Source organism: Mobula hypostoma, chromosome 13 (assembly GCF_963921235.1).
Source record: "Mobula hypostoma chromosome 13, sMobHyp1.1, whole genome shotgun sequence".
Lineage (NCBI taxonomy): Eukaryota > Metazoa > Chordata > Chondrichthyes > Myliobatiformes > Myliobatidae > Mobula > Mobula hypostoma.
Genome location: NC_086109.1, coordinates 2,841,961 through 2,914,049, shown reverse-complemented (window position 1 = coordinate 2,914,049; position 72,089 = coordinate 2,841,961). Strand labels below are relative to the sequence as shown.

General features: G+C 42.3%; 1 protein-coding gene across 6 annotated transcripts; it reads left to right on the top strand.

The window, feature by feature from the left end:
• The first annotated feature begins 19,217 nt into the window (after positions 1 to 19,217).
• On the top strand, positions 19,218 to 60,472 carry LOC134355877 (transmembrane and death domain protein 1-like). 6 transcript variants are annotated; one of them, XM_063066389.1, is made up of 8 exons: positions 19,218 to 19,546; positions 19,876 to 19,953; positions 20,866 to 20,942; positions 21,944 to 22,005; positions 46,109 to 46,285; positions 49,882 to 50,001; positions 55,290 to 55,442; positions 60,055 to 60,472. In XM_063066389.1, the coding sequence occupies exons 5-8, from the start codon at positions 46,135 to 46,137 to the stop codon at positions 60,339 to 60,341; spliced, it is 711 nt and encodes a 236-aa protein (XP_062922459.1). In that variant the 5' UTR covers positions 19,218 to 19,546; positions 19,876 to 19,953; positions 20,866 to 20,942; positions 21,944 to 22,005; positions 46,109 to 46,134; the 3' UTR covers positions 60,342 to 60,472. The 6 variants fall into 6 exon arrangements, with proteins under 6 accessions (XP_062922459.1, XP_062922460.1, XP_062922456.1 ...); XM_063066390.1 differs by having other exon boundaries at positions 21,914 to 22,005; XM_063066386.1 differs by lacking the exon at positions 20,866 to 20,942.
• The last annotated feature ends 11,617 nt before the right edge of the window (positions 60,473 to 72,089 follow it).

The window sequence follows — 72,089 nt, the reverse complement described above, 5'->3', positions numbered from 1 at the left end:
AAAGTGGCAAAGCAAGTGAATAAGGTGATAAATAAGGGTGTACGACATGGTTGTCTTTAACAGTTGGTGTATTTAATATAAAAGCTGTCAAGTTACATGCTGTGCTACTGCTGCTGTATAAAACTTTGGCTAGGCCACAGTTGGAGTGCAGTTGTGTTTACCACTCTGTAGGGTTAGTGTTGGGTTGTAGGAAGGATGTGCAAGCACTGGAAAGGTACAGAACATCACCAGGATGCTTCCTGGATTAGGTCTAGTTATATAGCGAAGAAAAAATAAACCAATTTATCAATTTGGATTGTTTACTCTGGAGCATTGAAAACAGAATGGAAACCTAATACTGTAGAAGTTTATAAATTTATGTAAGGCATAGATAGGGCACACAAGACATGCTCTCTTCTCACTGCTGGAAGAAGGTACAAGAGCCTCAGGATTCACACCACCAAGTTCAGGGACAGTTATTACTCCTCACCCATAGGCTCTTGAAGTAAAGGAGATAACTTCACTTGCCCCATCATTGAAATATTCCAACAACTGTTGGTCTCACTTTCAAAGACTCTTTATCTCATATTCTCGATACGTATCACTTATTTATTTAGTTTGTATTTACCCAGTTTGTTGTCTTTTGCACACCAGTTGAACACCCAAGTTGCTTTTTTAAAAAACACAAACACGAGGAAATCTGCAGATGCTGGAAATTCAAGCAACACACATCAAAGTTGTTGGTGAACGCAGCAGACCAGGCAGCATCTCTAGGAAGAGGTACAGTTGACGTTTCAGGCCGAGACCCTTCGTCAGGACTAACTGAAGGAAGAGTTAGTAAGAGATTTGAAAGTGGGAGGGGGAGGGGGAGATCCAAAATGATAGGAGAAGACAGGAGGGGGAGGGATGGAGCCAAGAGTTGGACAGGTGATTGGCAAAGGGGATATGAGAGGATCATGGGACAGGAGGCTTAGGGAGAAAGAAAAGGGGGAGGGGGGGAAACCCCAGAGGATGGGTAAGGGGTATAGTCAGAGGGACAGAGGGAGAAAAAGGAGAGAGAGAAAAAGAATGTGTGTATATAAATAAATAACGGATGGGGTACGAGGGGGAAGTGGGGCATAAGCGGAAGTTTGAGAGGTTAGTTTGGAGGCTACCCAGACGGAATATAAGGTGTTGTTCCTCCAACCTGAGTGTGGCTTCATCTTTACAGTAGCGGAGGCCGTGGGTAGACATATCAGAATGGGAATGGGACGTGGAATTAAAATGTGTGGCCACTGGGAGATCCTGCTTTCTCTGGTCTCACCTTGTCCTCACCTATCAGATCAGATTAATTAGGCATCGTGACAGTGCAAACATGTTGTGTCTGTGCTGTACAATGTTCAGTCAGTGAACTTCTAACCAGAAAATGCACATACTACTTCACAAGATGGGTGGCGGGGTGGAGATACGTCTCTACCAAAGGAGGTGTAAGACACAATCTCTTAGGGATATTTCACATCATCTATATATTGATTGGCAACTGAAAGTCAATCTTGGCAAGCAATGAATTCTCTTGACTTCATTGCATCATCACTGAGGCCTGACATGGCCATTCTGTCAGAAACCTCGAAGCAGGAGGCCATGGTAGAACTGACAGTGCCTTGGAAAGACCAGATTGAGGAGGCGTTTGAGCGTGAGAAAGCCAAATACCAGGAGCTGGTAGAGCAGTGCCAGAGACAGGGGTGGAGGACATGAAGTGAGCCTATGGAGGTGGAGTGTAGAGGCTTTACAGGCTGTACGATGTGCAGACCCTACTTTCTCCTTGGATTTATGGGCACTGCAAAGAAAAGAGCCACCAGGACCATCACAGAGGCTGCTGAGTGAGCCTCCAAATGACCCTGGTTCAAGAGGTGTGACCCATGGACCAGCTGGGACACAAGCCAGGGCCTGATCAACTCTGGCTGGGTGAGCTGGTGGGAGTGTCTGATGTTGGAAGATCCAAAGCACTCAATCACTAATGATGTGTCATAGCACATCCTAGGATTTATCACAGCATCAAATGACTAAAGTGCAAATACATTTGTCACTTATATTCTGCATTCAATGGTAGAATAACCTACCTTAATTTCTTTCCATTGTTTTCTTATTCCTTTGTGGGTAATTCAACTCCACAGGTTTAATAAAGTGAGGAAAGAAAATTCAAATTCAAGCAAACACTTTGGAATCTCCATCTGTCATTTAGTATCTTGTATTCTGAGTCCATATCGCCTAGTTATTTATAATTATGGTAACTTTCAGGCAAATTGCTGGGCAACGTCACAAAACCACCCTCAGTTCTAAAGAGGTTAGAACATTGTTCGAACATGCATAAACTGTTGAGTCATTAGTAGAGCTTTAAATTACTGTGAACAGGCCTGTACAAGAGACTGTGGTTTGGTTTTCACATACTAACAATTACGAACTTTAAATCTCCACTTAAGATTTCTTAATACTCACGAACCAAAGTTGTACATTGATAAACTAAAAAGAAATTCCATTAGTGTGACTATTTTAACAAACTAAGAACCCAAAAGATGTTCAGTTTGGTTCACTTGATTCATTTTTAACCTATCCAAATTGCTAGATCAATTCTTTTCAACCACTGCTAATTCATAACACTGGACAACAAAGAGTTTGCTTCCTGAATTCTTTTGGGTGTACATTATGGATTTTGGGCTGCCAATCATGAAAATCAACATGAAATTTCCCTATCACACACCATTTTTTAATTGCCTAAATTTGTTACCTTAATTCATAATTCAAGTCAGAATAACTGATGCCAAGATTAAAGAATGCATTTCTGTTGGTCCACAAATCAAACAGGTCATCAATGACAGGCAATTCAAAGAACTTCTAGTGGAACTGGGGAAAATCGCATGGAAGTTATTCAATGATGTTGTTGAAAATTTTCTTGGCAACTACAGAGCACCAGACTAAGTGTAGCTGGTTGACAACATGCTTCAAGCATGCTATGAAGTGCAACATGTCACTGAAGATTAATTTTCTGCATTCCCATTTGGACTTCTTCCCTGCAAATCTTGGTGCTATCAGTGATGAGCATGATGAAAGGTTTCACCAGGATATTGCAGTCATGGAAAAAAGGTATCAGGGCAACTGAAATCCCTCAATGCTGGCTGATTATTATTGGACTCTTTAGTGAGAAGCCTCAGACACTGAGTACAAATGAAAACCATCAACAAAACATTTTTAGTTTAGTCAAACTATTGCAAGGCATCGGCAGCATTATGCAACTAAATGCATTATATTCAATAAAAGTTAATTTCTTGTTTCTCCAAATTCCTATATGATACAAGTACTCTGAAATTATATTCGTATTCGTTTTCAAGTGGTCTATCATAAACAAAATTGAATTCTGAGGAAGCAACACTTTTGAAAAAAAAATGTCCAGTGTAATTATATATATTTGCTTATTTCTTGAAAATCCGCTTCAAGTCAAATTAATTGGTCACAGATAATTGTAAGTGTGTACCGCTAAACTTCGGTGGAAACAAAGCATCATTTCCTCCAAGGAGACCACAATTTTGTTGCAGTTTGGAGGCTTGTGTGCCTCACTGACCGGGAAGCGATGCTGGCTGGAGTGAGCGCTTTATGCTTTGGCTCTTGGTAAAGTCACCCATGCCAAACCAGTCAAAGGGTAAAGGTTAGACTAAGATTTATAGTAGGTGATTTTAACTTTCTGAAAATTGACTGGGACTCCTGTTCTATAAAAGGACTAGAGTTTGTCAAAAGGGGTTCACAAAAGCTTCCTTAATAGGTACATAGAAGCCCCAAAGAGAGAGTATGCGATACTTAGAGAATGAGACAGAGCAGGTGAAAGTGTTTGTGTAGGGAAACTCTACCTGTAGTGATAATAATGTCACTAGTTTCAAAGAAAATATGCAAAATGATAGGCCTGGTCCATGGGTTGAAATTCTAAATCAGAGAAAGGCCAATTTTGATGGTAACAGAGATGTCCTGGCATGTGTGGATTTGGACAGGCTGTTAAGTGGGGGGCCTTCAAACGTGAAATTTTGAGAGTACAAAGCTTGTATGTGCCTGTCAGAACAAAAGGTAAAGATAACAGGTTGAGGGAACCTTGGTTTTCAAAAGATATTGATGTCCTGGTTAAGAAAAAATTGGGTGCATAGCAGTTGTTGGAGCAAATGAGGTACTTATGGAGTATAAGAAATGCAAGAAAAGAAAGAAATCAGGAGATAAGGTAGATAAGGTCATAAAGAAAGCTTTTGGCACATTGTCCTTTATATTTCCAAGTATTAAGTACCGGAGATGGAATGTTATGTTGAAATTGTATAAGACATTGGTTAGGTCTAATCTGGAGTATCGTGTGCAGATTTGGTCACCTACCTATAGGAAAGGTGTCAATAACATTGTACAGAGAAAACTTATCAGGATGTTGCCAGGTCTGGAGGATCTGAGTTATAAGCAAAGGTTGAATAGGTTAGCCCTTTGATTCATGGAGCGTAGAAGATTGAGGGGAGATTTGAGAGAGGTATACAACACAGATACAGTAAATGTAAGCAAGCGTTTTCCACCGAGGTTGTTTGAGACTACAACTAGAGGTCATGGGTTAAGGGTGAAAGGTGAAAACTTTAAGTGGAACATAAGGGGAAGCTTCTTCACTCAGAGGTCTGGGAGAGTGTAGAACAAGCTGCCAGTGCAAGGTGCTTGCAAAACTCATTTTCCACATTCAAGAGATGTTGGATATGTTTATGGATGGCAAGGGTATAAAGGGCTATGGCCCAGGTGCAGATCGACAGGAATAGGCAGTTTAAGTGGTTTAGCATGAACTAGATTGGCTGAAGAAACTGCTTCTATACTGTACTTTTCTATGACTTTTTGACCCTAACTTCACTTGGCCAATCACTGAACTGCTCCCATAGCCTATAGGCTCATTTTCAAGAACTCTTCATCTCATGTTCTCAATATTTATTGCTTATTTATTCGTATTACTACTATTTTCACTTTCATATTTGCACAGTTTGTTGTCTTTTGCATGTTGGTTGTCCACTCTACTGGGTACAGTCTTTCATTGATTCTCTTTTGGTTCTTGGATTTATTGAGTATGACTGCAAGGAAACAAATCTCGGGGTTGTGTATGGTGACATATATGTACTTTGATAGTAAAATTACTTTGAACTTTGTATAAATGTATCTATCTACACTAGGCTTTCCATCGTCAATCCCAGAATTCCAATTCATCCATTTCCCCCTACTGTGCTACTGTAGGATTGTTGTTGGGTGAAGAGACCGCCATCCCCTTTGCTGGTTCAACCATTTGGGAAGTTTCTAGGCCAGGAACATGTCAAGTTCAGTTTGTTATCATGTGGTCAAGTACAGAGTGGTGCAGATACAATAAAAAACTGGCAGTAGTCACACAGGCACATAGAGTCAGACAGCATATTATATACATTAAGTTTAAATTGTACAAGACAGGAAGAGACAAGAGGGCCATCATGCCATAGAGGGCTTGTCGCCATTATGTGCTGTGTTGTATGCTGTAGGTACGAGGTAGGGATCGGGTTGTGTAGATTGTTTTAAAAATAACTGATGGTTGTAATAAGGTAACTGTTCTTGAAACTAGTGGTGTGGAACTTAAGGTTTCTGTACCTCCTAGGTGAGAGTATCACCCAAAAGAGATCTCAACCCAGATGGTGGTACTGTAGTTCATAATACTAGGTGCAGCCTTCCTGATGTAGTGTCTCCTGCAGTTACTATTAGCGGAGGGGAGGGCTGAGTCCACTGCTCTGCAGTCTCGTAAGTTAGAAATGCTATTGCAAGCCATGGTGAAATCGGTCAGGATACCGTCACCAATGCATCTGCAGAGGTTTGCCAGAACACCTGGTGACATGCCGAAGCTCTTTAAGCTTCTAAGTAAATAGCAGCGTTGGTACACCTTCTTCGTGACTGAGTCTATGTGCTGGGTACAGGATACCGCATGTGAGGCGTTAATGTGCAGGAACTTGAAACTGCTGACTCTCCGGCCCACCAATGGGAACTGCCACATGGTCTGACTTCCCTTTTCTGAACTCAGATGATTAGTTATTTGTTTCCACTGATGTTCAGCAAGAGACTGTTACCGTGGAAACACCAGACATCATTCCGGTACGCTGAATCAATGCCACCAGTGATGCGGCTAACAGTGGTGGTACCATTGGCAAACTGATAGACAGTATTCGAGCAGTGCTTAGCCACACAGTTGTGGGTGTAAAGAGCAGAGCAGGTGATGTTGTTACAAATCCATACTGATCAAGGCCCACTTCTCTGCAAACCTGTTTATATGTCCTACTGAAATCAGTTTTCCATTTTTCTGATGCCAGGGATTTTATCCTTGCACACCTCCAGAATTTCAAGAGTTGTAGAATCCAGTAAAATGACTAGACCAATCACATTAATTTCTGCACTAGTGGTGTGCCTTTGAACTCTGCAGTGTCTTTCCTTCATAAAGGATGTCTGCAATGTCACCCTGCACTTATTTTAAAGTGTACGCCATTCCTTCAAGTGTTTGATAGTTTGATTGACCTTTTGTTTTAGACATTGTAGAGGGAAGGATGAAAGGAGGAGGATGACATTACCAGTCAGGGAAAATGTCACGACAGTTCTCAGACAGGAAGGCTACTGAGGCTACATCAGTAGAAATGAGGAATGAGAAATGAATGACCTTTCTTAATGGGATTATATTCTAGACCACCAACAGTCAGCTGGATTTAGAGGAGCAAATTTGTGAAGAGATCACACTGTTGCAAGAAACAATAAGCTGTAATTGCAGATGATTTTAACTTTCCACATATTGATTGGGACTCCCAGACTGCAAAAGGGCTGGACGGGGTAGGGTTTGTCAAATGTGTTCAGAAAAGTTTCCTTAATCAGTACATAGAAGTCGCAGCTAGAGAGGGTGTGAAACTAAATCTCCTATTAGGAATGAGGAAGCAGGTGACAGAAGTCTGTGTAGCCAAACACTTTGGATCTAATGATCATAATGCTGTTAATTTCAACCTAATTATGGAGAAGGATGGGTCTAGTTCTCGTGTTGAGATTCTAAATTGGCAAAAGGACAATTCTGATGTACCAGCAAAGATCCGGCAAGTATGAACTGGGATAAGTTGTTTTCTGGAAAGGTGGGAGGCCTTCAAAAGTGAACACTTTGAGACGGCAGAGTTTGTATCTTCCTGTCAGAATAAAAGGCTAGAATAACATGTTAATGCCCTGGCTAAGAAGAAAACAGGGGGGTGATGCTTAGTAGCTGTAGGCAGGAAGGAGCAAATGGAGTACTTGAGGTGTGTAAGGAATGCAAAAAAGCACTCAAGAAGGAAATTAGCAGGGATAGAAGAAAGCAGGAAATTTCTCTAGCTGACAAGGTGAAGGAGAATCCTGGTGGCTTCTGCAGATTTATTACGAGTAAAAGATAGCAAGGATCAAAATTGGTCCTCTGGAGGATCAGAGGGGTCACCTATGTGTGTAGCCAAAAGCAATTGCAAAGGTTGCAAATGGATTTTCTGCATCTGTATTTACTCAGCAGGCAGGCACAGAGTCTATAAAAGTGAGACAAAGCAGCAACGAGTTCGTGGGCCCTGCACAGATTGCCAGAGGAGGAGGTGTTTGCTGTCTTGTGGAAAATCAGGGTGGATAAAATCCCAGGGTCTGGTAAGGTGTTCCCTCAGACCTGGTGGTGGTGGCTGGGGTCGGGGGGGGCGGGGGGTGGGTGGTGGCTAGTGCGGAAATTGCAGGGACCCCAGCAGAGATATGAGTGAGTGCCGGAGGACTGGAGGAGAGCTAATGTTATTCCGTTATTTAAGAAAGGCTCTAAGAAAGCAGGTGAGGTGCCAGAGGATGACTAATGTTGCTCTGAAAGCTAATATTGTAAGAAAGTGTTAAGAATAGGCTGGAAATTATAGGCCAGTGAGCCTGCCATTAGTAGTGGGTAAGTTATTGGAAGGTATTCTAAGGGGCCAGATATATGAGTATTTGGATAGACAGGGACTGATTGGGGATAGTCAGCATGGCCTTGTGGCTGTCTAACCAAAATTATAGAGTTTTTCTAAAGTTATCAGGAAAGTTGATGAAACCAAAGTGGTGGATGTTGTTTAGCAAGGCTTTGAACAAGACCCTGCATGAGAGGTTCCTCAAGAACATTCAGGTATTTGGCATTCAAGATGAAGTAGTAATTCTCCTCTATTTCCTGAGGAGACTGAGGTCCTTTAACATCTGCCAGACGATGCTGAGGATGTTCTACGAGTCTGTGGTGGCCAGTGCGATCATTGTTTGCTGTTGTGTGCTGTTTAATTGTGTACTATTTAATTATTTATGGTGCAACTGTAATGAAACCAATTTCCCCTGGGATCAATAAAATATGACTATGACTATGACTATGACTATGACTATGAGTAAATTGATGTAGACATTGGCTTCAAGAGAGAGGCCAGAGAGTGGTAGTAGATGGTTGCCTCTCCGACTGGAGGCAAAGAGTTATAGAAAATTTCAGTACAGAAACAAGTTCTTTGGCACATCCAGTCTGTGCAGAAATGATGGCTGCAGGTTTGATTTCAATGCTTGAGAAATTTGTATAGGTACGTGGATGGAAGAGGTATGGAGAGCTATGGTCTGGGTGCAGGTTGATGGGCTAGGCAGATTAATACTTTGACACTGACTAGAGGGGCCAAAGGGTCTGTTTCTCTGCTGTAGATTTCTATAACTCTATGATCTCTAGCCAATAATATTAAAGAGGATACAAAAAGCTTCTTCAGATACATAAGGTATAAAAGAGAGGCAAGAGAGAATAACAGACTGCTGGAAAATGATGCAGGAGAGGTGATAAAGGAAGACAATGATATGGTGGATGAACTGAATAAGTATTTTGCATAAGTCTTCATTGTGGAAGAAACTAGCAGTATTGTGGAAATTCCAGGCGTCTGGGATCATGAAGTGTGTGAAGTTACCATAACTAGAAAGAAGGTTCTTAGGAAACTGAAAGGTCGGAAGGTAGATAAGTCACCTGGACCAGACCCCCAGGGGTCTGAAAGAGGTGGCTGCAGAGATCGTGGAGGCATTAGTAATGATCACTAGATTCTGGGACGGTTCCGGAAGACTGGAAAGTTGCAAATGTCACTCCACTCTTCAAGAAAGGAGAGAGGCAGAATATAGGCATTAGTCTGACCTCAGTGGTTGGGAAGATCTTATAGTCGATTATTAAAGATGATATCTCAGCGTACTTGAGGCTCATGATAAAATAGACCATAGTCAACATGGTTTCCTCAAGGGAAAATCTTGCCTGACAAATCTGCTGGAATTCTTTAAAGAAATAACAAGCAGGATAGACAAAGGTGAATCAGTTGATGTTTTGTTCTTAGATTTTCAAAAGGTCTTTGACAAAGTGCCACACATGAGGCTGCTTAGCAAGCTACGAGCCCATGGTATTACAGGAAAGATTCTAGCATGGCTAAAGCAGTGGCTGATTGGTAGGTGGCAAGGAGAGGGAATAAACAGAGCCTTTTTTGGTTGGCTGCTGGTGTCCAGTTGTGTTACTCAGTGGTCTATGTCGGGACCGATTCTTCTTATGTTATAAGGCAATGATTTGGATTATAGATTTCATGGCTTTGTTGCAAAGGCTGCAGATGATATGAAGACAGGGGGAGGAGCAGGTAGTTTTGAGGAAGTGGAGAGGCTACTGAAGGAATTCATAGTCATAGTCATAGTCATAGTCATACTTTATTGATCCCGGGGGAAATTGGTTTTCGTTACAGTTGCTCCATAAATAATAAATAGTAATAGAACCATAAATAGTTAAATAGTGATATGTAAATTATGCCAGTAAATTATGAAATAAGTCCAAGACCAGCCTATCAGCTCGGGGTGTCTGGCTCTCCAAGGGAGGAGTTGTAAAGTTTGATGGCCACAGGCAGGAATGACTTCCTATGACGCTCTGTGCTGCATCTCGGTGGAATGAGTCTCTGGCTGAATGTACTCCTGTGCCCAACCAGTACATTATGTAGTGGATGGGAGACATTGTCCAAGATGGCATGCAACTTAGACAGCATCCTCTTTTCAGACACCACTGTCAGAGAGTCCAGTTCCATCCCCACAACATCACTGGCCTTACGAATGAGTTTGTTGATTCTGTTGGTGTCTGCCACCCTCAGCCTGCTGCCCCAGCACACAACAGCAAACATGATAGCACTGGCCACCACAGACTCATAGAACATCCTCAGCATCGTCCGGCAGATGTTAAAGGACCTCAGTCTCCTCAGGAAATAGAGACGGCTCTGACCCTTCTTGTAGACAGCCTCAGTGTTCTTTGACCAGTCCAGTTTATTGTCATTTTGTATCCCCAGGTATTTGTAATCCTCCACCATGTCCACACTGACTCCCTGGATGGAAGCGGGGGTCACCGGTACCTTAGCTCTCCTCAGGTCTACCACCAGCTCCTTCGTCTTTTTCATATTAAGCTGCAGATAATTCTGCTCACACCATGTGACAAAGTTTCCTACCGTAGCCCTGTACTCAGCTTCATCTCCCTTGCTGATGCATCCAACTATGGCAGAGTCATCCGAAAACTTCTGAAGATGACAAGACTCTGTGCAGTAGTTGAAGTCCGAGGTGTAAATGGTGAAGAGAAAAGGAGACAAGACAGTCCCCTGTGGAGCCCCAGTGCTGCTGATCACTCTGTCGGACACACAATTAGCTGGATTAGGAGAACAGGCAAAGAAATGGCAAATGGATTACAAGGTTGGGAGCTGTATATTCATGAACTTTGACAGAGGAAATGAAAGGGTTGGCTATTTTCTAAATGAAGAGAAAATACAAAAAACTGAGGGGCAATGGGACTTGGGAATCCTTGTGCAGGATTCCCTAAGAATGAATTTGCAGGTTGAGTCTGTGGTGAGGAAGGCAAATGCAAGTTAGCATTCATTATAAGGGGACTAGAATATGATAGCAAAGATGTAATATTGAGACTTTATAAAGCACTGGTGAGACCTCACTCGGATGATTGTGAGCAGTTTTGGGCCCCTTATCTTAGAAAGGATGTGCTGAAATTGGAGAGGGTTCAAAGGAAGTTCATGAAAATGATTCCAGGATTAAATGGCTTGTCATATGAAGAGTGTTTGATGGCTCTGGGATTGCATTCACTGGAATTCAGAAGAATGAGGGGTGACCTCATTGAAACCTATCAAATGGTGAAAGGCCTTGATAGAGTGGCTGTACAGAGGATGTTTCCTATAGTGAAATAATCTAAGACCAGAGGACACAGACTCAGAATAGAGGAGATGAAGAGGAATTTCTTTAGCCAGAGTGTTGAACATGTGGAATTCTTTGCCACAAGCAGCTGTGGAGGGCAAGTCATTATGCATGTTTAAGGCAGAGGTTGTTAGATTCTTGAATGGTCAGGCATGAAGGGATACGGGGAGAGGGCAGGAGATTGGGGCTGAGAGGAAAATTGAATCAGCCATGATGAAATGGTATAACAGACTTGATAGGCCAAAGGTCCTAATTCTGGTCCTATTTCTTATGGTCTTATGGTCTCTCCCCTCGGGTAGATGCCAGAAAGTATGTGCCACCAGTTTCATGGACAGTTGTTATGAGAGTTGCGACCTCACAATATACTTTATTGTGACCTTGAACCTTCTTGTTTTCCTGCACAAGGTCAATGCACTGTGTAGTGACTTGATCTGTACGAGCACTATGCAAAGGCAAGCTTTTCGTTGTATCTCAGTTCATTTGACAACATAACAAATAGGAGCAGGAGTGGGCCATCTGGCCCATCGAGCCTGCTCTACCATTCAATAAGATCCGTAAACTCAGCTCCATCTACCTGCCTTTTCCCCATAACCCTTAATTCCCTTACTGTGTAAAAACCTATCCAACTGTATCTTAAATATATTTAGTGAAGAAGCCTCAACTGCTTCCCTGGGCAGAGAATTTCACAGATTCACCACTCTCTGGGAAAAACAGTTTCTCCTCATCTCCATCGCAAATCTTCTCCCCTGAATCTTGAGGCAATGTCCCCTAGTTCTAGTCTCACCTACCAATGGAAACAACTTGCCTACTTCTATCTTATCTATCCCTTTCAAAATTTTGTATGTTTCTATAAGATCCCCTCTCATTCTTCTGAACTCCAGAGAGTATAGTCCCAGGTGACTCAATCTCTCCTCATAGGTTAACCCCTTCATCTCTGGAATCAACCTGGTGAACCTCCTCTGCACTGCCTCCAAAGCCAGTATATCCTTCCTCAAGTATGGAGACCAGAACTGCACACAGTACTCCAGGTGCGGCCTCACCAGTACCCTGTATAGTTGCAGCATGACCTCTCTTCTCTTGAATTCAATCCCTCTAGCAGTGAAGGCCAACATTCAGTTTGCCTTCTTAATAACCTGTTGTACCTGCAAGCCAACTTTTGCGATTCATGAATAAGCACTCCCAAGTCCCTCTGCACAACAGCATTCTGCAATCTTTCACCATTTAAATAATAATCTGCTCTTCTATTATTCCTTCCGAAGTGGATGATCTCGCATTTACCAGCGTTGTATTCCATCTGCCAGACCTTGGCCCACTCACTTAACCTATCTATATCCCTCTGCAGACTATTCACATCCTCTGTACAACTTGCTTTTCCACTCAGTTTAGTGTCATCAGCAAATGTTGCTATGAGTCCCCTCTTCCAAACCATCAATGTAAATGGTAAACAGCTGCGGGCCCAGCACCGACCCCTGCGGCACCCCACTCACCACTGACTGCCAACCGGAGAAACATCCATTTATACCAACTCTTTGCCTTCTATCGGTTAACCAATCCACTATCCTTGTCAATACACTTCCACCGACTCCATGCATCCATATCTTATTTATAAGTCTCTTGTGCCGCACCTTATCGAACGCCTTCTGGAAATCCAAGTAGATGACATCCAGCTGTTCCCCTCTATCCACTGCACTCATTATGTCCTCTAAGAACTCCAGTAAGTTTGTCAAACAGGACCTGCCCTTTCTGAATCCATGCTGCGTCTGTCTAATGGAACCACTCCTTTCTAAATGTTTCACTATTTCTTCCTTAATGACAGCTTCAAGCATTTTCCCGACTACAGATGTTAAGCTAACTGGCCTATAGTTGCCCGTCTTTTGCCTACATCCTTTTTTAAAAAGTGGCGTGACATTTGCTGTCTTCCAATCCGCCAATTCCATCTGTGGAGAAAAAAACAGAGATAAGGTTTTGGCTAGATGGCATTTTATCAGACTTTATAAAGACAGAATTCAACATTTTTAAGATAAATTTCTATTTGTATGACACTATTTCTGGCATCCCTCCAACCAGAGTGTCGATCATGTTTCACACACACACTCCAGCTTGCAACCTTCTAGAGGTGATGAAGAGGATTGATGAGGGCAGGGTGGTAGATGATAGATGGCTATGTGGTCTTTAGCAAGGTTCTGCACAGTTAGTTGGTTGACAAGTTAGATGACATAGAATCACAGAGTGAGTTGGCCAACTGGATAGAAAACTAACTTAGTACAGGAGGAACAAGGTAGTAGAGAAAGATTACTATTCAATTTGGAGACCTGACCAGCGATGTGCTGTAGGAATCAGTGGTGATTCCACTGTTGGTTGTTTTATATATATGAACAATTTTGGTGAGAATGTAGATCGTATGATTTAGTGATTTTGTGGATGGCAGGAGAGCAGGCAGTGACATTTATTTGAAGTTATAATAGGATCTTAGTCATCTGCGAAAATACACCAGAAATGGCTGATGGAATTTAACTCAAACAACTGCAACGTGACGCAGTTTACATGTGTAAATCAGTGCAGGACATACACAGTGAATGATGTCCACTCTCCTCTCTATCAGACTCCTTCTTCTTCACCCATAGAGTCATGGAAAGGTACAGCACAGAAACAGGTTCTTTAGCCCATCTAGTTGGTGCTGAATCATTGAAAATGCCTACTCCCATCGATTTGCACCAGGACCATAGCCCTCCACACCCCTACAATTGCACTACCATTCCCACCAATCACATCCCAGCTTCTCACCTCCCTCCTCTCCTACTCACAAACCTACCCCCTCACCATCACCTTCCCTTATCCCAACCTTCTTGATGAGGCTGAGTACAGGGCTACGGTAGGAAACTTTGTCACATGGTGTGAGAAGAATTATCTACAGCTTAATGTGAAAAAGACTAAGGAGCTGGTGGTAGACCTGAGGAGAGCTAAGGTACCGGTGACCCCTGTTTCCATCCAGGGGGTCAGGGTGGACATGGTGGAGGAGTACAAATACCTGGGGATACAAATTGACAATAAACTGGACTGGTCAAAGAACACTGAGGCTGTCTACAAGAAGGGTCAGAGCCATCTCTATTTCCTGAGGAGACTGAGGTCCTTTAACATCTGCCAGACGATGCTGAGGATGTTCTACGAGTCTGTGGTGGCCAGTGCTGTCATGTTTGCTGTTGTGTGCTGGGGCAGCAGGCTGAGGGTGGCAGACACCAACAGAATCAACAAACTCATTCGTAAGGTCAGTGATGTTGTGGGGTTGGAACTGGACTCTCTGACGGTGGTGTCTGAAAAGAGGATGCTGTCTAAGTTGCATGCCATCTTGGACAATGTCTCCCATCCACTACATAACATCCTGGTTGGGCACAGGAGTTCATTCAGCCAGAGACTCATTCCACCGAGATGCAACACAGAGCGTCATAGGAAGTCATTCCTGCCTGTGGCCATCAAACTTTACAACTCCTCCCTTGGAGGGTCAGACATTCTGAGCCAATAGGCTGGTCCTGGACTTATTTCCTGGCATAATTTACATATTACTACTTAACTATTTATGGTTCTATTACTATTTAATTATTTATGGTGCAACTGTAACGAAAACCAATTTCCCCTGGGATCAATAAAGTATGACTATGACTATGACTATGACTATGTTCTTAGTCCCACTCTTCCCCCTTCCCTTCAAGTCACGATAAAGGGTCTCGACCTGAAATGTTAGTGCTTTTTTCCTTTCAATGCTGCCCGACTTGCAGAGTTCCTCCAGTGTATTGTGTGTGTTACTATGGATTTCCAGCATCTACAGAGTCTCTTGAGTTAACAAATTAGTTGATACCCTTCTCAATTCAAAGAGAAACAAACCACCTTACAAACACAAGAGATTCTGCAGAAGCTGGAGATCCAAAACAACACACACAAAATGCTGGAGGAACGCAGCAGATCAGGCAGCATCTATGGAAATGAATAAACAGTCGACGTTTCAGGCAGAGATCTTTCTTCAAGGATGGATAGGAAGGGGGAAGATGTCAGAATAGAAAGGTGTGGGGAGGGGAAGGAGGATAGCTAGAAAGTGATAGGTGAAGCCAGGTGGGTGGGAAAGATAAATGGCTGGAGATGAAGGGATCTGAAAAGAGAGGAGAGTGAACAATAGGAGAAAGGGAAGGAGGAACACTTTCACTACTTTCTTGTGGAATCTGCAAAAGTCAAATGCCACTTTGAACACAGGCATTGGTCTGTCTGTTTAGAATTATATAATTGAACATTATAGCTTCAGATGAGTTCATAAACCTTAGTGCATATCAATAATTCCTTCCCTACAAAAAGAAGAAATGTTCTCTCAAAAATGTTATTTGTACCTCAGTGAAGCAGAATATCTGCTTCTGGGATCTCACGTACAAATTGACTGTCGGGTCTCCTCCTTCATACAATGATACAACTGCAAAGGACTTCATGGGCTGTAACAGACTACAAACATTAATCTTTGTAAAGAACAGCGTAGCATCATGTTACAGTTGTGAGAATTACTACAAATTTTAAAAGGCATGGATTTTTTGCAACTCATGAAGACACATCAGAAAAATAAAAACATATTTGATTGAAAGAAAATGATGTAATTAAATTTTACAGAAGGAATAAAAAGAAGCTAAATCACTGGAATATCCTTTGGTGATATTCCATTTTGTGCTTCAGAGAGACAATACAAATTCCTGGGTGTTTTGGAATAAATAATTGGAAAGGGTCTCCAGGTTCAATTTTTTGGGGTGAACATCATCGAGAAGCTCTCTTGGTCCATCAACAGAACCTTGAAATTAGGGTAGGCACAACAGTGACTATACTGTGAGCTGCTTAGGGAGAGCTATTCTGCCTCAAAAATTGCTGGCCAACTTTTACAGATGTGTGATAGAGAGCATACTGATATACAGAAGGACAATGTGGTACTCTGGCTGCAGCAAGACCAATCACAAAGCACTCCAGCACATCACTGGGACTCAACTACTGGACCTGGAGTCTCTACAACTTTCGATGCCTACAACACACTCGTAACATCATTAAAACCCATCCCATCATAGAGACGCTGTCTGTTCAATCTCCTGCCATCTGGTAAAAGATACAGAAACATCTTAACCAAGACAGTAAGATTGAAAGACAGCTTCTCCCCCTTGGCTGTTGTGCCTCTGAATAATACCACACCCCGGCTTGCCTTTGAATATTATGGATTATCGTACTCACTGGAATTCAGAAGAATAAGAAGAGATCTTATGGAAACATATAAAATTATGAAAGGGATAGATAAGATAGAGGCAGGAAAGCTGTTTCCACTGGTAGGTGAGACTAAAACTAGGGGACACACATCAAAGTTGCTGGTGAATGCAGCAGGCCAGGCAGCATCTGTAAGAAGAGGTGCAGTCGACGTTTCAGGCTGAGACCCTTCGTCAGGACTAGGGGACATAGCCTCAAGATTCGAGAGAGTAAATTTAGGACAGAGATGAGGAGGAACTGCTTTTCCCAAAGAATGGTGAATCTGTGAAATTCTCGGTCCTGTGAAGCAGCAGAGGCTACCTCAGTAAATACATTTAAGATAAGGTTGGATAGATTTTTGCATAGTAGGGGAATTAGGGGTTATGGGGAAAAGACAGGTAGGTGGAGATGAGTCCATGGTGTGATCAGCCATCACCTTACTGAATGGCGGAGCAGGTTTGACGGTCCAGATAGCCGACTCCTGCTCCTGTTTCTTACGTTATGTTCTTAAGTTACTTGTTGCATGTAAATAAGGGATTTTTAAAAAATTAAGCCATGCTGTATGCATTGTAAATATCTGTTTTGCAGGGACTGGAGTAGCACGGTAATCTTGTTGTCCTGTGCAATGACAATAAAGTTCTGTTTTATTCTGCTCTAAATTGGAGAAAATTTCTAGCTACCTACAGCCAGAACATGTTGTGATCAATAACAGTGTCAGGATGCCAGTGATTTGAAAGTAGAACATCAAATTGAACTAGCACTGGAGAGAAAAGATGAATGGCCTTGTGCTTTAAAATACCTTGAGTGTCAGCTAAATCAAAAATGCTCCAACTTATTTTGTACTTAAGTAGGAAGATGAAATCACGATAAGAAAACTACTGGGACACATAAAATAATAGTTATATCCTCTCTACTCTCAGATGTTGGTGTTCTGATTGAAGACCTATCTGATAACAGGGCAATGCTGCTAACACCACAGCTGGCTAATAATTCAGAAAGGGAAGATTAAAAGGAGCTATGTATCATTTCAGAATCAGAATCAGGTTTAATATCACCACCTTATGTCATCAAATTTGTTAACTTAGCGGAAGTAGTACAATGCAATACATAATAATAGAAAAATGTGAATTATAGTTTTATATATATTAAATAGATAAATCAAATGACTAGTGCAAAAATAGAAATAAAAAAATAGTGAGGTAGTGTTCATGCGTTCAATGTCCATTCAGAAATCTGATGGCAGAGGGGAAGAAGCTGTTCCTGAATCATTGAGTGTGTGTCTTCAGGCTCCTGTACCTCCTTCCTGACGGTAGCAATGAGCACTTTATACTTTATTGTCACCATACGATTGATACTAGAACGTACAATCATCACAGCGATATTTGATTCTGCGCTTCCCCCTCCCTGGAGTACAAATCAATAGTAAATATTAAAAATTTAAATTATAAATCATAAATAGGAAATAGAAAATGGGAAGTAATGTAGTGCAAAAAAAAACGAGAGGCAGATCCGGATATTTGGAGGGTATGGCCCAGATCCGGGTCAGGATCCGTTCAGCAGTCTTATCACAGTTGGAAAGAAGCTGTTCCCAAATCTGGCTGTACGAGTCTTCAAGCTCCTGAGTCTTCTCCCGGGGGGAAGAGGGACGAGAAGTGTGTTGGCTGGGTGGGACGTGTCCTTGATTATCCTGGCAGCACTGCTCCAACAGCGTGCAGAGTAAAGTGAGTCCAAGGATGGAAGATTGGTTTGTGTGATGTGCTGGGCTGTGTTCATGATCTTCTGCAGCTTCTTCCGGTCTTGGACAGGACAACTTCCATACCAGATTGTGATGCACTCCAGAAGAGTGCTTTCTACGGTGCATCTATGACCCAGATAATGGGGGTCCTTAATGATGGACACAGCCTTTTTGCAACATTACTCCTTGAAGGTATCCTGGATACTGTGAAGTCTCGTGCCCATAATGGAACTGGCTAATTTTACAACTTTTTGCAGCTTACCTTGATCCTGTGTAGTAGCACTCCCCTCCATGCCAGACGGTGATGCAGCCAATTAGGATGCTCTCCAAATTTGCAAGTCTGTTAGGCGACATAGTAGATCACCTCAAACTCCTAATGAAATATAGCCATTGTCGTACCTTCTCTGTAGCTGCGGCAATATATTGGGTCCAGGTTAGATACTCAGGGACTTTGACACACAGGAACTTGAAACTGCTCACTATTTCCATTTCTGACCCTCTGTGAAGACTGGTGTGTGCTCATTAGAGATTAATTGCTTGTGCTTTGTTGGTAGATCTGGTCCAGAGTAATCCGGACCTCCTATAGTTACCCCCAAATGGGATGATTCTGTATTAGAATGCATTGTCTGAAAGAGTTAATAGATTTCACGTCACTACCCATTTCCACAAGATCTCGGAATCATTATGCAATAAATTTCATTGATTTTGTCCCAGGCGTATTATGAAAAAACGCTCATGAGCTACCAAGGGGTTAAGTATTCTGTAAAGCATAGTTATTCGTCTTTCCTAGGTGAGACCAGGTGTCAGCTTTTGAAAACAAAGACTTCCCCCACAGCGTAAAATCCTTAACATGTCAAATTGGAGGCGGAGTAGGTTTGGGAGACTGCTGTTTATTGGACTGTTGTATTAGACAGGCTGACAACTGAGATGTTGAGACAAGTAGATAAGAGCTAAGAGCTCAGGATGAAAATTCTGATCACTCATCTCACACTCCCCTGATCTGCTTCCCTTCTCTTTCTTGTCTAATTTCTAAATCGCCTTCTTATTTTCATATTTTAAAACAAAATGTTTTCTTTTTAAATGATCCTTTTTAAGGCATTGCCTATTTCCACCATAATTTCTGTTTTACAGAATAGTTTTTTTTTGTTCTTTTCATGTGAAAACCCCTATCTAATATTTCCTCCTCACACCGGACTTTCTCTTCCTCATCTATTTAGTCTTCTTAACTTCTCAGTAAAACAAAAGATATACTTTTACTTGAGTTCTAGGAAACTTGTTCCTGCTGGTGATCTTCGTGTATGGAGACTGGTGAGTGATCTGTTTTATAGTATTTATAGTATTAGAAAATGATAGGTTTGTGAAAGAAACTTTAGTCAGCCTCTTCCTCTATGAACGAGAAATGTAGTTTGTATAGTAATTTTTAAAGCAGAGATAACTAATACAATTTCTTGTCTCCTTTTTCCACTGGATTGTATTTATTCCTCTTTTTGGTCCTATAATAAAGTTACAGTGACAGAAAGCATAGCAATCCCAAAATTCACAGAAGAGAGTGTGTGAATTTCCTGAAATTGCTTGTGAAGAAAACATGTAATCATGGTACAATTTGACTTAACCCTCGCTGTCCTTCTTTCCTTCAGATGCAAAACCTGACTACACCTGAAGTTTCCTGGAGGGCTTGACTAAGATTGGAACAGCTTAAAGCAGGGACTCTTGGGGTAAAACTGATCTTGCCAGAGAGCAGTCATGCAGTTAGTTACTGTGCCCCTGTAACACTCATTTGAAAGGCAATTAAATAGTTGGGAAGAAGGAGGAAAAAGCAGTAAACTTTTTTTTCTTTCCATTCTGGGACTATTTTACTTAGGAAATATTGTCATTTTACCCTTTAATTCAAGACAAAGCCTTTCCAATTCCTTCTATAGTTAAGGTGAAGGGAGACTTTTTTTTATCCAGAATCATCTTCCCAGAACTGAACTGAAACAAAGACTTTGCAAAAAGTCAGATTTTGATTATCGCCACGAAAATCTCAGCCATTAAGTTGGTTTAAAACAACTTAACCAGAAATATGCCTGATGATTTCTTTAGAGTGGTGGAGGCCAAGGGGACATCTACTGGAGGTTTATAAGATTATGAGATACGTTGAGAGAGTAGATAGCGAGTATCTTTTTCCCATGGTAGAAATGTTTAATTCCAGGGGATATGCATTGAAGGTGAGAGGGGGTAGGCTCAAAGGGGATGTGAGGAGTAAGTTTTTGACTCAGAGAGTGGTAGGTGTGGGAATGCGCTGCCTGGTATGCTGCTAGAGGCTTTTAAGAGCCCTTTGGATACGCACATGAATGTGAGGAAAGCGGAGGGATATGGGCATTGTGTAGGTAGGGGAGATTAGTTTTTGGGTGTTTTTGATTTGGTTTCTAGCAAGTTTGGCACCACATTGTGAGCCAAAGGGCCAGTTCCTGTGCTGTACTGTTCTATGCTCTAAGGTGAATTGAAAAGATATTTTTATGTTTAAAACATCAAGCCCCTCTGACCAAACTAAATTTCCAAGAAGCCACTGTTAATTTGTGAGGAATTGTTAGTTTCTATGCACTGGAATATTATTTTGTGATATTCTACTTTGTATTTCAAAATAGATCAGACAGAAAATATAATGGAATACAAATTCTGGAACGAGTTAGAACAAATTGGAGAAAATTTCTAGTTACTTATGGTGAGAACATGCTATGATCAATAAGTCCCAGACTATATGAAGATGTATAAAAACAAATTAATTCACCTTGGTTGAAAATGAGTCACAAGAAATTCCAGAGACATATGTTTTGCTTTTTAGAAAATTAAAGAAACTTTTAATTTCTATATGGAATAATTCGTGCGGTAAAAATTGAAAGGACAAAAGCACTGCAGTCAGAAAAGGGTTACAGTGGCTCAGAGTGAACAATGGCTGTTTGTTTCTTCAGGAACCTGCAGCAACCTGCAGAACCAAAGTATGTTTGACAAGTCTGAAACGGTTTGAAAAGTTGCACTTGCCAGGTGTAATCATCTTTAGGTGTGGACTTTCTCTGCCCAAACCTATTGCTCTCCAAAAGATCTGTTTTTTTCTCCCTCTCAAAAAGGAAACAGCTGTCTCTCCTTGTGTGCAGGTGGTGCTTAGGCAAATCCTCCTGCTTACACATTTTCAAAATGGATTTTCTTATTCATTTGCAACCAGTATGTTTAAACAATAACCGGGTAATAATGTTAGATGTTATAAAATTAGATAAACAGAATAAAACTCAATTGACTGATATATTTCAAACCCATTTTGCCTCAATACACAATAACCTGTTCATTTAATGCAACGATATTCCCTCGGTTTAAAAGCGCACATTTAGCATATTTCTTTTCCATTAAATACACATATTTCTTTGCCCTTTTACTGAAGCAAGTCTGTTGTCAATGCTTGCCATGGACTATTTTTGAAGCCTTTCAATCCCCATAAGCTCTCATAACATAGGCTTGTTAGTTATATAGTTAAGGCTCACCAAATTAGTCTGCAAGTAAAGCTGCTGGATTTAACATTTTCTAAAAATGCCTTTGATTGGCTCCTTTGAATGCCTTTTTGTTATGGCTTCATTCCAAGTCATTGGAAAACTTCAACTTGAGCAGACCAGTTGATCGGTCTATTGTAATATTGTATTTCAGTCTGAAAGTACTGACCTTTGTTTTCGCTAGTGGGAGAATCGCGAACAAGGAGACATAACTACAAGATAAAGGGCTTGTCATTTAAAACTGAGGTATGTGGAAATTTCTTCTCACAGAGGGTGGTGAATCTCTGGAATTGTCTGTCCTCGAGCTCGGTGGAAGCAGGATCATTAGAAGTATTTCAAGTAGATTTGGGTAAATATTTGAAGCTGTTTTAGAAGCAGCTTCTTCCCCTTCAGTATTTTATTTTTGAGCAGTTCATAAACCCACAGGCACTGCCACATTCATTCTCTTTTGCACTATTTATCTATGTTATGTGACTTAGGGTAATTTTTTCTATCTTGAACTTCACCACTGCCAAAAACAACAAATTTCACAATGTATGTCACTGATTACAAACCTAACAGGGGTGTGGTGAAGAAGAGGAGTTGAGACCTGCAAAGATCAACCATCGTGGTGATGGATTTGAGGAGCCTGATAGCCCATTTCTGCTCCTATCTTCTTGTGTTGTTGTGAATTCTTCCAGATAATGCATCCTTTCCCTCCAATATAAATAGTTGTACAACTTACTTGAAAGGAAAATCACGTACCACATTCCTACTCTCCTAAATCTTTAACACCTTTGATTGGAAACATGTCATTATACAAGCTGCAGGACTCTGAGCTGAAATTTCCCACACCCAAACCTTTTCAGAGAGCAGATTGACATGTATTAAGGTAGAAAATGGTAAGCAAATAAAATGACTAAACACGTTTATTTAATTAGTTTTGAAATTAATTATTGATAATGATATAACTCATAAATTGGCCTGTTACATTTGATATTAACTTGACCTGCTGCCTGAGGATTGATAGCAAAGGTTACAGTTGTATATCTGAAGTGGCCGATATTTTGAAGTAATTTACTAGACATAAATATTTAATAGCAGAATCCTCAGCAATTGGTTCATTGATATGTGTCCAGGAATCCTCTGGTCAGCTCTCCATTCTTGAAGTGGATGGCATTGTGGCCTAAAGACTGAAAGATGAAAGAATATTAAGTGATGCAGAATAAGAAACAAGTTTTTGTCAAACAAAGCAAACAGAACACACAAGGTAACAGGAGAGGTATGCACCATGATGCAGTGACATTTTCTTTGGATATAGCCAGTAGGTGCTGCCCCCGCACTGTTTGTTTGGCAGAAGACAGGCGGTATTGTGTTCCGCTGCATGACTGTTGCAATGGTCACGGACTCAGGCACTTGAAGTATATTTTTTTTCTGTGTGATTGTAATTTACTGCTATCTTCCATGTGCTTGCTATTGTATATATGCATGATATCTTTTTTGTGTTATTTGTGCCTTGTGCTGTGAATGACTGTTGGTACTATATTTTGCAACTTGGCCCGGGTGTAACACTTGTTTCATTTGGTTGTATTCATGGGTATTCATGTATGGTTGGATGACAATTAAACTTAAACTTGAACCTGAATTTGAATAAGATCGTTGTTAATTTCAAAATGCCAAATAATAGCTCTTTCCCCTTGCACAAAATAACCAATTGCAATCATTCCTTTTAAGACTGGTCGACTATAACATATGTTTGCCACCTTTAAGCATTTTTGTTTTGAAAGTCCAACCCATATGAACTGATTGATTGTGTATAAAATATAGCCATTAATGTATAAATTCAAGCAGCAGAGCTGAATATGAAGCAAGATATATATTAGAAGTGAGCAAATGATTTTACCATTTGGATGTATAATGCTAAAAGCTGAGAAACCCAAACATAACTTACATGAAATACAACAACGCACAGCTATTTATATTGATATAACATGTTTTGTTGTGCAGAAATGTAATTTGTTGATCTATGGATTATGAGAACGTTACCAAGACATTTAAAGGAAAAAGCTTTGATCCAGTAAAACTAGATAACATCCAGCACTTCTATTGATGCACTGGTGTAATTCATCCATTCTACTGTCCTTCATTCCACCGGAGTCTGTAACATAACCAATCAGATTTCAGTGGAGTGAAGTACATGAGACATGGAACGCAATCTTCCAATCAACATCCTCCGAACAATGGCTAAGTCGACCAAACAACCTCGAGAAAAGGACCTTACTGTCAACCAACATTGACAAGTATAATAAATGGAATTTATCACAATAGAAGTCTTCAAACGGAGTGGGAAGAAATAAAGAAATCCAGTGATTATTTATAGTATATAGTAAGTTTAGTCAGAAACAAATCACCAAACTTTTATCAATTAGCATGTAATCTGAGAAGGTATATATTAAAATGAATCTTATCTAAATTAATTTCACAAGTTTGAATAGTCAAGAATTTCTACCAATCCCATGTCTTAACAGGGGTCCTTTACCAGCTTCTTGCACTTCATGGCAGCAACTGTCAACTAATATCAATGATTAATATATATTTGTAATATGTTGTCTTATTTTAGAACAAAGGGTGGTTCAGTTATATGATTACTTAAATCTAACAGACACCATATTTAAAGGAACAGCAGAATTTAACATTTGCAACAAAGGATGAGGTCATTTAACCTTCTGGTTCAAAAGGAACTTCCCAAACTAATCTCATCTTCCACCACTGGGTCCATGATTTAAATTACATAGCTGAGTACAGCTTAAGTGTGATGAGTTAAAGCTGATGCAATCCTGTCAGATAGAGAATTGCAAGCACCTACTATTCTCCAATATGTAGAAACCAAATCCTTCTCTGCCCACAAATCCTTCTACTGATTACTTCAAAGTTCTGTTTCCTATGCTGGGCCAAATATATCCTTCCTGTTCACGCTCTTCATTATTTCATACATCTCTCCAACTTAGAACATTTCCCTAAGGGGTGAAGAGACCTGGATAGAGCACTTAGGCTCTGCTGGCCTAACCTATGATGATACATACAACTTGCACAAGCTCCCAGTCCTAATGCTCTGGATCAGTGTAAGCCTTTCCTAACACATCACTTTCCTTCATCCTTCTGCCTATATAGGTTTATGGATGTGCACAAGGTGACTCTCCACCTCACATCACCGACATACCTGTACGTTCCCTGCCTCGTTTCACCTCCCCGAATCCATTAGCTCACAATGAATTAGCTGTCTGGATAAACTTCCTTTTGCCATTTGTCCGTCCGACTGGCCAGACCGCTTGCATGTTCCTGCAGTCTAAAACTTTCTTACTCATTGTCAAATACATGATCATTTCTGTATCAACTACAAAGACTTTTATCATAGAACAGGACAGGTCCTTCGGCCCACAAAGATGTACCGACCCTTTAGACTACTCTAAGATCAATCTAACTTTGCGTCCCACATCACACCATTCTGCCATCCATCTGCCCATCTAACAGCCTCCTCTGACACTACATTACATGCACCTGCCCCTCTCTGTGTAAAATCTCCACCCCAGACATCTGGCCTATACTTTTCTCCAGTCACCCTAAATTATGCTCTCTTAATCATCTAAATAAATCATTAAAATATTACAAAATACGCACTGATATTACATAAACTGTTCCTTTGCTCAAGAAAGGAAGTAGGAATAACCCCATGAATTATAGACCAGTGAGTCTTACTTCAGTGGTGGGAAAATTATTGGAGAAAGTTCTTAGAGACAGGAATCACAAGCATTTGGAGAAGAATGGCCTGATTATGAATAGGCAGCATGGCTTAGTGAGGGGCAGGCCGTGCCTTACAAGCCTGATTGAATTCTTTGAGGATATGAGAAAGCACAATGATGAAGGTAGATCAGTGGATGTAGTATATATGGATTTTAGTAAGGTGTTTGATACAGTTTCCCATGGGAGGCTCATATAGAAAGTCAGGAGGCATGGGATTCAAGGAGATTTGGCTGTGTGGATACAGAATCAGCTTGCCTGTAGAATGCATAGGGTGGTAGTAGATGAGAGAATTCTGCCCGGAGGTCAGTGACCAGTGGTGTTCCACAGGATCTCTTCTGGGTCCCCCAGCCCTTTTCGATTTTTATCAATGACTCGGATGAGGAACTGGAAGAATAGGTTATTCAGTTTGCAGATAACATGAAGGTTGGTGGAACTGTGGTTCATGTGGAGGGCTGCTGCAGTTTGCAATGGGAGGTTTACAGGCTGCAGCATTGGACTGAGAACTGGCAGATGGTCCTCAACTCAGAAAGGAGTGAAATTATTCATTTTGGAAGGTCCAATTTGAAAGCAGATTGCAGGTTAATGGCAGGATTCTTAGCAGCGTGGAGGAACAGAGGGATCTTGGGGCCCATGTCTATAGACCACACAAAGTTGATGCGCAAGTTGATCGGGTTGTCAAAAAGGCTTATGGTGTATTGGCCTTCATTAGTTGAGTGATTGAGCTCAAGAGCCGTGAGGTAATGTTACAGCTCTATAAAATCTTGGTAAGACCACACTTGGAATATTGTTTTCAGTTCTGGTTGCCTCATTATAGGAAGAATGTGGAAGCCTTGGGGAGGGTGCAGAGGAGATTTACCCAGATGCTGCCTGGATTAGAAAGCCTGTCTTATGAAGACAGAATTAGAAATCAGGTTTAATATGATCAGTATATGTTGTGAAATTTGTTATTTTGCTTCCTGGATGAGAGAGCCTGTCTGAGTGAGCTCAGACTTCTCCTTTGGAGTGAAGAAAGAGGACAGGTAACTTGATAGAGGTGTACAAGGTGATAAGAGGCATAGCCAGAGTGGACAGCCAGAGACTTTTCCCCAGTGTGGAAGTGGCTAATATGAGGAGTTGTAATTTAAAGATGATTGGAGGAAAGTATAGGGGGCAAGACTGAGATACATTCTTTACACAGAGAGTGGTGAGTGTGTGGAGTGGCCTGCCAGAGTGGTGGTAGACACAGATACATTAGGAGCACTGAAGAAACTCTTAGATGGGTACATTAATGATAGAAACCTGGAGTGGTATGTAGGAGGGAAATAGGTTGATCTTAGAGTAGGTTAAGAGGTTGACACTAAAAGGCCTGTTACATTCTATGATCTATATATTTTAAAAAGACACAGAAATGAGCACTGTGCTCTATACTGTCCACCCCTACCGCTGGTGACACCCATGCAAAAACAAATATAAACCACTACTTTCCTCCTTCTGTCACTGGGTGAATTTTGGATTGAATTCGACACCCTTCCTTGGGAGCTCATAAGCTTTTACTTGTTCTGTTAACTAGCTTGATGGAAACGACATCAAATGCTCTGCTCCTCCATTAACTTTTCAACAATACCAATCTGTTCAGTGAGTCGTGAATTTCCTTAAACAAATCCATATTGATTATTCCTGGATGATTTCAAAATAAATTCCAGTAGTTTGCACAATAACAAAATGAATCCATCAGGCCCACCTGGTCGATCCCTTTCTCCTTCTTTAGAACATTAGCAGAACTTTCAATCCTAGTCACCATTTCAGCAGCCATGGATTGAAAAATTGCTCTTAGGTCCATAATTTCCTCCCTTGTTTCTTCCACTTTCCTAGGACATGCTTCATCTGGAACTGGCAATTTTCAAATATGTTTATTGCCTAGATACTTCTGCTTTTCCTCCAAGAGGACCATGACTTTGTCCTGGTTTGGAGGCTAGCGTGCCACAATGACCCAGCGAGCTATGTCAGCTGGAGTCAGGGCTTTATGCTTTATGCTTTGGTAGGGTCACCCCTGCCAAATAGGTCAAAGAGTAGAGGCCGGAATAAGAGTAGTCCATCGGCCCTCCAGCTTTAGGGGTTTGACTCAGTGCTAACAACCTTGATGGGTCAAATGAATTGTAATGGAAACAGCAATGAAGATTCCTTCTACATGACCAAGGGCAAACAGAGAGGGCGGACCTTCACTGAAGCGGTGTAACGGGCAATTAGTAATAAACATATTCTTTTGTTATGCTTATGATATCCAATACTACATATCCACTGTCTTAACTACAACATGAGCATCAATCACTATTTGAAACCTATCACAAAATAGAACCTTAGCTAAAGCCTCCAGTTCCAATAGGTCTTACTCTTTCCTGGTTGTTGTTGAGTTTCCTTGTTGGAGTCATCATCGATAGGGTAGTTGTCCATAGGGGTTTCGTGGCAAGATACAGAAGTAGATTGCAGACCTTTCTTCTGCGCAGATACTGTTGCTGCCCAGGTTGTGACTTGGCTGGATTCAAACGCAGGACCATCTGCTTCAAACTCAGGTGCTGATACCACTACTCACTGGCTACTACACTCTTTCATTAATTATTCTCTATGTCCTGATAAAAGGTCTTTGCTTACCAATATTTTTTCATTCACTCTCTTTCCTTTACTAACTTTCCTTTTAATAAAATTAGTGTAAATTATTTCGGAAAAGCTTTCCACAAGGTCCCACGTTGTAGGCTGGTCCAAAGGTTTTGAGTCCATAGGCTCCCTGGCTTGTTAGTGAAAAACAATCAGTGATATTGGAGGATTGGAAGCTTTTGGCCAGTGATATATCACAGGGACTAGTGCTTGGACTATTCAGTAGCTGTCTATCATTTACTTTAAAGAATAAAACATTAAATTAGCAGGTATTATCCGTAAGTTTGTTCAGGAAGGGGGGCTTGACAGCCTTGGACGGCAGCCCACCTGGGAGAAGGGAAACTCTGATTTTAAACCTCTGCTGCCTTGCGGCCATACCCACTGATGAGAAAGGCTTCGGGAGTAAACCCTGAGGAAGAAATCCGAAGACGGGATCCTTAAGGCAGTTTGATGTTGTTTACAACTTCACTCTGGCAACCTCTGCGACGACACTGGTGTCAAGCTGTATCGGTATTTGCTCTTCCCTTGGACTACATCAGTGTCGTGGAGAGGGGGAACCCGCTGTATGGGCAACAGCCTGTTCTTCAAATCTTCCTGCCCAGGCTTGCGCCCTGGAGAGGACACAGTCCACCAGAGGCACAAACCCAGGATCCCCCAGGATCGATGGCTGCCTACATCAGTAAGTTTGTATGTGACACAAAAATAGGTTGATTGTAAGGAGAAAACTCTTAGGTTAGAAAATTATTTTGATTTGTTCTGGTAAGATGGCAGCATACGGACACAGTGGCCAAAGGTGTTTTTTGTCGTTTGTAAACATCTTTTTTATGTTTGCAAGTCAATGCTGAACATTAAGTACTACAGGTTTACCCCACCAACAGGATGCTTGTTGGTGGAGGGGCTGGATTTGGTGTGGCCTGCTACAGAAGTGAGTCCGAGTCAGTGCACGAACGTAGAATGCAGTCTTCCAGCGAGTGATTGCCTTGGACATTTTTCTTGGGCGCTGGTGGGCATTGCTAATGTAAAATACTGCAAGTGCAGTTCGCTGGTTTATTGGTGAGACTGGCGGCAGGGCGGCTGCGTGGCCTCGGCTGAAGTGAGGACTGGGCTCATGTCGCAGGCTTGCCTGTTTGACCCATCCAGTCGGGGAGATGGTGGAGGCAGAGTGACGTGGTGTCCGTGCTGGACTGGGGACTGGCCCCTCCAGTACTCACCCGGTGGAAGACAGGCTGGACTGCGTGCAGGTGACCACTGAGAACCGCTCGTTCTTGCCAACAACACCCATGCACCATCAAATTGCAGGACGTATCACTCAAGGACGTGGGCTATTTATACAGCAGCTACCCCGTAATGGTTATGACAAGGCCGTCACTAGAGGTGTTACCCCACCCCAGTGCACTTCTTTGCCTGGTGGGTTAAAGAAGGTGAGGATAGCTGGCAGCCTCATACCCCATGAGATAGGGACATGCCTTTCCAAGCTTCAGCAGACTGAGGGGATGAGATCTGCAGTGAGATCTAACGGCCAGGAAGCTGGTTCTGCAGCTCATCGTGGAAAGCGAAGTGCATGGTGAGGCACAGAACACATCCTGGGCATCCACTGCAGAGACCCCAGTCTCTGACGCCTGTTTGTAGTACTCTACCCAGACTTCTGAGGTCGAGAGTGGGGCCGTCTCAGTGCAATGGCTTTTCCACTGTAAGTCTCTCCCTGGATGGGTTTCCTGTTATCGCTGGACACGATGGACTATATATATATGACTGTTACTGCGATCTGAAACGTGCCTTGTGCAGTGTATGACCAGTGACTGTTGGTAATGTGATTTCCACCTTGGCCCCAGAGAAACACTGTTTCCTTTGGCTGTCTTCATGGGTGTTCATGAATGGTTGGATGACAATTAAACTTCAACTTGAACTTAAACTTGATTAGCTGGCAAACTGGGCAGAGCAATAGTCGGAAGAATATAATTACAGTAAGTGTTATGTGATACCTTCAACACCGTCTAATCAGGATGATGTATTCGATGAATGACAGACTCGAGGGGAACTGAGGAACAGAGAGACTTTAGCCTATTGATCTGTAGAAGTGGCGATATAGGTTGATAAAGTAGAGAAGCAGAGGATATAGGACCTTGACTGCCCTAACTTAATGTTATAAAAATTTGGTTTGCCATGAACTGGGGTATTGAACCATAGAATATATAACATTACAGCACAGAAACAGCCCCTCCTGCCCATGATGTCTGCACTAACCATGATGCCAAATTAAGTAAATCTCATCTGCTTTCACATGGTCTGTATCCTTTCCTCCATCCCTGTTCACACGTCTGTCTAAATGCTTATTAAACTTTAATATTGTGTCTGCACAGTGGCTGGTGGTGTGGGTGCAGACACACCCAGCCCTGAAACACCAGGCAAGGTCATTTAATTCCAAATAATTGGTTTATTGATCATTATAGAATGTCTCTCTGGTGCTTCCCATCCCCTTCCCCTTTTCTCAACCATGATTCCAATCTCTCCTGCCCCGTTCCCACTCTCAGTCCACAATAGAGACCCATATCAGAATCAGGTTTATCACCACTCAGATGTCATGAGCTTTTTTGTGACAGAAGTACAGTGCAATACACAAAATTACTACGGTACTGTGCAATAGTCTTAGGCACCCAGCTGTTCATATGTGCCAAAGATTTTTGCACAGTACTGTAGAAATCTAAGGCATGGACCAAAAGGGCCAAAGATGCTGACTGACTCAATGATCCCACTCCAAGTGAAGCTTATCCAGTGTCTTGTGCCATTCAAAATTCAAAGTACAGGATTGAATAAGGTTGCATTTGCTGTTGTGTAAATACACTTTACCAGAGTTTTTCAAAGCAGACACAATTAGGCTTGCAATTCCTATTGAAAACAATGCTGATAGAAAGTGGAAAGAGAGACATAATACTGCCCAATGAGAAACTTCAGCCGACAAATTGGAAGCTCGGAATCATTGTCAATCAATGTCTCCCTCTGCTGGTTGTTAAATACATAACAGCAGCTCTCAGCAATGGCCAGAGGCTGAATCAATACTATAGTTTCTTCATAACTCCTGAGGGCATTTTGACCAATTTTTCAACTAAAATTTGAATTTTCTTATCAGTAGGACAACAGGAAAGTTGTATTCTTTGTTTGTATCAGAACTGATCAGTTCTATTCAACACGCACGACACGCCGGAGGAACTCAGCAGGTCAGGCAGCGTCCGTGGAAACGAGCAGTCAATGTTTCGGGCCGAGACCCTTCGTCAGGACCCAAATCGTTGACTGTTCGTTTCCACGGATGCTGCCCGTCCTGCTGAGTTCCTCCAGCGTGCTGTGCGTGTTGATTTCACCCCAGCGTCTGCAGTGTATCTTGTGGTCAGTTCTATTGTAGGCCATGTATTTGTAATTTTGACCCACAGAGTCACGGGGAGAACATACAAACACCCTACGGGCTGTGATGGGAATTGAACCCAGGTACTGGTACTGGAAAGCATTGTGCCAACCACTACACTACCGTGCCAACTTAAATAAGTAGTGACTTTTGAACTACCTATTTAATTTAATTTTATATATATATTTCTTAATTTATAGATTTTTTATGTTTTGCATTGTACTGCTGCTGCAAAACAACAAATTTCATGACATGCCAGTGATAATAAACCTGATTCTTTATTTTGTATTTCTCTTTGTCAATGGTATATTAAATAAATAGGCATTATGACTCTGGGGTATTAGGAAACTGTATTCCTATTGTCTTTTTTCCTGGTTCTAAATTCTAAATAAGCTTAAATTCAAACTCCGGCCAAAATTCTAGGTCCATACACAAAATGAAACTGGAGAGGAGACTAGTGGTGCTCATTCTGTGCATCAGACTATCTTCGGCAGAGGACACAGGTTAGACGTGAAAGCTCTGTGAAATTCTCCACAGCTGAAATTTGTGGATTACAATTGTAGATTTAATTTTGTTCATCTTGCGCTGTTGTTCCGTAGTATTAATCTTTATCCACGCAAGGCATGGACATTGTAACTGCGGGGTGGACATTAGTGGGGTTGTTGAAACAAATGGGAAGTTAAGTGTTTCAGGAGCTAAGAAATTTCAGAATAAATAAACAGATCTTGGGCTACTGTGAATACTCTACTGAATTGTAGTTGGTTGCTATGGTGATTATAAACTGTCCAAGTGCTCCTTTAGAATGTTGCTTTAAATCTTGTTGACTTTGTTTTTGTTATTGTTTGTTTACTTACAGTACGAAGTAGGTTCTTCCAACCCTTCGAGCCGCAATGCCAAACAACCCCCAATTTAACCCTAGCCTAAACACAGGGCAATTTATAATGACCAATCTTTGGACTGTGGGAGGAAACCAGAGCACCCGGAGGAAACCCACGCGGTCACAGGGGAGCGTATAAACACTTTCCAGGCAGCGCTGGGAATTGAACCCAGGTCATTGGTACTGTAAAGCGTTGAGCTAACCACTACACTACTGTGAAGCCTGTGGTTCCATTAAAGTGAAAAATATTCTGACTGAGTCACTATAAGCAACTGTCGTTGTGACAATTGTTCAAGAGAATAGAATGCAGGAGGACACGCAAATGGCAAAATGAAACCTTTTTTAAAGGAACTAAATTATTTTACTTCAAGATATAAATTGTTTTAACAATAACATTTTACAGTTTGGTTTTGTTTCTCAGTACAACACCCTAAATCAGCGACCCTATCTAGGAGATTAGAATCACATTGTTGTATGTCATGAAAATAGGCCCTTCAGATCACTGACTTTTTTAAATCGTCTGCATTAATCCTATTTTCCGCATTGGGATTGTATGCTTCTATCTCTTACCTATTCAAATATCTTTCTAAATGTCCCCTACACATAGTGATTGTATCTAGTTCCACCATCTCCTCTGGCAGTGAGTTTCAGATATCAAAAATCATTTTGATAAACTGCCCCTCAAAAACACCTTCTTTTCCTCTTAAATCAGCATCTTCTTATCTAATCTATCTTTCTGTTCCTTTTACACACCAGCTGACCCCACTGCCTCCTTCCTTCCAGGGCAAACAAATGCAGCCAATCCAGCCACACAGCATATCAATCGTATTATTTTCATTGGCAATAAACTGCAATTGAAAATATATGAAGATATCATGATTATGTCAGAGAAACTATGTTCTACATAAAGTATAGCCATGAAATTTAATCACAAAACCGGAAAAACTTTAGGATAGATAAGACCCCAGGTTTGGACGTACTATACAGGAGGAAAGTGAGAAAGAAATTGCTGGGGCTTTTTTGATTATGTTTACGTCCTCCCTGGCCGCAGGAGTGGTACTAGAGGTTTGGGAGATGGCAAATGTTGTATTTTTGTTCAAGAAAGATAATAGGGATAATCCTAAGAATTATAGACAGATAAGTGGTGGGCAAACTATAGGGGATTCTTGAGGAACAGGATTTACAAGATTTTGGAGAAGCACGGTCTTATTGGGGATAGACAACATGGCTTTCTGAGGGGCAGGATGTGTCTTACAAGCCTGACTGAGTTTATCTAGAAGATACCAGAACAGAATGAGGGAAGGTGGACTGGTAGATGTGATGTATATCAGTGTTAGTAAAGCATTTAAAAAGGTTGCCAATGGTAGGCTCATCCAAAAAGTCCATGGGATCATGGAAAGCTGGCTGCCTGGATTCAAAAGAAGGAAAAGGATGGTAGCAGATGGACAATACTCTGCCTGGTGGATAGTGACTAACGATGCTCCTCAGGGATCTGCAGATGGGAGATTGACAGAACGCACAGCTTGGATAACAAGTGGCAGATGGAGTTTAATGCAGAAAAATGTGAAGTAATGAATTCTGGAAGATCAAACTTGAAGGCTGAGTACAAGGTTAATGGCAGGGTTCTTAGCTGTGTGGAGGAATAAATGGACTTTGGGATCCAAGTCGTTAGATCCCTCAAAGTTGCTGCGTAAGCTGAGAGGGTGGTTAGGAAGGCACATGTTGTGTTGCCTTCAGTAGTTAGGGATTGAGTTCAAGAGCAATGAGGTAATATTAGACCATAAGACACAGGTGCAAAATTAGGGCATTTGGCACAGCGAGTCTGTTCTGCCATTCAATCATGGCTGGTCCTTTTTTCCCCTCCTCCTTCCTTTCGTGAAGTGACATTTGTAGTTTTCCGGTCCTCCAGAATCCTGCCAGAGTCTAATGATTCTTGAAAGATCATTACTACTGCCTCCACAATCTCGACCCTCGACCACTACCTCTTTCAAAACCTTATGGTGCAATTCATTTTGTCCATTTGACTTAGACAACCTTAGTCTTCCAGTTTTTTGAGCACCTTCTCCCTTGTAATAGCAACTGCACTCACTTATCTTCCCTCACACACTTCAACACCTGGCCCATGGCTAGTATCTCCCACAGTGAAGATACTAAATAACTAAATAACCATTTAGTTCATCTGTCACCTCCTTGTCTCCCGTTATTATTTCTCTGGCCTCATTTTCTAGTGTCCAATATCCACTCCCATCTCTCTTTTATTGGTTTATATACTTGAAAAGGCTTTTTCTATCAACCTTGATATTGTTTGGTAGCTTGCTTTGATATTTCATTTTCTCCCTCCTAATGATTCTTTTAGTTGCTTTCTGTAGGTTTTTAAAAGCTTCCCAATCCACTATCTTCACGCTGATTTTTGCTTTGTTGTATGCCTCTCTTTTGCTTTTACATTAACTTTGACTTCCCTTCTCCGCCACGTTGTACTATATTGCCATTTGAGTATTTCTTTGTTTTTGGAATCTATCTATTCTGTATCTTCCTCGTTTTCCCCAGAAATGCATGCCATCACTGCTCTGCTGACATCCCTGCCAGCATCTTCTTCAAATTTATTTTGGCCAACTCCTCTCTCATACCGCTGTAATTTCCCTTAATCCACTGAAATACTGCTACATCAGACTTTACTTTCTCTCTATCAGATTTCAAGTTGAACTCAGTCATATTGTGATCACTGGTTCCTAAGGGTTCTTCTACCTTAAACTCCCTAATCGCCTCTGGTTCATTACATAACAGCCAATCCAGTATAGCTGATCCCCTAGTAGGCTCATCGACAAACTGTTCTAAAAAGCCATTTTGTAGGCATTCAACAAATTCACTTTCTTCAGATCCATTGTTAACCTGATTTTCCCTACCTGCAGATTAAAATCTTCCATGATTATCATAACATTGCCCTTTTGACCCACCACTTCTATTTCCCGTTGTAATCTGTGGTCCAGCTACTGTTGGGAGGTCTGCATATAAATGCCATCAGAGTCCTTTTACACTTACAGTTTCTTAACTCAGCCCACAAGGATTCAAAGTCTTCCGATCCTATGTGACATCTGTCTGGTGATTTGATGCCATTCTTTACCAGCAGAGCCACACCACCCCCTCTGCCTCCCTTCCTATCCCTCCGATACAATGTGTAACCTTGGACATTCAGCTCCCAACTACAACCATCCTTCAGCCACGATTCAGTGATGGCCACGACATCATACCTGACAATCTGTAAAAGTGCAACAAGTATTCCACCTTATTTCCTATACCCCATGCATTGAGACGTAACACTTTGAGTGCTGTATTTGCTACCCTTTTTGATTCTGTAGCCCTAATGATCTGGTACTCACCCTGCTGGCTGCAATTTTATCCTATCACCTGCCTGCCCTTCCTGACAGTCTGACTGCACACTACCTTTGCTTTTTTTACCATCTGTCCTTTCCTGAGTCCCTTCACTCCAGTTCCCACCCCCCTGCCAAATTAGTTTAAGCCCTCTCCAACAGCTCTAACAAATCTGCCTGTGAGAGTATTGGTCCCCCTCAGATTCAGATGCAACTTGTCTCCTTTGTACAGGTCCTACCTCCCCCAGTCTAGATCCCAATGTTCCAAGAACCTGAAGTCCTGCCCCCTGCAAATCGTCCTGCTTCAACCCTCCCAGGTGCATTTAGCTCTGTAAAGCTCTTTGTGATGAGTAATCAGTTCATTTCTGGTCATCTCATTATAGGAAGTTTGTGGAAGCTTTAGAGAGGGTGCAAAGGAGATTTACCAGGATGCTGGGTGGATTAGAGAGCATATCTTGTGAGGAAAGTTTGAGAAAGCTGGGGCTTTTCTTTTCGAAGAAACAGAGCATAAGCAGGAACTTAATAGAGTTGTACGAGATGACGAGAGCAATACTTGTTTATGGTGAGTGGAAGAAAGTGTCAGGGAGATGTCAGAGGTCAGAGTTCGGTGGCTGGAACATACTGCGGGGCTGTTGGTGCAGGCCGATGCAACAGGGCCATTTCAGAAACTCTTACGTAGGCCCATGGATTTATGAAACGTGAAGGGTTATTGGCTGTTTAGAGGGAGAGGGGAAGGAAGGGTTAGTGTTAGATTCACTATAGAGTAGATTTATTTAGACTGGCAGGATCGTGGCTGAAGGTCCCACACTGCTCAATGTTAATTAATTATTTAGTGATACAGGGTAGAGTAGGCTCTTCCAGCCCTTCGAACCATACCCCCCAGCACTCCACCCCCCCGACAAACTCAATCAACCCTAACCTAATCATGGAATAATTTACAATGACTAATTAACATCTTTGGACTGTGGGAGGATACTGGAGCACCCAGGGGAAGACTCCCAGTTCATGGGGAGGACGTACAGACTCTTTATAGATGGCACTGGAATTGAACTTTGAACTCCGGAGCACTCCAAGGTGTAATGACATCACGCTAACCACGACACTACTGTGGCCTACCATCATATTGTGCACTTTGCAATCCAATCTGAAAGAAGAGAAAAGCTTGAGTTCAAGTTCAAAGCAAGTATTATCAAGGTGAATATATATCATCATATACTACCTTAAGATTTATTTTCAGCACCACAAGATTCGAAATAAGTCTCCAATTTTTAGAGTTGTGGAAAGATTTGACTGTCTTTTGCACTTGTCACCTTAGCAACCTGGGATAGCGGACACGTGACACACACCCTGAACACAGAGAGATTTTCACATCAATTTCTACCCCATCCATTCACTCCAATGCCACTGCGTCAACTGATATGTTGTCAGCATCTGCTTCCTTAGTAAGTGTTAATGGAAAATATTCTCTTACCAGTCCAGCCTTAAGTTATGCATTACCTTCATTTTCCCTGATTGGTCCCAACCCACTTCTTCTCACACATTTACAATTTACATGTTTTTTTCTAAAATGGAGAGAAAATATAAAAAACTGAGGTGCAAAGGGACTTCGTAGTCCTTGTGCAGGATTCCCCAAAGGTTAATTTGCAGGTTGAGTCTATGGTGAGGAAGGCAAATGCAATGTTAGCATTCATTTCAAGAGGACTAGAATATACAAGCAAGAATGTAATGTTGAGACTTTATAAAGCACTGGTGAGGCCTCACCTGGAGTATTAGGAGCAGTTCTGGGCCCTTTATCTTAGAAAGGATGTGCTGACACTGGAGCAGGTTCACAAGTGGCTTATGAAAATGATTCTGGTATTGGACTGTTTGTCATATGAAGAGCATTTGGTGGCTCTGGGCTGTATTCACTGGAATTTAGAAGAATGAGGGGTGACCTCATTGAAACCTATCAAATGGTGAAAGGCCATGATAGAGTGAACATGGAGAGAATGTTTCCTATGATGGGAGAGTCTTAGACCAGAGGACACAGCCTCAGAATAGAGGGATGTCCTTTTAGAACAGAAATGAGGAGGAATTTCTTTAGCCAGAGGGTGGTGAGTCTGTGGAATTCACTGCCACTGGCAGCTGTGGAGACCAAGCCTTTATGTATATTTAAGTCAGAGGTTGATAGATCCTTCATTGGCCAGGGCATGAAGGGATACGAGTTGGGAGGATGTGGTGAAAAGCAGGAGACTGGGGCTAAGAGGAGAAATGGATCAGCCATGATGGGCCACATGGCCTATTCCTGCTCCTATATCTTATGGTCTTAATTATAAATGTATCACGACCTTTACTTTGAAACATTTTGGAGCTTTAATGTATTTACATTGGCAGTGTTTCATATTATAACACTGTTACAAATTGTAATAATAAACACAGAATGGAAGTTGGTAGCTCATTGTTAATAAACCACTGGCCCACTGGACGCCGACACATATTACAAAAGAGATATTTTAAATGCTCTACGGTTTTCATTCTGTGCAAAAATTTCCTGCTCAAAGCAAAGGTTGGTCCATACAGTTGTAAGCAAAAACTACAGGGGACATTGGTGGTGGGTATATGCACATAACTGCCAGAGGAGGTGCTAGAGGCAGGTTCAATAACAATGTTTAAAAGGAATTTAGAGGGGAAATTGAAAGGAAAGGATTAGAGGAACACAAGGCTAATAGGGGCAAGTGGGATTAGTGTAGACAGGCGTCATTGTCAGCATCAATAAATCATGCTGTGCAACTCTATGAATTTATGCAATCCATCTTTATGTTAATTTAAATATAGAACAACAAACAAAAAGAGTAACACCGGATCAGACCTACAGGCTAATCTCAGGTCTGTGTCAACAATCTGCACAAGATCTATCCCTCTGCTCCATGCCTATTCATGTACCTTTCAAAATGCCTCATAAATGTTGTTACCGTCTTGGTTTCCAGCACAATCCCACGCACCCACTACTCTAACATGTCTGCCATTTCTCTATTAATTCACAGACCTTGTTCTCTAAAGGTCCCTTCTTATAATTAATATATCTATCAAAACTCCCACTGTTTAATTTTGATATTGTACACGTATTTTCTCACAAAATTAATTTTCTTTTTGGTTCAAAATTCAAGGGTTATGGGGAGAAGGAAGAAGAATTGAGTTGAGGATGTGGAATGAGCTGCCCCCACAAGTGGAGCATTCCAGCTCGATTTCAATGTTTAAGTGAAGTTTTGGATAGGTGCGTGGATGGTAGGGGTGTGGAGGGCTGTGGTCTGGGTGTAGGTCGATGGGAGTAGGAAGTATAAGTGGTTTGGCATGGTCTAGATGGGTCAAATGGCCTGTTTCTCTGCTGAACTTTTCTATGACTCTATAAATCAGCCAGGATGGAATGGCAGAGTAGATTTGATGGGCTGAGTGGCCTAATTCTGTTCCTATGACTTAAGGCAGCGGTCCCCAACCACCGGGCCGCGGACCGATACCGGGCCGCAAAGCATGTGCTACCGGGCTGCGAGGAAACGATATGATTTGGCGATATGAGTCAGCTGCACCTTTCCTCATTCCCTGTTATGCCCACTGTTGAACTTGAACGCATGCGAGGTCATTACGCCCGCATCATCCATGTAGGAGATCAACTCCTCGAGCTTGCAAATGATGGTGGGCTGAAAAGTATGTTTGACATAACATCTCTGCCGGCATTCTGGATCAAAGTCAAGGCTAAATATCCTGAGATAGCCACGAAATCACTGAAAACGTTGCTTCCATTTCCAACATATCTCTGCGAAGCAGGGTTTTCTGCAATGAATGCAATCAAAACTAAATTGCGGAATAGACTGGACACAAGGAACCCCCTTCGAGTATTGCTGTCTCCCGTCACCCCTCGCTGGCACCGTCTCGTTGCAGGGAAACAAGCCCAGGGCTCCCACTGATTCAGCGATATTGGTGTGTTGCAATGATTTTATATGTTCATACCGGGAAATTATATACTGTGTGTTTAATATCCAAACGTTACTTAAAATGTTAAGATGCTATTGACTTATAAGTGACTTATAATTGACTTATCACTATATTCATGCGCTGTGTTACATAAAACCTAAAATAACACTAACATATAGTGAAAGCAGGAATGATATGATAAATACACAGCCTATATAAAGTAGAAATAATGTATGTACAGTGTAGTTTCACTGAACAGTATTGCCAAAAACGATTTGTAGAAAAAAATGGGCACGTACACACACGCGCACATAGGTGCCCCCGCAAGGCTTCATGGTAGTCTTTGTTGCAAAAAAGGTTGGGGACCCCTGACTTAAGGTCTAAAATTATATTAAAACAATTCCATAACTTCACAGTATAGAGGTCTATCAGATATACTTGGCGGAGTCAAGTTGTATGGTCTCTTTTATTCCACTCCTTTCACTGAGAGCGCCACGGGAGATTATGGATTAGACAAAGAAGAGATTTCAGTGTGATATTGATTCAGGTACACTATGGGTACTGTACATTTTAGCTGGTACTCAAGACAGTAATACTGATGCTGGGGAATGAAGTGAGGTTATGAGTAAACGTCATGAAGGAAGCACAAAATTCCTGTTTTGGAGTTGATTGACTCATCAAATGTGCACCAGTATTCAGACATGAAAAATCGTAAGAATGCAGAATGCTGGAACTCAAATGCTGAGGAGAAGAAGAAGGTTGTCTAAGGTTACATTAAGATCAACAGGGAAGGGGCCAGGAGAATGTCTGATGGAATTTAGCTCAGATCAATGGGAGGTAATGCATTTTGGGAAGTTGAACCAGGGCAGGGCAGATAAACAGTAAATGGCAGGGTCTGGGGTAGTGTGGGTGAACAGACCTCAGAATACAGGCCCATTGCATCCTGAAATCTGGGGCACTGCTATGAGAAAGACATATTGGCAAGAGAGAGCGTAGAAAAGATTCACAAGGATGTTCCGTGGATTGTTGGGCATGAGCTAGAGGAGGAGATTGGATGGGCTGGGAATGAAGGAAGCTGAGTGGTGACTCTATGGAGATTTATGAAACTATGTGAGGTGTAGTTACGGGAGATAGCCAATATTTGCTTCTCATAGCAGGAGAGTCTAAAAGAAGAGGGCACAGAAGTTGAGAGGGAGGAGGTTTAAAGGGAATCTGAGGAGTAAATGTTCACATAAAGGGAAGTTGCTATCTGGAATGAGCTACCAGTGGAGGTAATGGAGATAGGGACAGCCAACATTCAGAGTCATCTGGACAGGTACTTGAATGAGCCATGCTGAGAGAGTTATGGCACTATTCCTGGTAGCTGAGTCTGGTACAGATGGGCATAATTGTTGACATTTACGTGACGGCTGAAGGGCCTGTTTCTCCATTGTACAACCCTATGATGTTGTCTCTAGTACAGAATAGATCAGACTGCTTTGTGAAGGGTCTGTTTCTCTATTGTACAACCCAGTTTTATATTTTTGGGGATAAAAATAATAGGCTCTTAGCTTCCCAATTAAGGGCTGCTAGAGCTAAAAGACAAATTTTAAAGATTCGTAAAGATAATGGAGATTTAGTAAGTAATTATGAAGATATTAATAATTTTTTTAGGGTTCTTATTCCAATCTTTATAAATCTCAGTTTCCTGCAGATCCCTCCAAAATGAAGGCTTTTTTATATAAGATTAAATTTCCTCAAATTACTGCTAAAGATCAACAGACCCTTTATGCTCCAATTGTTGAGCATGAAATTCAGAAAGCTATATGGTCAATGCAATTAGGTAAAGCTCCTGGACTCGATGGTTATTTGGTAGGATTTTACAAAAAATTTGAAAAGTTACTTTCTCCATACCTTTTGGAAATATTTCATGAATCTTTTAAGAAAGGTAACTTACCTTCTTCTTTTTATGAAGCGTCTGTTTCTTTAATCCTTAAGAAAGATAAAGATCCGACTGAATGCTTATCTTATAGATCTATTTTTGCTATTAAATGTGGATGCTAAAATTCTTTCCAAGATAATGTCTAACCGTTTGGAAAACATTTTATCTAAAATTATCTCTATGGATCAAACAGGCTTTATTAGAGGCCGTTATTCTTTTTCCAATGTTCGGAGATTGATGAATATTATATATTCACCATTATCCAAAACACCCCAATGTGTTATTTCTCTGGATGCAGAAAAGACATTTGATAGAGTTAAATGGACTTACTTGTTTAATGTATTAGAGAAATTTGGCTTTGGTAATAATTTTAATAAGTGGATTCAAATGATATATAAGAACTCTATCGCTGCTGTTATTACTATTAATCTTAGGTCTCCCTTTTTTTCACTTTCACGATGTACTCGAGAAGGGTGTCCGTTAAGTCCTTTATTATTTAATCTCGTACTGGAGCCTTTGGCTATAACAATTCGTGAAGCTAAAAACATTCATGGTATTTCTACAAATGGGACCATACATAAGGTCTCTCTTTATGCAGATGATCTTTTGGTTTATATTTCGAATCCTGAAGAATCTATTCCTAATCTTCTGGAATTATTAAATGATTTTGGAAAACTTTCAGGATATAAACTTAACTTAAACAAAAGTGAATTGTTCCCTTTAAATGTTCCTGTTTTTATATATAATGATATTCCATTTAGAACTGTGAATTCTTTTAAATGTTTGGGTATTACTATTACAAAAAAAAAATCTTTATAAAGCTAATGTAGTTCCTTTATTGAACTCTATGAAACAATTACTTTCTAGATGGAATCCTCCTACACTTTCTTCAATAGGTTGTATTCATGCCGTGAAAATGATGATTTTAGCTAGATTTTTATATATTTTTCAAAATACACCTATTTTTCTAACTAAAAAATTTTTTGATCAAATTGATTCTACTATTTCGTCCTTTATTTGGAATGATAAAAAACCAAGAGTTAATAAGTTTCATTTACAAAAATCCCCCAAAAATGGTAGACTTACGCTACCTAATTTAAGATTGTATTATTAGGCTGTTAATATTCAACAACTATGTTTTTGGGTATATTGGCTCGATAAGAGCCAAAAAAACCAGTTTGGATTGATTTGGAATTAAAAGCTATTAAACAATTTCATTTAACTTCATTATTAGGAGCTTCATTACCTTTACAACTTGCTTAAATTCCCAATTTAAATCTCAACCCTGTTATTAAACAGTCCTTACGGATTTGGTTTCAGTTTCGCAACTCTTTTAATTTTAAACAATTTAAATTGCCTAGCCCTGTATTTCGAAATTTGCTATTTAAACCTTCAATTACTGATCCCATTTTTCTTTTATGGAGAAATAAGGGGATTTGTTCTTTTGCAGATTTATTTAGTGATGGTCGATTGATGACTTTTGAAGAGTTAATTAGCAAATATTCTCTCTCATACACATATCTTGCAATATTTTCAGGTTAGGCATTTTTTACAAAAATATGTTTCTATGTTTCCATATATGCAAGAATCTGATTTGTTGGATACTATTTTGAATATGAATCCTTTAGTGAGAGGTTCCATTTGTAGAATTTATAATTTATTTTTACTACAAAAAGATAACCTGTCACTAAAGATTAAACAAGATTGGGAGAGAGAACTTAATATGACTTTTGTTAATGAAGATTGGTTCTGAGTTCTGAAAATGGTTAATTCTTCTTTGATATGTGCCAATCATTGTTTAATTCAATTTAAAATTGGTCACCGTTATTATTTAACAAAGGAGAGACTATCCAAAATATTTCTGAATATAGACAACTGTTGTAATAGGTGTAAAAATGAAGTAGCTACTCTGTCACATATGTTCTGGTCATGTCCCTCATTGAAATCTTTTTGGAAATCTTTATTTTCTACAATTTCTAAAGCTTTGAAAATCAATTTACCACCTAGTACATTGACAGTTCTATTTGGAATAGTTCCGTATCATATTCAAGGTATTTCATTTTCAAAAAAACACGTAATTGCATTCGTTACATTGTTGGCAAGAAGAGCTATTTTATTGAAGTGGAAAGATACTTCTGCTCCTACACTAACTCAATGGTTTTCCCAAGTAATGTTATGTCTTAGTTTGGAAAATATTAGTAGAACTTTTGATCCCCGATTCGATTTTGAGAGAAGGTGGGGCTCTTTTGCCAAATATTATCATTTAATATGAATTAATTTATATGATTTCCTTCCAATTTTATGTTATATAGATGTGATTTGGTGGTTGTTTTTTTTAAATCTTTTATATATAGAAACATAGAAACATAGAAAATAGGTGCAGGAGTAGGCCATTCGGCCCTTCGAGCCTGCACCGCCATTTATTATGATCAAGGCTGATCATCCAACTCAGAACCCAGCCTTCCCTCCATACCCCCTGACCCCTGTAGCCACAAGGGCCATATCTAACTCCCTCTTAAACATAGCCAATGAACTGGCCTCAACAGTTTGCTGTGGCAGAGAATTCCACAGATTCACCACTCTCTGTGTGAAGAAGTTTTTCCTAATCTCGGTCCTAAAAGGCTTCCCCTCTATCCTCAAACTGTGACCCCTCGTTCTGGACCTCCCCAACATCGGGAACAATCTTCCCGCATCTAGCCTGTCCAATCCCTTTAGGATCTTATACGTTTCAATCAGATCCCCCCTCAATCTTCTAAATTCCAACGAGTACAAGCCCAGTTCATCCAGTCTTTCTTCATATGAAAGACCTGCCATCCCAGGAATCAATCTGGTGAACCTTCTTTGTACTCCCTCTATGGCAAAGATGTCTTTCCTCAGATTAGGAGACCAAAACTGCACACAATACTCCAGGTGTGGACTCACCAAGGCCTTGTACAACTGCAGTAGTACCTCCCTGCTCCTGTACTCGAATCTTCTCGCTATAAATGCCAGCATATACAGATGATTGTAAGATGTATTCCTCTGAGTGTTGGTTCCTAATGGGGTTTTTTTGTAGTTAGTTGGTTTTTTTTAGTTAGTTGGGGTTCTCTTTTTTCCTTCTTTTTCTTACATAGTTTTTTTTAAATTAACATATGGAAGTTTTTTTTCTTCAGCTTTATTAATTATATATATACTAATTTGTTGAACTTTTGTATTTTATAGCTGTAGAAGATTATATATAAATAAAAAGATTTTAAAGATGAAAATGAGATGTTGTCTCTAGTACAGAATAGGTCAGACTGCTTCCTGAAGGCCTTGTTTCTCCATTGTACAACCCTATGACTGTCCCTAGTACAGAATAGGTCAAACTGGTTCCTGAAGGTCCACCGCTTTCAAAAGAGCCAAGAAACTAAGTGAGGAGCTGACAAGCAAAGTAGAGATAAAAAGTAGGTTCAATTAAGAGATGGCACCTTTGAAAAATCTCACTTTATACTCCAGGTAACAGTTGCCCATGCTGCAAGTCTCCCCTTGCCACACCACCAATATTGTCCAAGGGAAGGGCATTAGGACCCACACAGCTTGGTACCGGTGTTGTCGCAGAGCAATGTGTGGTTAAGTGCCTTGCTGAAGGACACAACACGCTGCCTCAGCTGAGGCTCGAGGTAGCGACATTCAGATCACTAGACCGACACCTTAACCACTTGGCCACATGCCAACAAATCAGCCAAAAGCTATACAATTACATCATGTGGGTAATGTGTTAACATTTCAGCAACCAAAAGGTAAAAAGGTATACATAACTGGCTTTCTGCTAGTAGGTGGTGACAAATCATTACATACTGTGAAAAATAGTATTTGTTAAAGATACAAGTGATTAAAAACACAAATTATGTCAGTAAGAAAGAAACTGTGATTAAAACTATGATCTTAGCCTTGCATTAATTCAACTAATAGCTAACAAAAAGTAATAAAAAAAACAACCAATTCCAACACTACCAATCTAAGTGTCTTCGAGATGGAGACTGACATTTGTACAGGCAGAGAAAAGCCATGCAGAGAGTGTGAAAATCACACCCAGTCAATACCAGAGGGCAGAGGGGTTGTGATGTCGCCCTGCTGACCTCATTTATATTTTGTCAGCAAATTAACTATCTGAGGTGAAATTTGTCACTGATGCAGTGAACACACCAGCAAATGAAGCAGAAAAATAACAACACAAACACGAGGAAATCTGCAGATGCTGAAATTTCAAGCAACACACATAAAAGTTGCTGGTGAACACAGCAGCGCAAACACGAGGAAATCTACAGGTGCTGGAATTTCACAAACACGGGAACTGCTGCGTTCACCAGAAAACTAACAATCTTATTTCATCTTATTGCATCTGCAGATATCCTTGTGTTTGAATCTTATTTCATTCACTGATAGAAACACGTTTTCTCCCTCAGCTGCAGACAATATAGGAATTCACCAAATGGGTCGAATTGCAGACATGCTGACCTTTGTGGAATGTGAGGCTTTATACACAAAGCTGACAAACCCGGAGAAGGACATTACTCAGGAATTTAACAACATGTTAGAAGAAAATGACAATCTTTTCAAGACTAGAAAACGCAGAGAAATCAGTAAGTAAATTTACAAATCTGTCCTGGAAGCTCACGATTAATTAAGAACGATGACTGAAAAAATCCATCTTGGTGTCCAAGGTATCAGTGTAAAAAACAAGATCTTGCTAACTTAAAGTTGAATATTTTGTAATACATTTCCTATAGGCATCCATTTTGAAGAGCTAATTGTTCACTGAGGAACAAATCAGGGATTTCTGAGGGCCCATTGTACATACAAGAGCACAGTACAGGGACAGGCCCTTCAGCCCAATATGTTGGTACAGACCATTGATGCCAAACTAAACTAATCCCATTTACCTGTACACAGTCATTATCCTTATCCCTTGCCTGTCCATGTGCCTATTTAAATGTTGCTATTGCATTTGCCTCAACACTCCCCTAGCAGCATGTTCCAGACACCCACCACCTTCCAGGTAAAAGAGGCGTGTGGTTTACTTGCCTAATAAGGCATTAGATGAGGCATTAAGTTCAAAAGTTAGAAAGTTATGCTACAGCTTAATAAATCTTTGGGTAGGCTTTCAATTCTGGTTGCCCCATTATAGAAAGGACATGGAGGCTTTGGAGACAGTGCAAAGAGGTTTACCAGGATGCTGGCTGGATCAGAGGGAATGTGCTCTGCAAGAGCTTAAACAGGCTTAGATTGTTTTCTCTGGAGCATTGGAGGCTGCATAGAAGTGCTGGCCGATCATCGATGGAAACTCACTACTCGACTCTTAATTAACCAAAGCTTGCATTTTATTGCCTCTACACAAACATCAAAATAATTTTGTTGACCCAGGCAAAACAACTTAAAACATCAATTCTACTGTTCCCTCTGTACCAATACTCACTCAGACCACTTGTCCAATTTATAACACCAAAATACAATCTTCCGTTGGCCAGCCGATTGATCCTTCTTCTCCCAGCCCCTGCTATGGGGTTCTTCCTGGTGATATTAGTCTCTAGAGTTCTCGCCCGCCCCCTTACTTTTCTTACTTTTAAACACTTCTTATCAGTTCAAATGATGCACCTCCTTCCTGTTGGCTTGAGGTCATCTGACTGACCTATAATGGGTGACCCAGACACTGAGTGGAGGTAACAGGATTACTTCTGCAAACCTGTCATTGTACCCAATACACAGCTTATCTGAGAATGATCACACATTTCGTAGATCAATAGCAGAAGCTCCTTCTTCAATTGCTCCAATTAAGTTATCCCAGAGGAAGAATCAGTTCACCAAACAGTTCACAAAATAGAGGTTACAGAGATGCTTCACAAAATGGCAGCCTCCATTCCTTCAAGCACATGGCAAGAACAAAGACAAATGTTCTATAGTTCTGTGATACTGTGGTACCTTTTCAATCTATTGTACTGTGCGAAAGTCTTAGGCCCATATACATAGCTAGGGTATCTAAGACTTTTGCACAGTACTACATTTGTCGAGGTGAGTTTGTCTGCTCTCATTGTTCTTGACCAATTTGAGTTTGATGTTTTCTCCCATATTTTAATTCCTTCATGGCCAACAGTTTATACAATTATGAAAGGCATAGATAGAGTAGACAGCTGATAACTTCTCCCGAGGGCCGAAATGACTATACTAGATGGGTCAATTAAAGGTGAGGGGAGAACTTTCAAGGGAGGCATGTCGAGCAAGATTTTTAAAAAATATAAATACCAATTATTGATGCCTGGAATGTAGTGCCAGGGGAAAAGGTTAGGACCGATATTGAAGACATTTAAGAGGCAGTGGGAGGTAAATGACTGGAAATGAGTCAAAGAACCACATAGTGGACCATCCTCCTTGCCAACCATGGACATTACAGAATGCCTTTCTGGTGTACTAATTCTGAGCAATTTCACAGCTGTAGAAAGATATTAATTAATGGAGGACAAGAGCAAGGTGTTTAAACCATATGACAGAAGGATTGGAAGTAAGAGATCTTTCCCTCCTCCACAGGGGATAGTAGGAAACTGCCTCTTACTGGCAGAAATCCTGAACAGATTTAAAAAGTTGTTGGATTTTTTTCCAGGACCTCTGGCCCTGCATAACAATGGACTAAGCACTGGAAGGTGGAATTGGTATTCTTATTTAACCAGCCTTCTTATGGTTGTAAATGTTCTATAGTTCTGTGATGTTGTGGTACTTTTTCAATCTACAGCACTGTGCAAAAGTTTAATGCACATATGCAGTAAAAAGCTCGGGTGCCTAAGACTTTTACACAGTACTGTATTTGTCAACATAAAGTGGAGAGCTGGATTGTAGATCTGGTGAGAGTAAAGGATGTCGAGAATCGTGAAGCTAGAGCACTGCGTGAGGGCTGTGGGACAGATGGCAGAGAAGGAATGCTTGGGGCGGGTGTTGGCTCCAGTGTAGAAACACTCATCCCTGAGACACCAGACAGGGTCATTTGATTCCAAACAACTGGTTTGTTGATCATTACAGAATGTCTTTCTGGTGTTTCCCACTCCCTCCTCTTTCCCTTCCCCTTGTCCCAACTATGATCCCTCTCCCTGCCCCCTTCCCACTCTCAGTCCACAACAGACACCCATATCAGAATCAGGTTTGTCACCACTCACATACGTCGTGAAATTTGCTTTTTTCGTGGCAGCAGTACAGTGCAATACATAAAATTACGACAGTACAATGCAAATGTCTTAGGCACCCTAGATACGTATATACTGTATGTGCCAAAGATTTTTGCACAGTACAGTAAATTTCCAGTGAAAGCACCTTGGTGTGTTTTGCTGCATTGAAGTTGCTGTAAGGCAAAATGCCCTCTGATGTTCCAAAAATGTCACCTTCAAGGTCCAAGGTTCAGGGTTCAAACTACATTTATTATCATAGTATGTATGCAGTATACAACTCTGAGATTCTTCTTCAGACAGCCATGTAACAAAGAAAATCATGAAACCCTTTCAAAGAGAAACATCATCCCCCCCAACACACAAAATCAAGAAATCTCACAAATGGCAATAAGAACATCACCAACCCCCTTGCAAAAAAAACAATAAATCATGCATAGGGCAATAACAAAGAATGGGCAAAAATATAGATATAAGAACATAAACTGAGAGAGTCCAACTTGATCTACAGTCCACTCCAGAAATTGCAGAGTTCCAAAACCTCCTCGAACAGCATCACGGGAGAGAGAGAGAGAGCATTCGAACACAGAGGCCGTTCCTTTGGAGCAGCAAACGAGAAGCCGCCATGTGCAGAAACCTTTTCCGGTTTTCAATCCACCACCACGTTGCGCTGAATCCTGACATCCCAGTGTCTAAGCTTCACCGTCAAACCAGGGTTATGGGTTAGACTGATGTTGTGTGTGAATTGTGCTCTCCCCTGCTCAGCTATTGGGACTAATCTTCAGTTTCAAGAGAAAATAGAAGGGAGATGCTGCTTTCCCACAATCTTAAAAATGGTTAACGATTAACGATTAGGCATTAACTTCCACCCTTGAACTAGACTGGAGTAAGGTGGGATTTAATGTATGAGGAATTCAGAGACTGAACCATGTTAATATCACTGCGCATTCAGAACTGCTCAGAACTACAACTTACCATCCCACAGAGTGTAATCAATCCGTTTTTCCATCATTTATTGGTCTGCTTCTTAGCCGATTTCAAAGACTGCAAGGGAATTCTGATCAACTGGCTGAGAATGGATGGTGACAGTATGTACTGGGATCGGCTGTCACGAGCATTGAGACAGGTTGGTCGGGAAGACGTAGATAAAGGTAATTTTAATAAATAATGCATATTTGACCAGTAATCTCATTCAATGATCATAGTTTATTATCAAAACTGAATCAAGTATGCATTTGGTTGTGTATTATCTAAAATACTAGAACTTGGATTAATAAAATGAAGATGTCTTCACTATAATGTTTTTATCCATGAATTGTCACCTTGTCGTGGTGGAGAAGCTTGTGTGGTCCTGTGATCTCAAGAGCGATGCTGTCTGGAGCTATTTCATTGTTCTTGACCAATTTAAGTTCGATGTTTTCTTCCATATTTTAATTCCTTCATGCTCAACAGTTTATATGATTATGAAAGGCATAGATAGAGCAGACAGCTGGTAACTTCTCCCGAGGGTCGAAATGACTATACTAGGTGGGTCAATTAAAGGTGAGAGGGGGGCATGTTGAGCAAGATCTTAAAAAATATGTATTTTTTATATTTTATAAATAACATGTCACCCATGGCGGTAAGGTCGAGGGTGAGGTTCCTGACAAAGAACAATCCAACAAAGACCTCAACAGTGGAACAGGCGGACGAAGTTACTTCGAACTGAACGGCTGTGAAGGCGGATGAAGGCTGCAACAAATCCATCAGCTCCAATCGTCGTGGTTTCCGTGCCATTGGAATCAGTTGGTTGATTTGTGAAGTATCGTGTGCTTCTTGGAGTGCAACATCAAGTACATGTTAAACAAATACACACACAGGCGTCTTCACTCTGTGGGCCACTTCTTCAGAACGAAGACCATCATCCTCGATCTCGAGGGATAGCCACGACGACAACGATGATGATGTTTTTATTGAAATATAGTGTGGAACAGGTCCATCCAGACCTTGAGAAACACGTGACCCAGCAATCCCCCAATTTCACGCTAGTCTAATCACGGGACAATTTACAATGACCAATTAACCTACCAACCAGCACATCTTTGGACTGTGGGAGGAAACCGGAGCACCCGGAGGAAACCCACACTCTCATATGGAGAATGTACACGTTCCTTATAGGCTGCAGTGGGAATTGAACCAGGTAGCATAACCACTATGTTACCATGCCACCAACCCTAAACTTTGAGTCTTCATCAAGATTAGGGTAAGCTGTTTTCTGAAACAGGATTGACGTGACTACAAAATTTAGACTACATTTGAAATGGGTGTTTGCATTAATTTTTATAACGTTTCCTTTTATAAAGATCTGGGTGGTGGGTTGGAGGTACATCATTACAAAGGAGGTGTAAGGTGCTCCTTCTCTCCGCTAGCCTGCAAGTCACCCTTAGGCAAGGCGTAGCACCTGCTCAGTCACACACACCCCCCCCCCACCATCCAGGGTCACAAGAAGCCATGGGAGCAGGTGGTGGATGGTCGTATGAGCAGCTGGTGCATATCACAAGTCCTGGTTATGTGACCACTGATGCCAGGCTGACAGTCTCTGAAGAGTATTGATAATGGCTGGGGACACCTGTCTTGTAAAGACACTGCCCAGAAGAAGGGAAAGGCAAACCACTTCTGTTGAAAAATTTGCCAGGAGCAATCATGGTCAAAGACCATGATCATCCACATCATACGACATGGCACATAACGACGATCGTGATGAGATAGAGGATAGATGGACATGAATCATGTGCAATGATTAGTTGCATGTTGGCCCATTTAAGCTGCTGCCCCAATTAGTTGACATTTCATGGAAATAGCTAAAAAGGTATAAAAAACACAAATTGTTATTCAACAGAGTAACACATTATGTATTTAAATGAAAGACAGATAAAATTAGAACACTGCAAATAATACTGCTGGTTGTCCGTTGTATCTGAACAATGACAATGCAGGCTACAATTTTGTCCTGTCATCTGCCTGCCCTCCCTGACAGTCTGACTGCATGCTGTCTTTGCCTTTTTACCACTAGCCCTATCCTGAGTCCTTCACTCCAGTTCCCACACCCCTGCCAAATTAGTTTTAACCCTCCCCAACAGCTCGAACAATCCTGCCCACGAGAATATTTGTCCCTCTTGGGTTCAAGTGCAACCCATCCCTTTTGTACAGGTTATACCTCCCGCAGAAGAGATCCCTATGGTCCAAGAACATGAAGCCTTGCCCCCTGTACCAGCTACTCAGCCACCTATGTATCTGCTAAATTATCCCGTTTCTACCCTCAGTAGCGCATGGTATAGGTAGCAATCCAGAAATATAGTCCTGCACTTTGCTAGTAGCTATCCGTTAGTCTTGTGAGACCATGGATTTGTGCCTTGGAAGGTTTCCAGGGCGCAGGCCTGGGCAAGGTTGTGTGGAAGACCAGCAGTTGCCCATGCCGCAAGTCTCCCCTCTCCACGCCACCGATGTTGTCCAAGGGAAGGGCACTAGGGCCGATACAGCCCGGCACTAGTGTCGTCGCAGAGCAATGTGTGGTTAAGTGTCTTGCTCAAGAACACAACACGCTGCCTCAGCGGAGGCTCGAACTAGCGACCTTCAGATCACTAGACCAACGCCTTAACCACTTGGCCACTTTGCTGATCGGAATAATCATATAGACTACTTTCTAAATGGGGAGGAAATTTATAAAACAGAGTTGCAAAGGGATGTGGGAATCCTTGTGCAAGATTCCCTGAAGGTTAACTTGCAGGTTGAGCTGGTGCCAAGAAAGGCAAATGCGATGTTAGTATTCATTTCGAGAGGACTAGAATATAAAAGCAAGGATGTAATGTTGAGGCTTTATATGACATTGGTTAGACCACACTTGGAATATTGTGAGCAGTTTGGGCCCCCTTATCTAAGAAAGGATGTGCTGGCATTGGGGAGGGTCCAGAGGAGGTTCATGAGAATGATTCTAGGGATGAAAGTTAATATATAAAGAGCATTTGATGGCTCTGTGCCTGTACTCACTGTAGTTTAGAAGAATGGGGTGAATCTCATTGAAATCTATCAAAGATTGAAAGGCCTAGACATAGTGGATGTAGTGAAGATGTTTCCAATCACTGGGGAGTCTGAGTTGAGGACACAGCCTTAGAATAGAAGGATATTCCTTTAGAACAGAGATAAGGGAGAAGTTCTTTAGGTTGTGCCCTCCTTCGGTCAGTGAATCTCTGGAAATCCTTGCGACAGACAGCTATGGAGGCTAAGTCAGTTAGTATATTTAAAGTGGAGGTTGATTGTTTCTTGATTATTAAATGTATCAAAGTTTAAGGGGAGAAGACAGGAGAATGGGATTGAGGAGGATTGTGATCAATGGTGACGGCTTAGCAACAATAACCAGTTTGGCAGAGAGAGAATCTGTATTTACCAACAAGTACCTTTATTGTCTAAAGTAATAAGTGCATAAATTCATAAACTAAGTTCCTGTGTGCACTCCCACTAGGGTACAGGAAATGACCTTAAATATTCTTGGCTCTTGAATCAAGAGTGAAGGCTTGGAACATGGACTGTTCTATGCAGCCAATGACAAGGCTGGCATAGGTGGGGCCAGTGTGGGTGCCCATGGGTACACCTTGAGTTTGGAGGAAGTGAGAGGAACTGAAAGAGAAATTGTTGAGTGTGAGGACCAATTCTGCCAGATGGAGGAGGGTGGTGGTGGAGGGGAACTGGTTAGGTCTGTTGTTGTTGGGGAGAGCTTTAAGGCCTTCTTGATGCATGATAGAAGTGTATAGGGACTGGACATCCATGGAGAGAATGAGGCAATCACACACAGGGAACTAACACTTGTTGAAGTAATCAAGAGCTTGTGAAGTGACACAGATATACGTACATGGGAAAGGCTGAACCGAGGGGTATAATATGAAATCTAAATTCATAGGCACAAGTTCAGTGGGGCAGGAGCAGGCAGAAACAATGGGCCAACCCAGGCATTCAGTTTTGTGAATCTTGGGTGGTAGGTAGAAGTGAACAGTCGGGAGTAAGGGAACTATGATCCTAGTGGCTGTGGATGGGAGATCTCCAGAGTAGATGAGGTTGGTGATGATGCAGGAAACTATGGCCTGATGATACAGAGTGAGGCTCTCTTCAAAGGTTAAGTACGAAGAAGTGTTTGAGAGTTGCTGCCTGGCCTCAGCAATGTGAAGGTCAGTCCATCAAACTACAGCAGCAATCACTTGTCTGCCAGTTTGAGCGTGATGTTGCAATCGGTGTGGACAGAGTGCAGGGCTGTGTGTTCACAGGGAGTAAGGTTCAAGGAGGAGAGAAGAGCGCTGAAGTCGAGCCTGTTGCTCTCTTTTTGGCAATTAAATATGTACAGATTAGAGCAAACGGAGAACCACATGGGGGTGTTCGAGAAGAGGAGGAGGGCTAGAGATGGGAGAAGGGGTCATTGCTGCAGGGTAGGCTAGCTCACTGAGGTGCAAGCAAAGGGGTCAAAGGTAAGACCCTTGCTGAGGACAGATCTTTCTGCCCCAAAGAGAGGAAACTTGGAGAGGATCCTGAAGATACAACAGAGGTTACACCTGGGATCTGAGGTGGGAGGCGAAGACAGTTGAAGGAGAGGTGAGGGTTGGGGTGTTTACGGAAGGTAGGAATGGAGAAAGGTGTAGGCTGTGAGGAATGAAGAGGTGATGAGGGAGTCTGAGAGACCCACGGTTGGTAGGGAGTCATGATGGGTGAAAGGGAGCCCAGGGGCACAGTGGCAATGAGAAAGGTTTCAACATGGAGTTGGAGGAAGCTGGAGATGTCCAGGGCCTTCAGAACCAGAGTTGGAGACAGCAGGACCCACTGCCTGGATGTTTAACAACAGAATGTTTCAATAAACAACTGAATTCTAAAATAGCGACAAAGGTTCAAAGGATCATTTAATTTCTAAGTATGTGTACAGTATGCAACCTGAAGTTCTTACTCTTCACAGACATTCACAAGACAAGAAACCCCACAGAATGAATGATAGATCATCAAAGCCCCGAAGCCCCCTGCCTCTTCCCTTCATGCAAGTAGCAGCTAAAGCATTGAACCCGCATGAGCCAGCAGAAGGACTGACCCTCCCACCATGCAAGCAACACCAGAAGCCCCAAGGTGTCCTTGATCCAGAGTCCATCAGAACTACAGCCCACAACCAGCAGTTTGGTATCTCAGACAGATCTCCCTCCCGGCGATTACATAACGTAATATCAGTAAAGCTAATTCAGCATGTGAATGTTACCTGGGCAGGTTTGTTAACAAAGGCAACTGTAGGGACTCTATATTTTGTCGTCAATCTGTTTTATAATGTCTCATAATTTCACAATGCATCATGTCTTATAAGAAATAAGCACAGTGAAAACCACATGCAGAAAGCTGGAAGCCACTGAGATCATTACAATCTGTCTCCTTTTGCCAGAAATGAGAAAGAACATGAACCAAGACAAAACCCTGGAGGTGCAAAAGAATATTGAAGAATATGGTAAAATATTGAAACATGCCCATTCCTCACTAGTTGTGACAGATGATGAAATCAAAGTTAAGGAGCAAAACAGAGAAAAACGTAGTGAAGGTAAGTTCAAATTTAAATGATAAACCCTATGCTTTGTAATCCGTATAGATTCATAGGGTGTTGATTGTTGATAAGAGGGGGACATGATAGCAGTGCTTAGAGTTGACATTCTTTCCAATTTTTTTATTAATATCAAAATATTAAACATAGCATAGTATTAATACAAAGCTATTGGGATTACATTGTTAATAATTAGCATATATAAATATAAACTCAGTTAACACACAGATATTAAACCTCCCAAAATCTTGCAAAATACGAATATAATATAAAAAAATGCAGAAGTAGCATGAAAAAAGAAAAAAAACAAAATACCCCAAAAAGGAAACTAATCTAAACAATACTAATCAACTAAAGAAAAGAAAAAGACATGGGCTGTTGTGTTACGTCAAATAGGAGCATTAGTGTCATTAACTCCACTCCTCCCTCCATATAGTTGAAAGTAATAGAATAGATTAGGAAAAGGTCAAATTACATCTTATGGAAGTGTTGAATAAATGGCCTCCAAGTCTTTTCAAATTTAATAGAAGGATCATAAATGACACTTCTAATTTTTTCTAAATTTAAACACAACATAGTTTGAGAGAACCAATGAAATGTAATGGGAGGATTAATCTCTTTCCAATTCAGCAAAATGGATCTTCTAGCCATTAGTGTAACAAATACAATCATCCGACGAGCTGAAGAGGTTAAATTATTTGGTTCTATCATTGGTAAACCAAAAATTGCAGTAATAGGGTGAGGTTGTAAATCAATACTCAAAGCAGCTGAAATGATATCAAAGATACCTTTCCAGTAATTTTTCAAAAAAGGACATGACCAAAACATATGAGTTAAAGAAGCGATCTCAGAGTGACATCTGTCACATACAGGATTTATATGAGAGTAATAACGAGCTAATTTATCCTTAGACATATGGGCCCTATGTACTACTTTAAACTGTATCAGCGCGTGTTTAGCACATATAGAGGAAGAATTAACTAATTGGAGAAATTTCTCCCATTTTTCAATAGGTAAAGTAAGCTTAGGTTCCCTTTCCCAATCATTCTTAATTTCATTAGATAAGTCTGGATGTATTTTCATAATTATATTATAAATAGTTGCTATTACACCTTTCTGAAAAGGATTTAAATCTAAATTTTTTTCCAAAATATCCGTTGGATATAGGTTCGGAAAGGTAGGAAGAACAGTATTTAAAAAGTTTCTAATCTGTAAATATCTAAAGAAATGGGATCTAGGCAAATTATATTTATTAGATAATTGTTCAAAGGACATGAAACAGTTATCCAAAAATAGATCATAAAATCGAAATATACCTTTGGTTTTCCAAACCAAATAGGCTTGATCCATAATGGAGGGTTGAAAAAAAAGTTAGATATAATAGATAGATATAATATATAATATAACACATTTTAATTCCACATCCCATTCCCATTCTGACATGTCTATCTACGGCCTCCTCTACTGTAAAGATGAAGCCACACTCAGGTTGGAGGAACAACATCTTATATTCCATCTGGGTAGCCTCCAAACTGATGGCATGAACATCGACTTCTCTAACTTCCGCTAGTACCCCACCACCCCCTAATACCCCATCCGTTATTTATTTTTATGCATACATTCTTTCTCTCACTCTCCTTTTTCTCTCTCTGTCCCTCTGACTATACCCCTTGCCCATCCTCTGTCCCCCCACCGTCTTTCTCCCCGGATCTCCTGGCCCATGATCCTCTCATATCCCCTTTGCCAATCACCTGTCCAACTCTTGGCTCCATCCCTCCCCCTCCTGTCTTCTCCTATCATTTTGGATCTCCATCTCCCCCTCCCACTTTCAAATCTCTTACTAACTCTTCCTTCAGTTAGTCCTGACGAAGGGTCTCGGCCTGAAACGTCGACTGAAACTCTTCCAATAGATGCTGCCTGGCCTGCTGCGTTCACCAGCAACTTTGATGTGTGTTGCTTGAATTTCCAGCATCTGCAGAATTCCTGTTGTTAGATATAATAGGGCTTGCCAGAATAAATTGATTCAACCCAAAGAATTTTCGAAATTGAAACCATATTCATAAAGTATATTTAACTATTGGATTATCCATTTGTTTATGCAACTTAGAAAGAGCAAAGGGAAGTGGAAGTCCCTAAAATATTTTAGAGTTGACATTCTTGAGCGATTATCCAGTGAGGCCATGTGGATAGAAGGAAGGGAGGATCACTCTATCAGGTCTGTATTATAATTGTCTGCCGGAAGATAAGGAGCAGGTGTGTAGAGAAATAGTTCACGGTTGTAAGAATCCTGATAAAGGGTCTTGGCTGAAACTGGTAGCCATGCATTTTCCACCAGAGATGCTGCTCAACCTGCAGTATTTTGCATGTGTTGCTCAAGATTTCAAGCATCTGCAGAAAGTATCTTATGTCCCCGTATGAGAATAATAGATTTGTACCAGTGGCAGATTTTAATTTTCCTGGTATTGATTGGATATCCTATGGACATGGCAGAATTTGAGAAGTATGTCTGGGAAATATATAGACTTCTGAGTCAGTATATAGAGAGGCCAACTTGGGAAACTGCATTCCTCTTGGTGAAAAAGGCAGGGTAAGTAACAAGTGGAGGTCAGGAAGCTTTCTGGTTCGAGTGGCCATAATTCTATTAGTTTAAAGACAGTGATGGAAAAGGATAAGACAAGTTGACAGATTATGGTCCTAAACTGAAGCAGGACTAATCGTTTAGGAACGAAGCAGTATCTAGCAAAGGTCGATTGGGTGAATCTGTTTAAAGGAGAAGGAACAAGTAGCAGGTTGGAGGCTTTATTGCTACCAAGAGTCCAAGGGCAGCTTCTTCCTGTTAGGGCAAAGACTAAATCTGACATGACAGAAAACCTCGCATGAAGATAGATATTAAGGCTCTAGACTGGGGGTCCATGGACCCCTCAGTTAGTGGTAGGCATCAATGACATAAAAACGGTTGGCCATCCTTGCTCGGGACAAAATAATATAAGAAACATGTATTGGTTTCAGGAGATCAGAGATGGATGAGTCCTTTGATAACTGCAAAAAGATTAATAATACAGTTAAGAGTAAATAAAGAGAACAAAAAGATTTCTGAACAGTCCATGAAGCTATGAACACTACCTCACTATTTGTTCTTTTTTGCTTTATTTACTTACTTTTTTATTTCTTATTGTAACGTATCGTATTGCACTGTACTGCTCCAGCAAAATAACAAATACCATGACATACAGTGTGTCGATAATAAAAAACCTGATTCTCATCCCGAAGGTAGATGAGAGTATGGGAGGGAGGTCATTTCTTTCATGTGTCACAACCTCTTCTTCTAGCAGCTTGTCCCATACACTCACCACCCTCTGAAAAAGTTGCCTCTCATGTCCCCTTTAAATCTTTCCCCCCTTAGTAAATCTGTGCCCATAATTTTGGACTTCCCTAACCTGAGGAAAAAACTGTTACCATCCATATTATCTACACCTCTCATAACTCTAAACTTTTCTCCTCTGCTCCAAGGAGTGAAGAGCTAGCCTGGCCAATCTCTTTCTATAACTCAGATCATCTAGATCTGGTAACATCCATGAAAATCTTCTCTGCAGCCTTTCCAGTTTAACCGCGCCTTTCCAGTAACAGAATGGACACAACTGTACATCGTACTCCAAATACTCCCCAAAGGAGTATACATCATCGTCATTGTGTGCCACGTTGAATGACGTAGGCAATCATTGTATTTTCTCTACCCAGGTGGTTAGGCTGCAAAAATGGTTTGATAAATGTCGACTTTGGAATTTTCTGTGGAATTAATTATTTGGTTTGGCTCCAAAGGAATTATAGTAAAAACCACTAACAATAAAAACTGGAATAATTGTTTACCTTAAGCTTCCTCTTATGAACGTTTCACTCTGTACTCATATCTTGCTAGTCACTAAATCATTCTTGCATTTCTCATCCTTCTTTTCTCTGTACCTTATCCCCTGCTTCTGTGCTTGGGTTCTGATGAAACGTCTCAGGCCAAAAACATTAACTCTGATTTTCTTCCCACGTGTGGTCTCACCTGCTGAATGTCTTCTGATTGTACATATACATTTATTGATTATTGATTTGTACATTTATTAGAGTCATAGAGAGATACAGCATAGAAACAGGCCCTTCAGCCCATCTAGTTCATGCTGAACCAGCTAAACTGCCTACTCCCATCGAACTGCACCGGGACCATAACCCTCCACACCATGCCATCAGTATATCTATTCAAACTTCTCTTAAGCATTGAAATCAAAGTTGCATACACCACTTGCACCGGCAGCTCATTCCACACTCTCATGATCTCCTGAGTGAAGAAGTTTCCCCTCATGTTCCCCTTAAACTTTTCACCTTTCACCCTTAACCCGTGACCTGTAGTTGTTGTCCCACCCGACTAGTTCAATGATTCACTTATTGAATCCATGAATACTATGTCACTACTTTTTATTCCTCTTTTTGCACTAATTATTTAATTTAAATTTATATATATATCTACTGTAAATCACAGTTGCTATTATTATGTATTGCAATGTACCGCAAATTTCATGTCAGATGCCAGTGATATTAAATCTGATTCTGGTGATTTATTCTGTTTCAGCTCTGGAAATCAACTGGGATGAACTGGAACTCATTGTTGAAATGGAAAAGCTCCCACCATATCCAAGAAAACTCACAGAAGGATTCAAGACAGTACTTTGGGGTGTTTTTTTTGGATATTTTAGTTCCACAATCTTAGGTGCAATCACTCTGTACTTCATCATTAAAATAACAGAGAGAGATTGTATGGAGATAATGCGTCGGTCCAGCGTGCTTCAACGCATCAGGCATCGAAGAAAACAAGTGAAACATGAAGTCTGCTCTTCAGACGATGAAAGCTGTGTGTGAGGAAAAAACTTCCAAACACGCCAAACGTTATTTTCCACAATTCCATGCAGTAAACCATCACCAGAGATGTCAAAATCAAAAATGAGTACTGACTAAAAAGCTGCCTTTAGTATGTTTTCATTAACCATAAAACTAACGTACTCTTGAGTGGCTTTGCCTCCGTTGCATAATCACTGAACATAAAGCAATCACTTCCGGCTGACAAACTGACAGCATTTTCCCCTTTCTCTGCATCCCAGAAGGATAAATAACAAAACCTGAGGAACACAGGGTGAGGGGTAGGTGGAATGAGTTACTAGAGACCTTTGGACAGGTACATAGATAGGGAAAGACATGGACAATTGACTATCTCAGGTAGGCACTGTGGCCTGCATGGTCAACCTGCACCAAAGGGCCTGTTACAGGGCTGTATGACTGTATGAAGCGGTTGCCCGCAGGGATGCTAACTGTATGTTTCCTCTCATGAGAGTTAGCTAAAACTAGGAAAATGCACTTCATCGAGAAGAGAGAATCAGAGTCAGGTTCAATATCACTAACATATGTCATGAAATTTGTTATTGTGCAGCAGTAGTACACTGTAGTACATAAAAACCAAATGGCAGAGGGGAAGAAGCTGTTCCTGAATTACTGAGTGCATGGTTTCAGGCCCCTGTACCTCCTTCCTGATGGTAACAATGAGAACAACGCATGACCCAGGTGATGGTGGTCCTTAATGACAGATGCCACCTTTTTGAGGCAACTCTCCTTGAAAATGCCTTGGATACTGGGGAGGCCAGTGCCCAAGACTAAACTTACAACTCTCTGCAGCAATGGTCCCCCATCCCAACCTCATACCAGACAGTAATTCACCCACTTAGAATGCTGTCCCTGGTACATCTGTAAAAAATGGCCAGAAGAGGAAAAACCCAGAGGGATTGGCAGAGGCCGAGATGGACAGCAGATAACCTTAACCAGCTCAGGAATTGTCAGGTATGGGGAAAGAGCAAGAAATTGGTGTTGAGGTCAGTTTTGAGTCAGCCTTATTAATCATGGACCCAGTTCAAGAAACCTATTAGAACACAGGACACAGGGTAGTACAGCGCAGGAACAGGTCCATCAGCCATGAAGTCTGTGTCAAACATGATACTGAATTAAACTAAATCTCTTCTCCCTTCACGTGATCCATATCTCTCCATTCTATGCATACTTGTGTGTCTATCACATTTCCTCATAAATACCACTGTCATATCTACTTCCACCACTATACCTGGCCATCCATCCCAGGTATCTTTGTGTAAGATACCCAATCTAAAGATTTGATTTAAACTTCCAACCTCTCACTTTAAATACACATCCTCCAGACATTTCTAAACCATGAAAAATATTTTTTGAATGCCTACCCTATTGATAAGGGTGGCATGGGGGAAGATACGTCTCTGCCAGAGGAGGTGTAGGGTGCTCCTCCCCTTCACTAGCCTGTAGGTCACCCTTGGGCAAGGAATAGCACCTGAATGTGAGACAGATACAGGGAAATGACTAGAATGATGGGATCAGATAAGGTGACAGAAACTCAGTGGGTTTAATTTATTCCACCAGCATCATAAGGAAAAGTGAGGACTTGGTAAGTTGGGTTTCATGAGACCTGCAGACCTCTGTGGCTCACCGTACAGCATTGGACTTCTTGGCTTCTCAAGCACTTATATTTACGAATCGTTCAAGCCGCTAAGCTCAGGTACTTTTGGTTTAGCCTTGTCAAGTTAATTATGATTGGCACATGTTTCCCGGATTCTACAATTATTTAAAGGGGTCTCATTGTGCTGTATAAGTGGAATCCTCCAGTGTGTTTGCGGAGAATGACCTGTCTCATGGTGTCGCTCGGTCGTGCCTCCTGTGCTCTGTTGGTATACTTATGTCCACTTGTTTCCATCTCTTCATGGGCAATCTGCTGTTCTTTGGCACCTGGATTGAGATGTCGCTAGGATTCACCGTGACAGAACCTGCCACCCTGTGCTCCTGGGTTGACCTTGTGCCAGTGGTCACCATGACCAGAGTTCCTCTGCTCTTGGGTCCGTTCATGTGAGTATGCACTGTGACATTGGGTAGAACAATGGTAAGTGGAACTTAATCCTGATAAGGGAAAGGTTAACCCCTGTGAGAGTTAGAGGCGACAATGGATGCACATCAACTCTGGCAGGATTTGAAGGCCATTGCTTCCTACAAAGCAAAACCCAACAAATGGCAGTTAACAGGAAAGGTGGAAGTCAAGTTGAGGTCTGGAAGACCAAGAAAACTTTCCGAGAGAACTGCTCGTAGGATTGCTGGAAAGGCAAATCAAAACCCCCGTTTGACTGCGAAACACCTTCAGAAAGATTTAGCAGACTCTGGAGTGGTGGTGAGCTGTTCTACTGTGCAGCGACACTTGCGCAAATGTGTCCTTCATGGAAGAGTCATCAGAAGAAAACTTTTCCTGCGTCATCACCACAAAATTCAGCGTCAGAAGTTTGCAAAGGAACATCTAAACAAGCCTGATGCATTTTGAAAACAAGTCCTGTGGACTGATGAAGTTAAAATAGAACTTTATGGCCGCAATGAGTAAAGGTATGTTTGGAGAAAAAAGGGTGCCGAATTTCATGAAAGGAACACCTCTCCAACTGTTAAGCACGGGGGTGGATCGATCACGCTAAAGGCTTGTCTTGCAGCCAGTGGCATGGGGAAAATTTCACTGGTAGAGGGACGGGTGTCGGGCCGAAACGTCGACTGTTTACTGTTTTCTACAGTTGCTGCCTGACCTGCTGAGTTCCTCCAGCCCTCTATGTGTATTGCTTTGGATTTCCAGCATCTACAAACTTCGTGCTTGCCCTTTTCTATCGATGTATGTGACATTTCTTTTAATTATACCCACATCTCCAACTTCCCCTAGCACCTCGTTCTGCATCTTTACAACCCTCGCCTCCTTAAATTTTCCCCCTCTCACCTTAAACCTGTACCCTGTAGATTTAGACTTCCTTTCCCTGGCGGCAAATGGACTGTGATCATCCACATTACTTATGCCCCTTGTGATTTCATAAAACACACAAAATGCTGGAGGAACTCGACAGATCACGAAGCATCTATGGATCTTGTTTTGCCCCAGATTTCCAGCATGTCAGTACCTTCAGTTGAACTGTCTTTTTGTGTGTTTCCCCCCTAGATGTCAGTCTGTGGTTTTGTATTGCCATGAGCTCCTGTCCCCGCTCCTGCTCTACTCCAGCGCCTGTATTACTGAGTACTCCGTCTCTCTCACCTGTTTCTCATTATTACCTGTATTGCTGCCACGTGTCTCGTTGTGCTCCACCTATCATTTGCCTCTCTGTTTATTGTCAGTGTATCTCAGTCCTGTGTTTTCACCTGTTTGTTGTCAGATTGTGCCAGTGAATTTTCCTGAGTCTTTCCAGCATTTGTATCAGAACTCTGTCTGCCCGAATATTGTCTCTGCCTGTTTCCCGATTCTGGTTTTTGGATTTCTCTGGAATTTTTGATCTCCGCCTGAACTTGGACGCCAACTTTGTTGCCCCCCACTGGATTTGCTACTCAATAAATATCACAGTGCGCACAGTACGTGGTCTGCGATTGGGTCCCTGCTTCAGCCTCCTGACACAGCATCTGCAGAACCTCTTGTGTTTGTGATTTTATAAACGTCCTCAGGTCTCCTTCCACACAGAATCAGAATCAGGTTTATTGTCACCGGCATCGATATGAAATTTGTTAACTTAGCAGCAGCAGTTCAATGCAATACATAATCTAGCAGAGAAAAAAAATTAATAATAAATAAAACAAGTAAATCAATTACGTATATTGAATAGATCTTTTTAAAAATGTGCAAAAACAGAAATACTGTATATTAAAAAACGGCCTTAAACCGGCCCTTCAGCCTGGATGGTTCCGCGGCCACGGCCCATGCATCGCGACGTGACCGTGTGCGAGTCCGCACAATCTGGACGGGCTGAGCCACCCGCAGTCACTTCAACCAGGCTCACAGGAGCCGAGCCAGACAGACTGACAATGCCGGCTTTGCTGAATTCCTGTGGGGTGGGCTAGGCAATAGGCGATCGATGTCACATATTGTTCATGATAGAAACGGTTCGACATGATGCATAAACACGGCCATCGAGCTGTTGTGTTCACTTTCAGAGGCGCTGTCTGACACGATGACGTCGGTCAAACTTGCGGCTTTTGTTCATAATGGAAGGGCTGCGGCTTTTGTTAAACTCATAAAACAACTCTAGCATGTTTTATTTACAAATTTCCGAGTCTCTCACTCAGCTTCCTATCACAGATTTCCTTCAGCTGCATATTCACTGTAGATCTGTTTCCCCCCTCTGTCCGAGAAGTTCTCGACATCTCCGACCAACACGGACATTAAATATTCGTTTAATTCCTACGCCACTTCATTAAGCACCAGTATAGTTTCTCCTGTGTTAGCCCCGTTAAGAATCTAACAGGCGGGGTGGGAAGGGCCGGTGTGACGGGAGCCGCTGCGGGGACAGACCGGGGGGACCGGTATCCCAGACCCTTACACCCGCTCACATGGCGAGCCGAGCTCCGCAGCGTCGCGGTCATTGTCATCGGCGAACCAATCCGGCAGCTCCTTAACTGGCCAATCATCGGCACATAGCGCTCTCATCCGCCCATCCAATCAGAGAGGGCGTCGCTCACAGTGACCAATTAGGAAATCAGTCTGCGATCATAACGGTATTCAATTGGATGACATTGCTAGGACTTTAGCCAATCCTTGTGTGCGGTCTCCGAGAACGGCCAATCAGCCGCGGACCCCCCAACGAGCTGACAGAGGCTGCAGGTCGCCTTCCTCAAGCAAGGGGAGGGGAAGAGAGAAGCAAGAGAGAGCTGCGGTGGGGGGGGGGGGGGGGAGGCGTGAGGTTGAGGGTGGAGGTAGGGGATTGGAGGATGGGGAGTTTTGGGGTAGATAGAGAGAGTGAGGAAAAGTAAGGGAAAGGGAAGGAGGTTGTAGGGGTGTGGGCAAGGGGGAGAGATGAAGGGAATGGATGAGTGGAAGGAGGATGAGTACGGTGCAAGAAGAGGGAAAGAGGTGAAGATGGAGGGGTTGGGGAGGACGGAAGTAGGGGAATAGGAGGTGAAGGGGAGGACTGAAGTAGGGGAATATGAGGTGAGGGGGAGGACGGAAGTAGGGGAATAGGAGGTGAAGGGGAGGACGGAAGTAGGGGAATATGAGGTGGAGGGGAGGGGAGGAAGTAGGGGAATAGGAGGTGAAGGGGAGGACGGAAGTAGGGGAATAGGAGGTGAAGGGGAGGGGAGGAAGTAGGGGAATAGGAGGTGAAGGGGAGGACGGAAGTAGGGGAATAGGAGGTGAAGGGGAGGGGAGGAAGTAGGGGAATAGGAGGTGAAGGGGAGGACGGAAGTAGGGGAATATGAGGTGAAGGGGAGGGGAGGAAGGTAAGGGTGCAGGAGTAGGGGTGGTTCGAAGGGAAGGGGTAATGAGAGAGGGGGAGGTTGAATTGAGAAGAAAACAGGAAATGGAAGGAGGAAGGGGAACAAAGGGGAGGGGGTGTGAGAGGGAAGGGAAGCAGTAGAGAAGGAAAGGTGTGTGGGAAGGAGATGGTGGTGGGTAGGAAGCAAGGGGAAGGGGCATGTGGAGGCAGGAAAGTGGAAGAGTGGAGGAATTGGGGAGGGAGTGGGGTGGAGGTCGTAAGATGTAGGAGAAAGGGCGAAGTGTTAGGGGTAGTAGAGAAATTTGGGATTGGGGTTAGGCGAAGCAGGAAAGAGTGTGTGGAGGATGAAAGGGGAAGGGGAGAGAAGATTTGTATGATGGGGTGGTAAGGGGTAGGACATGGATGGAAAGATGGAGGGAGGGTGGGGTGAGAGGGAGAGCGAAGGTTGGGATGACTCACTTCAGCACCTGTTAGGATAATAAAAGGCACCAAAAGGATCACAGAGGTCTCCCCCCCACCCCAAGTGTGACATTTACCTGGAGGGTTGTACACAAAGGGCCTGAAGCATTGACCCCTCCCATAAGCTCTTTAACCCACTACAGTCAGGAAGGAGGTTCAGCAACATCAGGACTAGGACTGCCAGACTGGGTAACAGCTTCTTCCCTCAGGCTGTGAGACTAGTGAATACTGTGTCATCACCGAGGTCTCGTCACTAGGCAGCGAGCTGTTTACCTGCACTGTGCATTACATGGACTTTGAATTCTATTTTATTATTTGTGGTGATATTTTGTCTTATGTGCTCTGAGTGGTATTTGTTTTGTAGATACACAGTTGTCTGGAGGAACATTGTTTTGTTTGGTTATATGGTCAGATGACAGAGCACTTGAACTTGTGTGGTGACCCTGTGGGTTGTGGGGAGAAGCAGGTACTCTCTCACCTCACCCTGTCACAGCACCGCTTCAGCCCTGACACCGTTAGTGGTGACCTTCTGAGTGTGATCACACCTGCTCCTGCCCGGCTTTTGTCACGCTCTGCACTTCTGCACTTTTAGTTCCAAGTACAGACTGTTTGCTGATGTTAAAGCTGTTGTTACCTGAGCAAATGAACACAGAGTGTCTGCTCCTGACTGGCTTGCATGGTTCAGTCTATGAGTTTCACTCAGGTCAAGCTCAAAGGTTCAAAGGTCAAATTTAATGTCAGAGAAATGTATACAATATACATCCTGAAATGCTTTTTCTTTGAAAAACATCCACGAAAACAGAGAAGTGCCCCAAAGAATGAATGACAGTTAAATGTGAGAACCCCAAAGTACCCCTTCAGCTCCCCCCTCCCGCGCACAAGCGGCTGAGAGCAACAATACCCCTCCCCTACCAGCAAAAAAAAGTGGAAGGGTGGAAGCCTTTGTTTCATTTCCCTCTCTGCCTCTTTCTGGGGCCTTCATTACTTCCATGGCAGGCAGTGTCTGCTCAGCTTGGCCACAGCGTGAAGTTCTCTCTACACTGTCCCATCACACACTCCTAGGGTACGGGTCAGAGACAGAGTGAAACTCCCTCTACACTGTCCCATCACACACCCCCAGGGCACGGGTCAGACACAGAGTGAAGCTCCCTCTACACTGTCCCATCACACACTCCCAGGACACGGGTCAGACACAGAGTGAAGCTCCCTCTACACTGTCCCATCACACACTCCCAGGACACAGGTCAGAGACAGAGTGAAACTCCCTCTACACTATCCCATCACACACCCCCAGGGCACAGGTCAGACACAGAGTGAAGCTCCCTCTACACTGTCCCATCACACACTCCCAGGGTACAGGTTAGAGACAGAGTGAAGCTCCCTACATTGTCCATCTCACACTCCTCGGTCACGGGTCAGACACAGAGTGCAGATCCCTCTGCACTGTCCCATCACACACTCCCAGGACAGGGGTCAGACACAGAATGAAACTCCCTCCACACTGTCCCATCACACACTCCCAGGACAGGGGTCAGACACAGAGTGAAGCTCCCTCTACACTGTCCCATCACACACTTCCAGGGTATGGGTCAGACACAGAGTGAACCTCCCTCTTCACTGTCCCATCACACACTCCCAGGACACGGGTCAGACACAGATTGAAGCTCCCTCTACACTGTCCCATCACACACTCCCAGGACAGGGGTCAGACACAGAGTGAAACTCTCTCGACACTGTCCCATCACATACTTCCAGGGTATGGGTCAGACACAGAGTGAAGCTCCCTCTACACTGTCCCATCACACACTCCCAGGACACGGGTCAGACACAGAGTGAAGCTCCCCCTACACTGTCCCATCACACACTCCCGGGTATGGGTCAGACACAGAGTGAACCTCCCTCTTCACTGTCCCATCACACACCCCCAGGACACGGGTCAGACACAGAGTGAAGCTCCCTCTACACTGTCCCATCACACACTCCCAGGACAGGGGTCAGACACAGAGTGAAACTCTCTCGACACTGTCCCATCACACACTTCCAGGGTATGGGTCAGACACAGAGTGAAGCTCCCTCTACACTGTCCCATCACACACTCCCAGGACACGGGTCAGACACAGAGTGAAGCTCCCCCTACACTGTCCCATCACACACTCCCGGGTATGGGTCAGACACAGAGTGAACCTCCCTCTTCACTGTCCCATCACACACCCCCAGGACACGGGTCAGACACAGAGTGAAGCTCCCTCTACACTGTCCCATCACACACTCCCCGGGTACGGGTCAGACACAGAGTGAAACTCTCTCTACACTGTCCCATCACACACTCCCAGGACAGGGGTCAGACACAGAGTGAAACTCCCTCTACACTGTCCCATCACACACTTCCAGGGTATGGGTCAGACACAGAGTGAACCTCCCTCTTCACTGTCCCATCACACACTCCCAGGACACGGGTCAGACACAGAGTGAAACTCTCTCTACACTGTCCCATCACACACTTCCAGGGTCTGGGTCAGACACAGAGTGAAACTCTCTCTACACTGTCCCATCACACACTTCCAGGGTATGGGTCAGACACAGAGTGAAGCTCCCTCTACACTGTCCTATCACACACTCCCAGGACAGGGGTCAGACACAGAGTGAAGCTCCCTCTACACTGTCCCATCACACACTCCCAGGACATGGGTCAGACACAGAGTGAAACTCTCTCTACACTGTCCCATCACACACTCCCGGGGTATGGGCTAGACACAGAGTGAAGCTCCCTCGACACTGTCCCATTACATACTGCCAGTGTACGGGTCAGACACATAGAGAATCAGGGACCCAGTGTGTGAACAACTGTCCACACATGCTGCTGAAATCTGTGAACTGTAGCAGTGGGAGATGCTGAATGGAAATCTCAAGTACCTATGACCGTCAGGGAAACTGCACTGATGTAGGTGGGAAGAGATTGGAAAGAGTCTGTTGGAATAAGCTTGATGGGGAAGTGTGGGCTGGATGACTGGATATATCAGTCCTGCTTGTGGGTTCTGGGGAGCAGGGGGAAGTGGGTTGTGAGGGACTGGGAAACCACAAGTTTGTGGAGTGAAGTTCTCCTGAGGAAATGTTTTTGTTAACTGGGCGCTGTGAGCCAATGGTGAAGGAGGTGGTGTAACACAAAGAGTAGCACTTTGCACAGTTGCAGTGATAAGTGTCAGGAGGGTGATCCACCCTGTCCACATCCATCTACAATTTGATCCCATTATCTCAATCCTCCGTCACTTCCATCTGTCTCCTCCCTGCTTCTGGCCCTATTCTCACTCTCCCCTCACCATCTACCCATTGCTCTCTTCACCCGGTTGTCACCTGCTAGCTTGTACTCCACTCCTTCCCCTTGTGCTTTTTATAGTGCCCAGTGCCCCTGTGTCTTCCAGTGCAGGTGAAATGTCTCGAGCTGAAACACTGACTGTCTATTTGCAAGTCAGCCTTGTCTGCTGAAGAACTTGTTAAGCTGCAGGGTGAGTAGGGAGAGGAAATGCCTCTGATAAGGTAAAGCCAGGGTGACAATGGGGATAAGGTGAAAACAAGGTCAGTTGAAAGGGAGTGATGACATAAGACCATAAGGTATAGGAGCAGAATTAGGCCATTTGGCCCATTGAGTGTGCTCCTTATAGACAGAAATGGAGTAGATGTGAAATATAGAGCAGGCCTGCCTGGCAAATCATATTAGGGATGTGCTCTTCACCCAGAGGGAAAAAAGAGAGAAGTGGGGGGAAAAAAACATTTCATCTGCATTCTCTTGGAGAAAGTGTTGGTGGATGGAGAGTTCAAGGAAAGTGATGCTGATATTCTAGGCATGTTAACATTTAGGTAGGTGTTATGTGCTTTAGAACACTGGGATGGATTTCATTAGGATCCGGTAAGATGTCCCCAGGATGTTGTGAGGAGGCAAAGGGCCTGGCAAATTCCTCCCTCTTCTCCAGCCACAGGTGATTTTGTGGATGTTGCCTGGATTGGAGCATTTCAGTTATAACGGGCATTGGATTGCGGGAACTATATTGAATTATAAAGAGGGTAGATAGGGTACATAGGAAGAATCTTTTCCCCATTCTGAAGATGTCTAAAATAAGAGAGGCCAGGTTTAGTGTGAGAGGTAGGTTTAGAGGAGTTTGAGGAGGAACTATTTCACCTAGAGGGTGGCTGGAGTCCAGAATGCACTGCTTAAAGCAGAGACTCTTGCAACATTTAAAAACATCTGGGCAAGCACTTGAAACACCAAAATACTGAAGGCTCTGGAGACAATACAGGCAAACAGGATGTACTGATAAGTACAATGTCACTATAGTGGGTTGAAAGGCCCATTTCTGCACTATACAAACTCTGTCACTGGGAAAGAATGATTTTAAGGTGCTGAAGAAGATGGTGGGCAGAAGGGAGGGAAAAATCCTGAGAGGCAGGATTTATGAACACTTGGAGAGGCATAATATTATTAAGAATAGTCAGCATAGCTTTGTCAAAGGCAGGTAGTGCCTTACGAGGCTGATTGCAATTTTTGAGGATGTGACTAAACACATTGATGAGGGTAAAGTAGTAGATATAGTGTATATGGATTTCAGCATGGCATTTGATAAATTATCCTATGCAAGGCTTACTGTGAAAGTAAGGAGGAATGGGATCCAAGGGGGCCTTGCATTGTGGATCCAGAACTGGCTTGCCCACAGAAGGCAAAGAGTGGTTGTAGATGGGTCATTTTTTGCATGGAGGTCGGTGACCAGTGGTGTGCCCCAGGGACCCCTTCTCTTCATGATTTTTATAAATCATCTGGATGAGGAAGTGGAGGGATGGGTTAGTGAATTTGCTGATGACACAAAGGTTGGGGTGTTGTGGATTGTGTGGAGGGCTGTCAGAGGTTACAATGGGACATCGATAGGATGCAAAACTGGGCTGAGAAGTGGCAGATGGAGTTCAACCCAGATAAGTGTGAGGTGGTTCATTTTGGTAGGTCAAATATGATGGCAGAATAGAGTATCAATGGTAAGTCTCTTGGCGGTGTGGAGGATCAGAGGGATCTTGGGGTCCGAGTCCATAGGACACTCAAAGCTGCTGTGCAGGTTGACTCTGTGGTTAAGAAGGCATACGGTGTATTGGCCTTCATCAACCGTGGGATTGAGTTTAAGAGCCGAGTGGTAATGTTGCAACTATATAGGACCCTGGTCAGACCCCACTTGGAGCACTGTGCTCAATTCTGGTTGCCTCACTACAGGAAAGATGGGGAAGCCATAGAAAGGGTGCAGAGGAGATTTACAAGGATGTGGCCTGGATTGGGGAGCATGACTTATGAGAATAGGCTAAGTGAACTTGGCCTTTTCTCCTTGGAGCGACGGAGGATGAGAGGTGACCTGATAGAGGTGTATAAGATGATGAGGGGCATTGATCGTGTGGATAGTCAGAGGCTTTTTCCCAGGGCTGAAATAGCTAACACGAGAGGGCACAGTTTTAAGGTGCTTGGAAGTAGGTACAGAGGACATGTCAGGGGTAAGTTTTTTACGCAGAGAGTGGTGAGAGCATGGAATGGACTGCCAGCGACGGTGGTGGAGGTGGATACGATAGGATCTTATAAGGGACTCTTGGATAGGTACATGGAGCTTAGAAAGATAGAGGGCTATGGGTAACCCGAGGTAAATTCTAAAGTAAGGACATGTTCAGCACAGCATTGTGGGCAGAAGGACCTTTATTGTGCTGTAGGTTTTCTATGTTTCTATGGAAAAGGCAACGTCGATGTCAGGGTGAGACCAAGTCAGATGGGTTAATTGGGCAGGTAGAGGGTGATTCTGATTTGTATGCTTTGGTGTTCTGGTGTCAGTAGATAAGGCTGTAC

Bases quoted from the DNA above. Each gene is read 5' to 3' on its own strand.
- LOC134355877 (XM_063066392.1), top strand. From the start codon at position 46,135: ATGGGTCGAATTGCAGACATGCTGACCTTTGTGGAATGTGAGGCTTTA. The intron at 46,286-49,881 runs GTAAGTAAATTT...TCTGCTTCTTAG, and splicing joins TAGAAAACGCAGAGAAATCA to CCGATTTCAAAGACTGCAAG. The intron at 50,002-55,289 runs GTAATTTTAATA...TCCTTTTGCCAG, and splicing joins TCGGGAAGACGTAGATAAAG to AAATGAGAAAGAACATGAAC.